We start from the raw sequence: 60,948 nt of genomic DNA, 5'->3' as shown, positions 1-60,948 counted from the left end.
ACAAAACTCACCACAAAAAAAAAAAAGGAGAGAGAAGGAGTCTTTATGTATAAGACTATAAGCCCCAAAAAAAAAAAGGAATAAATCTAATTTTAAGAAAAATAAAAAGGATCAATTATGCATGGAATTGCTCTTAAAAGGGAGAAAAAAAAAGCATAGAATTTATTAAATCTTACAGTACCTAATTAACCCGGGGCACCCAATATTTACAAACTAGAACACAGCAGACCCATCAATTTAATAAGGGTTAATTTCGGAAACCTCTTTTCCCTAATCACACCTGCCACCCCTTAACTTTGAGAAATTACACTTACCACCCTTGGCAGAAAGAAGTGACGTGCTGTCCCAATCAGTAGCGGGGAAATTACGATGCTATCCCCTATTATTAAGTAATTCTTGCACAGGAAAATGCTGCAAAAATTAAAAAAAAATTGAAGGTGTATTAATTGAAAATTGAAAGAACAAGATTGCTATATCATTTTTGGCACACAATTTGAGTGCCATTTTTGGAGTATATAAGCCTGATGGTGGGCTTTCTTAGCTAATTGAAAAAACATGACGTCTTTGGAGTAGTAGGATTAATCAACTAAAAATCTAACACTACCAATTAGCCAAAACACCACGAGATTTTAAACAAATTATATTAATTCTTTTTCCTTAACAACCTTGGAGTTTCAAGAAAATATGTGATGAGTGATTGAGCTTTGGTGAATAGATCCCTACTTATAGTTGTAGAATAGGATAGAGGTTACAAACATGTATGTCGCCTTATTTGTCTAGACATACAGTCATATAAGAACTACATCATTTTAAATATTATCTCTCTCTTTTTTATATTTATTAATAAAAAGATAATATTAATGAATATTTCTTTGATTGGCCAGGTTTATAGGGACATATAAAGTGGCACAATTTAAGTGGATAAACCATACATATGTATGGATCAAATAACTCTAAATATTATCTCTTTAATAAAGAAATAATTATTTAGATATTTATCCATAATTTTGTCACATCATAGATACATATGACATGGCATAATTTGATTGGTGGAGGCACCTCAACATTTTCAATTGATCAGGAAACCTCAACTTGACATGTGGAGAGATATAATTGGCCGTTTAATAACCAAATTTCCAAATATGCATGACATGTGCAATAACCCAATGAGTAACAATAAATCATATAAATAATTTATAGATTAATAGTAATTTTCAATTAATTAAAATTTTATTGTCTACATTATCTACTACATATTCACATACTACACTATGAATTGTTTATTTATTTATTTTGTTTTAAGTGAGAATTCAAGCTTTATATGGGGAAGGGATAAAATAGTAGGTTTGAGGGTTAAATGGAAATGGATAAATGTTTTCACATGATTAAAACAATGGGTCTATCTAACGAGTGTCTAATAGATGGATTACAGGTATTCATATTTTGGAAAAGTAATGTTAATTAGAAAAATATCTAAATATAAGATAAGATAATAATTGTTAATGTATAAATGTAAAATAAGGTAATAATTATTAGTGTGTGAATTTTAGAATGTTTAAAATATTCATAACTCTAAACATTCATAACCGGTCCAATATTTTTGTCCTGTAAAATGCATACCAAGACTTTCCAACTATATGTGAACTGCGTGTACATGTCAAATGGAATTGAATGCAATAAAAAATTCTTTCTTTAGCAAAGAATGTATTTTTGGGCAAGTTTTAGTAAAGAATTTGAGTTTCTTATTATAAACAGTTTTTTTATACCAAAGCATGGCATGCTTACGTAGCCAATTTTCAACCGCTAGTGTCCGCGCCGCCAGCGTGATGGTTGATAAGTACAAGATATCCATCCTAGTTCGTAAATACTTATATTGTACCCGCCTAATGTATCTTCCTACATATCATTCAATAAAACTTTTGTATTTCATACATTTTAAAAGTATGTTGAAAAATATTCATACTTTTTAATTTAATTAGCCATATAAAACATATAATAAACTTTCAACGTATTATACTTCACAAATTATAATTTAATTTTTTATTTTTAAAATTTGAAGAAAGAGAATGTTATACTTTTGGATTTTTACCAAAAATAATAATAATAATAATAATAAGAGTGACACATATCATGATAACTCCAAATGTATACAAATTTAAGTAATAGGGTGATAAAAATTTGATGGGTTTAAAATTGCTATAAATGTAGCATATTAGGGTAATACATATTAAAATTTAACGCATGAAATACATCTTAACGAGTTTCCACAAACAAATCCGAAGTTTAATTACCTGACAACAAGATGCACTTATCTAAGCACGAAAAGTAGACGACAAGCATACAACACGTATCCACTAGCATCTGTTTGGAGGGCGTCTATCTGGAATATAAATGTTAAGCCAAGTAGTATTGTAGTAATTGCCTTTCCGATAATCCATCACTCTCGTACCATCTGTGGTGTTGTTTTCCCTCCCGTCCTTGTTCGAACGTCAAATTTTCAGACGAAGGGAACCCCCCAAGCTACTTCAAGTAAATGTTTTTATCATAGTTATTATTAAACCCGGGGCCAGACGGGACCAAGTCTTCTAAGCTAAAGGAAAACAATTATGGGCTGTTAAATAAGGGGCACATCATGCATTCAGTTACTTGAACCACAGCAAATCGGAGTTCACTAAAAAGTTTTCCAGCCTCACGAAAGCAGAAGAAATAGTAAACGAACCATCTCCATTTCCTGCACGCCATGTATTCTCAACAGGGCAAGTTTCCAGAAATCACACTTCGTTCATTTACCAATATCTGGTATCTGCTTAATCAACAGAGCCCTCTTTCAAAAGCACTCTGGGATGGCATCACAGTTGGGAAAAGCATCTAATATTTATCATGCTGTGAGGCTACGATAAGCAGAGGGCATTTTACTACAAGGCTGTGATTAGAGAAAAGCATCAAACCTTCAATTCTTCCTGCCATAAAATAATAACTCCCAAGTGCAAAATATATAAGAGATTGTGGGCGGGAATAAAATGTCACAAAAATGCTAAAGATTTAAATTCAAATAATTTTATAAAGTAGCTAAAGCATACAAAGTAACATTACTGACTACTTAAACATAATCTAACAGCCCCAGAAACCAACCTTATTATGCTGATCCAACAAATAAAACTAATAAACTTAAACCATGCTAAAAACTAATCCTACGTATAAACAGAAAGCCAACAGGCTCTGAGATATTCTATGCAGAAGAGAGTACTTCTCTAGACTGCATGAATAGCACTATGGCTTGAGTTCATGCCTGAAGTGCCAGAAGAAGGATTTGCATGGAAAGCTGACTGCCTCGAACCATCGGCCAATTTTAAAGATAGAGGAGGTCTTCCATCTCCAAGTGAATCCCCTAAGCTAAGTTTCGACATGCCAACCAGCTCATCCACATTAATTGGGCTCTTTGAATGAACTGCTGTTGGTTTGACCACTTCATGGCTCTCTTGTCTTGTTGGCTCTGTGCCATAGCCCGACCACATTGGAAATGCCACTGGGAAAAAAGGAGCAACATAAGTAGGATAGACAACTGGATAAGAGTACTGTGAGCTATCTGGCTTAGGAGGCACAGCTTCAACGTCATTGGAATTTGCAGAATCTACTGATTCAACCTCTTCCTCCATAGCAGCAGTAGGCAATTCATTGTTGCTTTGTGTCTCAGCTTCAGGAGGATTTCCAGAGAAGAAATCTCTAGAAACCATGGGAGCATCGGCCGACTACATGTGCAAGGAAAAAAAAATGAAAATTCAACATTCTTATACTCTCCTAGAAACATATAATACAAGTAAAACTACTAGGCTATCATTTCAGTTAAATACATAGGATGCTTTTGTAAGAAAAATTTACAATAGCAGAGTCTCAAAACACTTTCCATGCATTTCTCAGTGAAAGCATGATGTACATATGCTATACACCAAAAAGTGCATCTCTCCAGACCATTTGACCAACCTAACAAGCATCACAACCTAAATATTGTCTAGTGCCTATATGAGACTTGCAATACTTTCTAAATATTAATTATTGAAAAGGTAGCAGAAACTCCTCCAGAAGTAATGCTCTCTGACAGAAGATTTTAATAATCCAGGACCACAAGAATTACTGCAATTTTTTAGACAATTTACTTGTGTAATATTCTACTACTAGAGATAAATAATATGCTTACTTCATCAGGCACAATATCAAAGAGGCTGGAGCGTCTTTTTCTCCTGGATACATTACTTTGCCGGATAAAATATTTCTGGGCATGGCTGGCTACCTGGGTAGGTGTTCTAGAAATCACATAATTACGTGCAATCCCACGCCAATCACCTTTACCAAGCTTTTGTAAACCAAGCAGAAACATCCGATGTTCCTCCTCAGTCCATGGAACACCTGCAAATCAAATTGTACAACTAATATGTTAAGTCATCTTCAACCAGTCACACTAGTGATTGTAACAAAGACAAACATGAACAATAACAATTAGATCCCTAGCAAGAAAGCAAACAACTCCTTCAGTCATGCAAAAAATGCAAGTATCCTTGATAAGAGTCATTTCCCCATCTTCCAAGTAGGGGCTATATCCACAATAAAAACATTCACCATTTTCTCCAATGATCTCTGAGCAGGCATTCTCTGTTCTTCAGGATAGCAGAGTTCATTTAACAGTATGCTTTTCATCTTCTGTACCCCTTCACCTCTTTGCACGATCATACGTAATACATGCAGTGCACCATACAACTCAATACTTAATGGGATCATCATTAAATGATTATAAAAGAAATTGAAGTTGAAAATTGCTGCAATATTGATACTAGAATCACATCGAGTGGCCGGTGTCCCCAAGCAACTTACATGCAACAAAAAGTATTCAATCTTGAAGTTCAAGTAGCAAGCAAAGTAGCAAAGAATTTGATTCATCCTAGATTAAAAAAGTTGACCAACTCGAAAACATGAAGTTCACAGATTATAGGTTGACTAACAACAAGACTGACTCCTGAAACGCAATTTGATATCTCCGCAGATAAATTGCTTAGACCAAAGTTAGAATCCAAAACTGCATCAAACTCAAAACAAACGTCAGTTCAGGGATCTCTTTTTCGTTGAAAAATAACAATCTTGCCTGATTTGTGAAAATACATAGAACTCAATGGATATTCTAGGCATGTTGTTTCATTTTTTTTTTGTCATTTCAACAATCTTAGACCTATAAAACATTACAATTTATTCAACTTGTCCCTGTAATCAACAATTTGAATATCTCAAGAGCTCCTGAAAATGATCCAACCCACTGTCCTGATTTTTCAGTCTCAGCATAATGTCCCCCATTCTCAACCAAAAGAAATTTTTATTTCTTTTGCATTCTTAGTCCTTTCCAGGTAGTCAGACAAAAATAACCATTTAAATATGCAAATAGTAGGCCATAAATTTGAAAAGATAAGAACAAAAGAGTTTCTCCAACTTCCTTCTTTGCCATTATCATTCAAGCTCACCAGCAACTTCAAGCTGACTCTTGGGAAAAGATGATAACAACAGGCAGGACATTCCATACACAAATAAATGCTATTGCATTTGAGCCTAAAATTATCAGCAGTCAGAAGCAAAAAGTTGCCTAGCATTAGTTCCCCGGCTTTCCAATAAGCTTCAAAACCCTCACGCGTATCAAAACCCATAACGCATCAATACAATTGCACAATCTTACAGTTCCAGACAAAATCCGGAAAATCTTTAAATCTCAATAACACAAAATGAAAAGTTACCTAGCATGATAGTCTTTTTTACAAACCAATTGTAATAGAGAAACTAATTACACCGCCGGCACCACCATAGATCCAAATTGGTACGAATATCAAAAGACAAATAAAACAAAAAATCAATAGAAAATAATTGCCAAAAAAAAAAAAACCTTTCTTTCTTTCGCGGCTGGATGAAGACCCGGCAACAAAATCTTCAGAAGCATAACCATCGGCGGCGGCGGCGGCAGAGGGATGATCAGGGGTGTCGCCCGGAGAATCATGAGCAGCCAATCCATTTTGAGGAGTAGCACTACCACTACCACTACCGCTACTACTATAGTGGGACAAGTTACCCATACTAGCACTCTTTCGGATCAACCCATCAGTTAATCGGACCCCAAATAGCTTCACGCCCCTGTTCGGACACGTCCTAGAATTATGCCCGTTTTGGCTGCAATGTGAACACCTCCTCGTCATCCTCGAAAGACAGTATCTCACTAATTCTTATCCTTATTCACCTGAAATTCGATCAGACCCGGGTCGTATCAGGATTCGAAATTTTCCCGGACTACCCAATTCGAAACGCCTATCCTGAGCAGCGAAGTTCGGATTTTTACATGATCTGGGAGATGGGTTTTTGATGAAGATAAGCGGGTTCCTTTTGGTTTCTTTTTCTCGGTAAAGATTGATTGAAAGAATGTTTTCTCTGCGTGTTTTAGTGTGTGTTTTTGGTGTAAAGGGAGAAATGGAGAGGGGTGGATACAGATAATGAAATAGATATAGAGAGAGAGAGAGAGGACAACAAGGCAAGGAGTACAATATAGGAGGGGGGAGAAGATGATGAGGTTATTAAATTTAGGTCAAGAGATACATAAAAAAGGTTGGAAAATGATTTGGCGTGGGAAGGCTTATGTGGTGGCCTCACAGGAGCCGTTGGTTTAATTTCTACATTTTACATGAATATATTTTTTAATTATTTTTTCATGTATATCAAATTATTACAGTGTTTTTTTTACAAAAATTTTAGAAAATTGAAATCCATTTTTCTTTTTTTTCTTAAGTTATGATAAAGTTTTCTTTTTGGATTTTCTTTCCTCGTCTTTATTTTGATTATCTTTTGAAAAATCTTTCTATTTATTTTGAGCAATAAAGCTACCCTTAGTTATTGTTGAAAGTGAGGATAGTGAAAGAAGAGAAGAAATGAATGCTGCCTCGATGGACATATTATTTAAATTTTGATAAGATTATTTGTATTTCATCATTTTTATTGATAATTGACATTTGGAAATAACTCAAATTAGTTGCCCATCTTTTCATTAATATTACGAACAGAAGAAGTGGATATTTTCACACTTCTTTGAATTATTTAGCTTTCTTCTTTCATACCGTAAGAAAATTATTTATTTTGAGTTAGAGAAATTTTTTTTTTTCCTCTTAAGGGGCAATGGGATTTAAAAAATAAAGAGAGAAATGAGGGATTGAAATCTAGAATCTCTAAAATTTAGGACTTCAACCTAAGCTTTCGAGCTGGACAACTTATGTACTGATGTACATAGATTCTTTGATTGGATAGTGTAGCCTCAGTTTGATAATTTTCGATCTTAATGAATTGTCTGGTCTAGTACCATACCCTTTGCGATAGATACTTCAAATCTAGAGCTAAATCCTTCAAAAAAAGAAAAAAACCTAGAGCTAAATCAAACCAGTTGACAATTTGTCATTAAAAACACTGGAAAGGATAATATAATAATACATTAATGCCATCCAAGAAAAGGAAAAAAGTCGTTTCATCCTTCCCTTGAACAAACAAGCTTTCTTCTACTCTATGCAACAAGTTATTTAAGGCGGTTCGGTTAGGGATCTCCTCTTAATTGTTTATCACTGTACCAATTTCAGATTTTGTTTTGCTTACATCATACACACAATTTCCAATCAACTTTTTATTTTACATACATTACATCACAAAAAGTACTACGGTAATTATTTCAAATAACCTCCTTTCCAAAAAAAAAAAATCTGTTTGAAAATAATGATCTTCCTAAAAACTTGTTTATGCTTGGATGACTATTTCAAACCTCCCCGTTTGGCAAGTGAGTTTTTTGGATATTTGTCTAAAACTTTACTGTAGTTCACTGTAAAAAATTTTTTAAAAATTTTTGAAGTGTATTTTTTTAAAATATTTTGAAGTGTATAGTTTAAAAATTTTAAAATTTTTTTTGAAGTTACTGTAGTTAAAGTTTTTAAAAAACTTGTAGTAGATAAACTTGACAAAAAACTTGTCTACCAAACAAATTTATTTGGTTTTAGACTCATAAAGTTGTTTTAGACTCATAAAGTTATTAGAGTCTATTTGATTGAAACAAAATAATTTCGTTGACAATTTGACTAGTAATTATGGTGTCTATGTCTATAACTACAAGAGAAATGTGTGTGGAGTAAAAAGAGAAATGCATACTCTCTTCTTCTTGGAATTCAATTAGCTGTCCAAACCCTCACGGGAGATGTCATCTTTAACCCCAGTCAAAGGCCACAATTATATGTCACCATGCGTTTTGGAAGTTACGTTTGAGAACTGGGTCTGCTTTTTTAGCCCACCATCTCACCAAGAATGAGGGAAAGTGATGATACACTTTTGACAATGATATATATACTTTTCCATTTTCCTAAACACACTTGAGATATGAACAAATCCATCCCAATCAACTGTAGATTACTTGAACATGAACTCAAAACATTAATGAGCAGACGCTATCAAAATCTCACACGGGTTCAACCCCTGCGAGTTGAGCGTTCCAAAATTGAAAGCCCGCTTGCTTCGGATTTTGGATCTGTCTGCAACAACTTTCTTCATATGATTATTTATAAATATATAGAGTAAATTTTACATACACTGACAGTGTATACACTATCATCGTTTGATTCATGACATGTATGTAAAAATTAAATTTTATATTCAAATTTTATATAGTTGTCATTTGTCCAACGTTGATAGTGTATACACTGTCAGTATAAAAAAAATTAATCTAAATATATATATATATTTGCAAAATTGACAATAAAAACTTGTGTTACTCCTAAATCGTTTCAAGACAAACATGGGGAGGTAATGAGGTATGATTAAAGTTTTCGTGCAACATGTGAATGTTGTATTACACGGTTTGATTTCCATTTGAATACTTTTGTTGTGCATATAAATTTTGTTAGCAAACACAGACAAAATGTATGCATAGAATTGTGTCTATAAATTTATACTACTCCCTCCGTCCCACTTTGATAGCCTTGTTTTCCTTTTTGGTCTGTCCCAAATTGTAGTCCACTTTCCCATTAAAAAATGTAATGATCTTTCAAATTGTCTACAATACCCTTATTAAATATCTTGTTATTAATACATTGTTATTAAATACTAACTCATTACATTGAATACATTGAGCTTTTCCAATGCACTCTTCGTTATTAGCATAAGGGTATTTTAGGAAATTATTAATCTAAATTTATGTTTCCAACCAAATTAATTACACTTTCTTAATCTGTGTGAAAAAAAAATCAAGACTAAGTAAACGGGACGGAGGGAGTACTAAATTTTGGAAGAATGTTGAACATGAAGTTGCCTGCCTGCCCCAATACCTATTGATAAGTGATAACGTAGCGCGACTTCCCCATGGTAGTTGCCTAGGATCACATCTGTTCACGTGCCCACTGCATTGATTCCAATTTGGTCGGATTAAACTTTCGGTTGTTTGTCCGACGGACGTCCACGACATTAAGATATATTTTAGGTGTTATATTTTTTAAAATATAAAATTAACTAAAAAAAATAAAATATATAAAAAAGGTAGATAATATTAAATATATAAATATATAAATACAATAAAGGATAATACTTATTAATATATATATAATAGAATAAATTAATATTATATGTGTTAATGAGCGTTCTAGGAGCATCGATAGAAGAATCCTTAAATATTCCCTTAGGATCGTCTATCCTTCTAGAGTCTAACAATGCATTGGATTTCTTGCTAAAAAGAAAATGACAAGTTATGCAGGAAGAGGTAAATGCATTGATTTAGGAGTAAAGATTTTGACCCTAACAAACAATCAATTATTGGAGAAGTCAGCCTTGGGGTTAATGACTATACTGTGTTTTTTAAAAGCTTTTACATGATAGTAAAAAGGAATCTTCTTGTCCTTCATGGGGATGGATTGGATAGGCATGCAACCGAGGATTACTAATTAATGGGGTTGGATTGGATAAGATAGTGACGCAACATGGTAAAAAACAGTAGAGTAACCATCGTTACTATTGTAAATATTGGACGAGTAATTACTAATTGATGGCCATTCCATCCCAATGTCTCTGCTTTCTCTTTCTCCTTTCTGTTCTTAGCTATGAGGGGAGTAAAATGTCTACTTTCGATGCATACTTCTTGTTAGGGGAAAAAGAAGAACAGAAAATGATACTTAAACTAGGCAATATATACAAGTATTTTCATATGGAAAACATTGAAAAGTAGAAGCAACTTAGCATGGTACAAGTCATTTATAGACTTACAGGTCAATAAAAATTACTGAGCTTACTTTAGCTTATTGCAAAAGATTTTGGACAAAATGACAAATCCGCTCAAAATTATTTTTCTAGCAGACGTCTAATGGGCATTTATTAATATATCTAAATCACACCTAATTTTATTACGTAAATACACACACTAATAATTATTATCGTCTCTTATATTCATGCACTTCTCCTAATTAACTTTATTTTTTTAAAAAAAAATTAATGCCTAAATCACGTCTCAACAAACGTAATAATCAAGTAAATACCTGAATTAGACAAATCATTCATTAATAACCAAGTAAAACAACCTCTCTCGCCACCTTCTCATGTTTTACTATGAATGTTTGCTACGACGTCGTGAGCAGTAGAGAACACCAACAGATTTATGGTGCAATATTTTGGTTTACATGGTCGGTGAGATTTTTGTAATTTTGCGTGGGGCGGACCACATGGGTGACGTAACTTACTGAACAAGGTCACCGTATATTCTACAGTGGAACCGAATAAATGATATATCTTATCATTTACTTACTTAAAAGGGGATCTTAAAAGCAAAAAAAAAAAAAAAAAAACCTTATCACCAACTTTATCCAAGTTCGGACTTCGGAGGCGCAGCCTTTTATCTCCATCCGATTATTATTTATGTGTCGGACCCCACTGGCTATGGTCAAAAGTTGGTGATAATCAACGGATTATATTAATTCGCAAAAGGTTATCCTCAAACTCGAGCATCTATCCGTTTCTTTTTGTGTTTTCTTTCTTTCTTGTACAATATTTATATATATATATATAGACAATATATCAAGCGAGACTACTATATATTGTGATCACTTTTTTGAATTTTCTTCTATACCCGTATTTGTGAGGGTAAAATGGACTCAATAAAGCTAAAAAGAAATCCTAAAGTTTAACAACTTACTCATTCCTATCTAACAAAAAAAAATTAATTCATTTATCTAAATGACTACAAGAAAGTTTTATATTTTACTTCAATAATACTTCTCCACTTGTCCAAAAAAAAAAACTTCATTCTCTTTTCTCTAGACACACTATAAATTTAGTATTATGCTTTCATGATTTCTAACTTAAAGTATTTTCTATTATTTTTCAACAAAATGACTTTTGTTAGCATATTTTTATTAGTTGTATACATATGAGCTATGGCTTAGTCACAGTAAACTTTTAAAAAGGAGGAAAAGGTAACATTCCAAGGCCCAATGCTGAGTTTAAAGTAATTCATACAAATCCTCCTCCAAGACTTTTAGTAGCTACAGTTTTTATTTCTTTTTTCGAGCGATAAGACTTTAATCTAAACCCTCTTATTTATAATTACTATCACCTTGTCATTCAATCCAATTCTCCCCCCGTTAGAGTTAACTTCAAGCTTTCCTTAAATAAGGTAAACGAGTTATAACATTTTTTTTAACTTTTTTTTTTAGGGTAAGTGAGAGGTCTCAAACTTGAGATCTTTTACTTACATTCCCTCCCCTATTAATAATGAAACTCAAATCCAACCTCTTATAGATTGTTAATAGCAAAATTCGAATCTAACCTTTTTTATGCTAGCAATGAACCTTCCCCAGACAAGATAAGATGAACAAAGTCTTGCCAGGAACCAAATAATCAAATAGCAAATAGAAAAATATTTTTTATATTTTGTAATAAAAAGTTTGGTGAGTTTAGTTTGATCATAATCACATATTAGAACATATCCAGGAGAGGTTTTTGACTATTTTACTAGCTTCCTTCCAAGTTTCATAATTTTCACTAACTTCTCCAATTAGAAATTTTGAGATCCAATGCTCATATCAATCATGAGAAAATGACTTTATTAGCCTCACAACTTTTCAGATGGTACACAATTATTGCTGGCGTAATTAGTGAAATCATACTTAACCATTATTAATTGAATTTAACCACGATTATAAAATATTAAATTATTTAGTTGTTCCACTTTGGGCAATTGTATTTGTTCTTCCCTTTAACAGGGATTGGTTTCCTCTTTGTTGGGTATTCACCTTTTTATCAGCAGGACCTCCGTAGAATTCAATGAATCTACACTTTGAACAATAAAAATAAAAAAATGCAACTCGTGTGGATTTCTTTCACTCTCACGAATTTTGATTGTTGCGTTATGAATGCATCTGCAAAACCTGTTCTTGATACTAAATGTTATTGGCGAATTCCATGATTCACCTCCAAAAATTGAAGAGACCATAATTGAGATGTTACTAGCTTTTGAGTGCTGCCTTGCAATTTCAATGAATTGCACTTACACTTCTTCCAATTTTAGTTTTAAAAAAATAAAATAATTATTCACTCTTCATACTAGATTAACTAATTAATGTAAGCAGATGGATGAAGGATATTTGTCTAATCATATTATTATCTTTTCTCCGTCTCTCGTGATATCATTCTTTTATTGTTAGTCGAGCTGACATGTTACAAGATATTAATTAATCTCAAGGGAGAGGCTAGTGAAATTTACAAAACCTGAATGGAGTGGAGGGTAGTAAAATAGTAGAAACCCCATGGAAGGTTTCTAAAATTATTCCCGGATAAAAAAAAGAAAAAAAAAATGAAACTCGATACCTACGACCTAGGGAAGAATGAGAAGATTATATACTACTACTAGTTACATTCGATTTGAGACTGGGACAGGGGCCACGTGTTCTTTCAAAGCCGACTTCGACGGCTGGTGAAGACCGTGGCCCCACAGAATCATTTTGAGATGATGATTTCCACGTGTCGTCCTCGACCATCTACCTTAGCCCCCTAATTTGGTCATGATTTCACCGGTGTTCAGATTCCAAAGAAGAGTCCAACACGTGTCTCTGCTTGATTGTTGCATTAATAATTCTGTTTTTGAATCCCCCATTTTCACAGAGACCCGTGATGGGAATGGGAATGGGATTGGGATCCCCATCCATTTGCTTATCCTTAAAGATAGATAAAGGTTGTTAAAATGGATATCACGCTTTAACCTTTTCCTTTTGCCATCAATCGTGGGATTATCTCATCATTTATTAACTACCAAAATGTAATGAAGTAGCATTGCGGTACTAACTTGTTTTGTGAAAGATGAATTGACATTTTACCCTCTACTTCTTTTACTCTGTACATGATAAAAAAAAAAAAAAAAAGCAAGAGAAGTATAGGATTTATTATTTAAGTGACGAAAAGGGAAAAGGGAAGAATTGAATTTAGGACTTTTTTCTTTTTTGGATTCTATAATAAACATCATCCTTTTTTTTTTTTTTTGGCCCAATGTTTTTAAAATTAGATACTATGATGGACTTCTTTTCTCCCTCAATTACATTGGTGAACATCATCTGAATTGCAATCCAGACGTATTGTGTGAAAGAAGAAACACTTTTAAGTTACACCAACAAAAATTGGAACCAATAATAATAATAATAATAATAAAAGAGAACAATATAAACAAAGTAAAACAAAAAAAGAGAGAGAGAGAGAGAGAGCAATTTGGTTCATGGGAACGAACCCATTTGAGCCAAGCAAATTGTTAGGCCATCATCAGGGTAACTTACTTACATTTTGTCTTTTGGAATGTTTCCATCTCTAAAATTTTAAGCAAGATTCTGGTAGCAATTGAATTGACAGTACAAAGCATTTCCCAGCTGGAGTATCAGATTAATATGGAAGTTGAAGCGGTAGGCCTCCTCTGGACTTTGGCATTTTCTACAAAAGGTTTCTTCCGCATACTTTGCCATTCGCTGTCTTCGACCTCACCACATCAACCATAAGTAACCCTAAAGCGTTGCTGTAGATAGTCTCCGATGCGGATTGGAGGATACCTGTCGAATCAGCAAGCCAGTATCATCATCATAATCTTTGCATCTGATAGCAACTGTTGAGAATAAAAAAAAAAAAATGGGAAAGGGAAAAGCAAACTCCTAACTGGGCTTAATAAACTAAGAACTTTTTAAATTTTACTGATGATGAGGTCAAGAAACAAAAAGCTATTTTATTTTCTTGCATAGTTAAATAAGGATAGATACCCCACATCAACACCAAAAGAACAAAATAAATGTATCAATAAAAGCTAAGGTCAACACTCTACCGTGTTACATTTCACCTGGCTTTTTCACATTTCTATCAAATTTGACTCGTCTTTACTTTGGCCAGCTCGTACTATGACCTAGAGAAAAGTATTGTTTTGTTCGGTCAAGCTAGCTTTACCTTATCCAGGTTTAATATTATTATTGCTCTGAAGTCTGAAGACAGGCTTGACCTAGAACAGCATTCACCAAAGGATGCATGATACAAGCCAGTATCTCCAGCAAAGCTTTGAGATAATACTAAAAGTTTAATGCCTGGCATGCTTTTCACCTATGTGAACTAAGCCCAATAAATAAGGTACCAAAATTTTGAAACTGTTTGTAAAGTAGTATCAAGTAAAGCTATCTATTTGAGACCACGCTTGAAACTTATTAATGGACGAGTTCCACAAGTATGTATTACTGCAACTAGTGGACTGCTAACAGTTCAAGGAACAAGGCAAATGGAGATAGCAGGGACCATAATGCAGAAAGCTTTACAATCACATTCAGTACAACATGTATTTCAGTGCAACATGTATTTCCGTACCTAGGAGGACGGGACTCACTGCAGCAACTCTTTAAGCATTCTACCATGCAATCTGGGTTTCCGTCTAAAAAGAAAGCCGCCTGGATTTGGCAAAGGAAAATTGTTAGCTTCTGCAGTGTGACGATTTAGTTTTCCCATAATAGCATGGACAACAAATTCAGAGCATATATTATATAGGGTGTCCATCCACAATTACGTCCATTTGCTCAGAATACCACATGACAAAGACCCATTTCATGGCAGCAAGTATAAAAAAAATTGGACAACACATTCACCTCAAGATCATATACATGTTTCGGTCTGAGTGTTAATATGGACCCAACTGACAAGTAATCCTGGGGGGAAAAGAATATTTTGCAGCCTGATTGATGACAGCCTATTCAAGCAACATATAACCATAGGCGGTGGTAAAAGTAATGAAATTTATTAGAGAATGAATGGGCATAGACTAGTCTGGGACAGAAAAGAGGTACATTATGAGCAACATATCATTACCGAGTAGCGTTCCCGTCCTGTAGGCAGCACTCTGTGCAATGTTGATCTACAAAGAACGAGAAGATAGAATACCACATACACAAACCAGTAAATTGCAATCCTTCTAAGCGACATGAAATTTGTTTTGAATGCAACCAAATATGATACTACCTGAACAAACAATTTGTCCACCTCTCCATCATGTCTGCAATGTTAACTATGAAAGCCCTGAAAAGCAAAAATTTGCCAGAAGAAGCTAAGTTTTGAAACAGATGTACTTTCAAGGATGCAAGTCTGTGGAAAGCAGATATCATAAGCAATCAGAAACCAACCCATTGACATGATGAACATCTTCCCAGACCCGATTTTGCTCAAACTTTTCCCTGGAAATCTGTCAACATAGATAAGATGGCTACCATTGAGATATACAAGCCTGCCTCAACAGTCAAGTGTCCTTCATAACTAAAGCTACTCTATGAAAACATGCCTGAAGACCACCAACATCCTCTGCCGCTAGAAGAGTAATCATTCCATAATCTGAATGAGCAGAAGCACCGTATATTTGTTGATCAGCAACTCCTAATTCAGCTGCAATTGGTAAAGCCAAAGAATTCTGTCAATGAATAATTTTCCTGCCACTATCTGAATCATGTAATTGAATCCCTAGTTACTCAAAATTATTGTGAAACCAATTTATTCGCAGGGAATTATTTGTTCCATCTTGCTGGACAAACAATTGGCTGGAAAAGGGATTGTTAGTTTATGATGAATTCCGATTTATAATCAGTTCAGTGCAACATTTGAATTATTTCTCAGCGACATGAGAAATTTTCTTTTTAGCCACTGAGCCAAGATAAAAGGCACCAGTTTGCGAGAGCTGTTATAGTCAAACTCCAAAGGTAAAAGTGTGTCAATAGACAAAAATGACAAAAGTTTATACTAGACCTGGATAGTGTAAAAGACGGAGGAAACCATTCGGTGGATCAAGAGCCCCAACCTTCGTAAAGAAATCTTCATCCAAGTTTAGTGCCAGAGCAACTAAAGAAATCAGTCTTTTTCCAGCATTTCTGGTAAGTGCAACAAAAATCAACCTCAAGTTTTCCAGCATAGACATTTCTTAAATAATGTCTGATTAATAAGGAAAGGAATAGGAAATCACCAGCATTAATACAATTATGCTAAAACAATCTGTTGTGTGACTCAAACCAAAAATTTTGTATTGTTGAAGCCTCCTGAGCCCTACCAATACTTAATAAAAGTATTGATAAAAGTGGTTCATTACGTCAAAAGATTCAGCAAACAATTTACCAAACAACTTACAGTGAATATACTGATGCTCAAACTCTAGCCGAATGAGTTAATAAACATTAACCTAAATGCATCTATATTAAATCCCAGAAACAATGACGCAAATAAACATCAAATCTTGACCATTAACCCCTGAATGCACACCTCAGATGATACTTACAAGACACTTTTATGGTATTCCTCCATCGTAGATCTCCAAAGTGGTAGCAGTTCTGGAAGTCACCAACACAATAGGAATAAAATTACGAGTATGACATTTCCCAAAAACATAGAATTTACGCACAAAGAAAGTTAAAATTATTTAAAAAAGGAACCCTAATATACAAGTTGAGTGTTGCAAAAGAATGAAACCTGCCACTTTATGATTCATACCAAAAAGTGATCACATTTTGGAGAAATGCAGAATATTTCTAGATAAGGTCAAATATGTTATCTGATATACAGAAGTACCTGCTGGAGGCCATTGATTTTTCATATCTTCGAAAGGACCAATATAGAAGCTTTCTTTTGAGTCACCTACTCCAACAAATGAAAATGGTCAAAGAGAGCTCTCCTATGCACTCCCTGTGGTTAAACAAGTCAATAGAAGAGAAGAAAGCATTGTAGTTGCCCGACTCACAAGATTGTCAACTCCCTAGACATGTGAAAAAAGAGAGTGCGCTATCAGGTTCAGCATAATTAACACTGATGTCCAATATACTGATCCCAAGTGTCTAACTGTGACGGCCCCACCTTCCCCTGGGCGTACCCTAGGGTTTAGGGGACCGCCTGCCCAACTCTCGCCAGGACTCACTCACTCACATCAAATAAAATAAGATGCAATCTCAATAATAAACGAAATATAGTTCCCAAGTTTGGAACATACGAATACGTTCATTTCTATCTCAACCATCCATATAGTCCCAAATACATCAAAAGATTTAAATTCTCAGTACATTCAACCCTAATTGAGCGACTAGTGCGAGTACAATTACAAAAGTCAAAACAACTAGACTACGCTAGTCTGTACACATCTCACGCCTCGTTCGTACCCCTGCAAGGAAAACAAATGGCGTGGAATGTGTACAGACTAACACTCCGAATTTCGAGGAAAATACCCTACGTTATTTCGAAGTGCATGTATGAATTTCGATAACGAAATTTTTTTAAGGGGGAGAGAGTGTGAGGACCCGTAAAATTCTTTATATTTTTCTTAAAATTCCCTTTAATTTGAAATTTATTCAAATTTATTACTTTACAATGACTTTAATATACATTCACTACCCCAATAGTTACAAATAATCATAAAAACAAGGGTTCCCTTTTTACCTTCATCGTTACAATAAATTAGGATTTTTATGTCTTTCCGTAATGTGAGTAATCGGTGCAGAGTGTGTACTAAATTTAGTGAATAAGAGTGACTTTTAGATGAGAAAATAATGTGTGATTAGAAATAATAATAATAAGTTAGTGAATTATAAGTTAAAACCCTAATATACGCGATTTAAGAAAAATCGGCTCGAACCGACGGGTATCGTTCACTACCGATTGGACACATCACTTGACCAACACCTTCCTCACCATAAAATATCATTGATATTGGTGCAAAATATCTCCCTCATCCTTAGCCCTCTTAGCCGAAATATTTGACCAACAAATGTAAGGAAAAAAAAAATTTTGAAATGGATTTTGGTTGCGACAAGTGGCAACCATCCCTTAAGTATTGACCAACCAATTTTCCTCCATATTTATCATCAAAAAACACACAAATTGCCCTCATTTTCCTCCTCCTAGCCGTGAACAAGAGAGAGAGTGTGAACAAGAGAAAAACAACTTCATTTCATCTTAATTTGCACCATTTGAGTGAAAAAAAATAAGATTCTAAACCGATTAACTTGTAAATTGGAAGTTTGGGAAGCTTAGGAAAGTAAAAATTTCAAGGGGAAGTGAATGAGAACACTAGCAAGCTCTAGTTTTGAGGTAAAATGGTCTGACCACTCTTTTCTTTTTCCCTTAATCATGTTGGAGTTGTTTAGTAACTTGTATTTGTGATTATGATGCTTAAATCAAAAGAATTTGGATGATTGGGGTGATGCACTTGAGTTAGGGTTTGAATGATTTCCTTCTCATACTTGTTGTATGGATGGTTTATAATGTATGTAAACTTGTATAAGAGGTTGTGGTAGTGATTTAAGCAAGAAATGAAGAGATTTTCCTTTTAAACCCCAAAGTCCAGATTTCAGGAAATCTTGTTTTCAGTTCTGCCCGTTTCTGTTTGCTTATGATAGAGGCCGAATTAGGCTTAGCATAAAACATGAAAGTTGTAGATAATGATGTTTTATAGTTTCCTACAAAATTTCAACTCAATCCGAGTACAGTAGCATGTGAAAAGATAAAAATACCCCTGACTGCCATAGGTAGAACTTTAGGGACAGTTTTGACATTTCACCAATTTGACCGCGCCTGTTCACCCTGATGCGTACTGAATTAGCATTTAGCCAAAACACAAAAATTGTAGTGCTATGTCTTAGCTTTCCAACGCCCCTAGAATCACCTCGATTGGACTTCGGTAACCTGAGTTATTGTTATTTAAACATAGCGCGTTTAACTGACCTGTTTGTGCGATTCTGGTTCAGTAATTTCAAATTTTGACCTAGATATACTACGAACTGGACTAGGTGGTCTTCATCAAAGTTGTAGCTCTCTGGCTTAGCTTCGAAACGGTATAAATTGTACCTCAATCCGATAAGCGTAGCTGTGATTGTGTCCGTTACGTAAAACAACGTCAAATCTGTCTTGTGTTAAACTTCATTTCCGCACATGTCCTTAGCTTGATTTTGTACTTGTATGACTTTGACCCTATTGAACGGCTATTGAAATGAGATTATTTTGTGTGTAACTGTGGGGTTGATTGAGGAAAGAATGATGCCATAAATGGCTGAAAAATAGGTAATACAAAGGGCATGCTGTCCAAATTTACGCTCGAGAGCTATGTAGATATACTTGCGACACAAGTAAGGCTTAAGAGCGAATACCACTTGAACCATCTAGGATATTTGCGTTTTCTTTTATCGAAATATATAAGTTAGAATTTGGCCAACCTTGTACCCTTGGGAAAATGAAATTTACGACTCATAGAAATACGTTTTCTCCATTTCTTCGACTCAAATGGTATTTCAAGTGTAATTGTTTCAAATGTGTAAGAGTGAGCATGAATTTTTCGAAATTTGATAAGTATCGTGAATACTACTTAAGCGAATTGTATTTATTTGATTTTCTTAAACCGAAACTTCTATGTTTCGAACTCTAGAGCGTTTTACATTCGCAAATGATATTTTATCGCAGATTTGGACTCCAACCAAGGAGTTGGACCTGAACGTGACTTTTGAGAGGCACTAGACATTTGGTGAGTGCTTCCAAATACCTGATTGAACTGGACACTTGTTTTCAATATTTGACCAATGTGATCGAATGATATGTGATTGGTATAATCGGGTAAGGGTGTATTTTATCGCACTTGCCCTAATGTGATGTGTACTCGTTATTATTACAATTGATTTGATATACTTGTGCGTGACTTGTAAGTATTGAGCGGCAGTATGTACCACACTCAATCCGAGTGGGAGGTACCTCTCATTCCCGTCTCCGTACTTTTATCTTGATTCAGTTGATTGGAGATGTTATCTCATCGAATTTTTGGGAACCCAAACCCCACTGGCTAGTTAATCGAGTCGAGCCGGCAAGGGTTTGGTCGATTAGATAACGAACCATGGGTAGTTAGTGATGTCGAGTGGAGTGTTATCTTCTCGACTAATCGGTATACTAGAGTATTACCACCAGTGTTTAGTTGGTGTTCGGACCCGGTAAGGGGGTTGAATGGTAGACGGATTGGAGTTAAGCGAAGTACTACTGGATTGGTTACTTTACTTGAAAATTGACGGAGTATCAACTAATATTTGATCAAGCTCTGGTGAAGCAATGTGAACTTGGCTCCTGAGAGCCATCCGTATCGTTATACTTGGAAATGATTATTGCTTATTGGCTTATTGTTTCTTTTGAACAACAAAAGCACTCTACACTCGTTCATTTTGAGATTTGTTACTTGAAGTGTTATTGTTCACTTTTATGAACTTGTTATGCTCGCTATCTTTTGCTATGTTGATACTTGTACTTTTAAATATTAGTCAACTTGCTATTTGGAATCTCACTGGATTTTTAGCTCATTCCACTCCATTTGTTTTTCTTACAGGGGGTACGAGCGAGGCGTGAGACGTGTACAAACTAACGTAGTCTAGCTGTTTTGAATTTTGACTTGTACTCGCGCTATCACTCGCTTAAGATGATTTGTACTTGGATTATATACATTTTGAAGTATTTCGGGTGTATAGAAGTTTTGTATCTTGATTTGTGCATCGATGTATATTATAAGGTTGAATTGCGATGTTACTTATTGTCTATGGATGTATGCGTGAAATACAAGTGAGTGAATTCTAGCGAGAGTTGGGCAGGCGGTCCGCCGAACCCTTTGATACGCCCTAGGGGGAGGTGGGGCCATCACATTAACCATCTAATTATTAGTCCACAAACGAAAGTTGGATATGAACAAAGTTCAATAAAACCTCCTACGGTTTCATTAAGAAATATACATTCGCTCTGCAGAATTTGTTTGAGAAATTCTTGCACCAAATTCAACTCAGAGAAGTGTCTTTAACAAACCAAGCATTTTTTCTTCACACCAATGACAAAACTATAGCTGTTGTAAACAAAGATAAACATGGGAATTCCCATCCATGTCCACAACAAAATCGATGCTCAAAATGTTACAATTTATCAGCCAACCAGGAGACAGAGAGAGAGAGGCCAAGTAATCCCAAACCCAGCCGCAGCATTAAAATCAGCCCAATCTAAACAAATGCTGGCATCAACAAGAATCTGAGAGCAGATTCTGACTATTAACAATTAGGAGGAAACATTGCACATTGGACAAAACTGACTAAATATGCTTCCACTATCAAGGCCGATAAATATCCCAGTTAGACAAGCAAAATAACATAACTAGCTAGCAAAGTTGAGTAATATCTTTTAGCCCAGTTCAGAGCATCAAAAAACTCTAGCAGAAAAGAAACACAATGATATTAAGAAGTTATATTTAGCGAACAAACCTTTGGATATGGAAGATGGGTCAAGTTTCTCAGCATAGAGCGGTGTATAACCTCGATGGTCCTTTCGAACCACTTTCATTCTCTCTTCAGAGGGGAGCACGAAAAATTTTCTGCTTTCTTCGAACACCCTCTTTAACAGCTCTTCTTCAACTCCATGATTGATTAAGTAAAAGAAACCATATTCCATGCATGCCTAAGTTATAAATGAACCACTTATTGTTTGATTAATTCAAACGAAAATATTATTGATATTACTATAATTCTACCACATAGAATTCACTTCTTTTGCGTAGAGACGACGAAGTAAACATGAGAATCAAGATGGGTGGAATTTAATTCCCGTATATTCCAATTTATTCATGCAAAATTAGTCTTTAACAGCAAATTTAGTGTCTTGGGAGACTTTCTTAAGGTTTCTGCATTAGTAACCAATTTTTGCTCTAAATCCTAACTTTTTTCATTGCGAACAAACTCAAGGAAAAAGACCCTTCCAAATTCATCAGTTAAACAGGAAATTTTGATTTTTATAGCATAGCTCATCCTATAAGGTTTGTGCCTCATCGCTTCTTAAATTTCGCAGAAAACTCTTTTAAGTTTCTCAACTGTTTTCACATGCTTACTCTTTAACTTTCTCAACTGTTTTCACATGCTTCTGGGGCAAATGTACCGATTAAAGGCCTGATTACAATGTGATTTTCATTATGACCCAGAAAATCAAGAATTCATTGGAATTTCAAGAACTATGCCGGGATAGGGTGAGTAGTAAAGAGGATTTTAGAAGGTGTTTGAAGAAGAATCAATGACCTGACGAATGGACTGAGCGGTGGAGATGCGGTCGGAGCAGCTGAGGTCGATGATCGGTAGTTGAAGAGCAGAATTCGCCATCATTATTAATAGGATAATTATATCCTCTGTTTCTGCCCTGTTCTTTCTGGTTAGAATGCTTCACCTTGTGCAAGTCTGTGACTCCAATATCAGCTGACTCATCTAACAAGATAAAACTCGAATGCTTCACCTCGTACACGTCTGTGACTCTAATATCAGCTGACTCATCTAACAAGACAAAACTCACACTTTCCCTCCCTTGCTCTTTGGTTTTAAACAGGACTGTACATGGGTCGGCTTATTCCAAATTCAACTCACTCGGCCCAAGAAAAAGATCGATGAGTCTAATTTTTTAAAACCTGATATAAGTCCAACCCTTTAATCTGTATCTATATATATAATTGTATATAATATATTCATATTTTGGTATATATAATTATATATCTAAATATACAATACTAACACTTATACTTATGAGTTATACGTCAAAATATATTAATATATATAAGAAATATTAAATATACAAAACTATGTCAAAAAATTTAGAACGCAAGTAACGATCCAAAACCCTAAATATACTTATGAGTTAGAATTAACAATTCTATTGCTTTCTTGAGGTCTAATAGTGGTAATTCCTAGTTTGCCTTTAGGTTTAGTAATTTTTTGTGTGGGTACGATATTGGCTACTTCTTATGCCAAGTAGTTAGATTATGGTTTAACGGTTTCAATATCTCTAATATGTTACCTAGATGCTTGTAATGGTTGCTTGTATTTTAATTAAGCATATATGGGTAGTTTTAATGACAAAACATGCTTTTTGTATACTCCACCAATTTAAACTCTACATGAACTGGTCACCATCATTTCTTGGTCTATTTTCTTTCTTTTTTTTTTTTTTTTAAGTTCTCATGTAACTCATGAAACAAATCAATTTGTTTACTTCTATTTGGATTTAAAAGCTGTATTTCTGTTCAAATCAAGGAAATGGAAAAATCTTAATATGAGCAAATTGAGGATCTTTGAAAAGGTATTGACTGTTGATCATATTTTATTACAATTTTATCATGTATTTTAAACTAACTGGATATATTATTGTTAAAAAATTCTTGGTTTATATACTTTTTAATTAATTGTTACTGGTTTGTGTATAGCTTTAATGTTATGGTCCTATAGATGTTAAATTAACTTCAGAACCTAATAGTTATAGTTATTATATTAAGAAAATTAAGGAAAAATAAGTAAGTTTGGGCCAAAATTGAACCGTCTGAATATTTTATGAGTCAAATATATTTATTAATCCAAAACTCATAGTTCGAAACTCGAAAGTGGTACTAACTATATCAGTTGAGTCTGAGCTTATTGAAGTTGGCTTTGATGACCCGATTAACAGGCCTGGTACTAAATGTTACTCTCCTTTATCATCCACTTTCCTTTTCCGGATAAGGTCATTGTGACTTGATTATATGGTTAAAAATTTGGCCAGAGGGGGAAAATGAGTAAGCCATGCTAATATGGTAAAGGGTGATTAAGTTTGATGTTGGGATTAAATACAAACTGCGAAAAAGATGAGGTTCTTCTTTTAACTCAAATTAGTTGGAAAAAAATTCAGCGTATTTAAGCATAGTAGTTTGAGATTTATCAGCCCTTTGAAGTACTTGTTCCCAAACAATATTGACGCCAGCACATTCTTAAATAGATTCTGAATCATTAGAACCAGCCAAAGAAAATCATCCCAAAATGCTAAAAACGCTGATAGCAAACTAGATATAAAATGCAGAAGCTCCTGCTTCTTTGATAGAACATACGTAAAATAACAACGATAGCTAATGAATTAAGAAGATGATCTTGGAACTGCATCTAGATTATCAAGCATGTCATCCGAGAGATCACCAAATAGAGTATCAGGTATCGTCAACATCTTATCCTTATAGTCATTAATCTCACTAAAATTCTGGCCAGTGGCCTCCAATTCATCCAGTGACAATCCCAGGTTATGCTGTGCCATATTTCCAACTTCCAGAGATTCTTGTTGCGTCAACGCACCCATAAAATTTGGCTCACCAAGTTCCGCCCCAAAATCCTGATTTTCTTGCCAAAGGGGAAGGTTATTCAGTGCTGGTTTAGGCTGCTCAGTGCTGAAAGAGATTCCAAAAGGAGGTGAAACAGATGGTTGATGATTGTTGCTCTGGATGCAGAGTTGGGGAGGACTTGTATGCTCATCAACTGCTGGAGGAACACCCGAGATCACACCAGCTGTACCCATGTTTAGGCAATCTGGTGGTGGCAAAATATTGATAGCATTGGCATTTTCAGACCAAAAACAGGAGCAGATATGACATTGTAATGAAGTCTCTTTAACCTGATTGAAGCTGGAAACAGAGGCCTGAAAGAGTAAAAAATTCATCAGAGCAGATAATGCAAAACTCCAGAAATACAACGGCAAGGGGACGCAAGTGAGAAATCAGCCAATCACAGGCAAGATATTGGAATTGGCACAATTCCTTTCCCTCAAACTAAAACACTTGGCGTGGATTCTTAAAAATATTATGGCCCTTTCCAAGATTTCCGCAAAAAGAATGGTACCCCAACACCTAAACTCATAAGCAGACATTATGCACGTGGATTTACTTTATGCTGACGAGCACATATTTCTTACTTCTTTAACTTATCATCCGAAGATGTTTTTGCTCCAAAATCTGCAATATGGAAACTAATCAAAACAGACAAAATACAGAAACCGTGTGAGTTCAAATAGTTTGGTAAAAATATGTATGACAAAGAATGTCAACTATTACAGCATGTAAGATGCAACATAAAACTCTCAAATAGAAAATCCATGCAAATGGAAATTTCAACATTATGGCTTGTTAGGTGGAAATAGTGAAATAACCACTAGTGTCGATCTAGTTGACAGAGAAGGGCTCTTAGAATTTTTCTCGCTGTCATGTTCAAGGTTCGAATCTTGTGCCAGTTAAGGCTTGAGGGTAAAAAGGATGCAGAAAGAGACGGGATGGTAAAAAAAAAAGCAAAAAAAAAGGTGGAAATTGTGAAATGAAATTGTATAGTGTGGACTAGGAGTTCTCACTTGCAAAGTAGAAGCTTCATTTACAACCGGTGCTTTAGCTGTATGCTTGTGCGCCCTGTTTGGTTGTGATGATGCTCGCAGTATCCTGGCCAGCCTCTTTTGCCTCGTGCTCCAAAAATTCTTCACATCATTATCAGTTCTTCCGGGCAAATATGTAGCTATTGCTGCCCATTTGTTTCCAAGTGTAGCCTGCAACTCCAAGACCACTCTCTCTTCCTCTGCTGAAAATTTGCATCCTCTTCTTTTCACAATGTGTAGAATGCAAGTTCGACAGATAAAAGAACAAGAAGCGGGAACAATTAGCTTAACATGCCTTCTTTAAATTCCACAAAAATCAAAGGTAACAAGATACTCTTAAGTAGAATTATGCAAAATCAATTAACCCCCAAAAATTGAAAATTTTCCAACGACTCAAAAGATATCTACATACTTTTTTAAGTTGGGTTGAAGTTTATTGACCCATCTGAGACGACAAGATTTTCCAGTTCTTGGTAAGAGCCCTTTGGATCGAATGGAGCTCCAGTCTCTGGGGCCATTTTCCTTTACAAAGTTCATCAGTATCTCATCTTCCTCACCAGACCATGGCCCTTTCTTGATATCTTCTTGGGCTCTCAGTCTTTCCATGTTCAAAATTCTTTGCCTGTTTTCAGGGTTTCTGCCCGTCACAACCAAAATCAGGAGGGGGATGTGATTTTGCTTCTTTTAATATTTTGAATTAGACATTGAAACAATTTTTTGTTTTCAAACTTGTTAGCCCATGCTCCTTAAACCACGTAGGTTTCTCATTGTCCAAATTTGAAAGTGGCGGTTTAAACGGTTAGTGGGCATGTCCATTCCAATGCATATCCACATTTCCCCATTTTTCTCCCAAATGCACATTCACGTTTGACTTGCACATATGCCCATTGAGTAACAAGACCGCCATTATTTCTGGACTCCCTGCATGTAATGGAATAACAGAGTTTTTCCAATGAAGCAATATAATGAGGCTCACGGGCAATGTTTCATGAAGCCTTCAACCAGTTGACACGAAGGATTTCACTAACATTATTGTTAACGAGGGCCATTAAAATTAGAGATAGAGGTTAATGTTGATCAGTGCAGAATACCTGGAATGAGTCGAGAGACTTGACAGCCACACTCTTCTGTTGGAGTTCACGGATAAGAGAATGAGAAACAAAAACAAGCCTTCTAACTCAGAAGCACAACCACAATGTACGGAACCAAAACTAAGGAGAAAAATAAAATCAATCTGAATAACAGATCAGGTTTGTATGTACATGTTAGGGTAAAATATTAACATCAATTGTGGTAAATGAACAAGCCAGTCGGGCCCTGAAATTGTTTATCATAAGCTACAAAACTTTGGCCAAACCAGTATGTATAATATAGATCTCATCTCAAGTAGTAAAATATCATTCCGCTATAACTCTAGGATATGAAGTACAACAATGAAACAGCTAGGATCCATCACCAAATTTCAAGCCCTAACTGCAGTGAGGGGCATCCAAATGTTTCCTCCCAGGGCAGTATAGAAATTACCGGTTGAACTTCCTCAGACGGCCTCCTAGTCTGTTGCTTATCTGCTGGTCTCCAATTTTAACTAATCTTTAGCATGAAGAAAGGAACTTCCTTTCATGCGAACCAGATGCATCATCTTCCCAAAACCCTGCCTCTTCTCGCTCCCCTAATGTTCCTTGTATTAGCTGCTGTAACTGCAGTTCTATCCTGGTTTTGATGCTCTTCATCTTCACTAGACTCGTCAGATCGCCATCTGGGCCCACCATTTGCATCTACTCTCTCAACAGACAAACCCCTCTCATCATGACTGGAAAAATAAACAGCAAAATGAGTAAACTTATTTGCCTAAGTCGATCTAAAGCAGGAAATGCAGGCTATGTCAAAGAAATGGTGCTTATTCCTAAAAGAATATGGCATAAGAATTTCACCTCCAAGAGATGTCCATGGAATCATTTGAATGAAGCATCTGAGGTACATCAGTTTTGTCTGAGAATGCAAGTTTGCCAAGCACACTAGAGTCTTGAGCAGAATCCATCAACATCCCAAGGTTGCTCCTAAGGGAAGTGACAGGATTTGCAATAGATCCTTTCAAGTAGGAGCTTCGGCTGTGGACTTTGTTCAAAGACCCATTTTGCTTGGGTATACTCCCAGGCTTTTGTGATGAACTGCTTTTCAACTCTCGGATTGGAGATGTAGCTATATTAGTATTGGGAATTGCAGGACTGACGTCATCAAAGCTAAAATTTTTCCTGAGGCCACTATCAGGCGTCCATCCCTTTTCTGCTTCATTAAAGAATCCCTTGGGGAGCATAGATGCACCAAAATTCCCATAATTATTGGTTCGAAAACTAACAGATCCGCCCAGTTTTGACGAACTATTAAGAGTTGAATGTATTGGTGAAGTCATTACATTATTCGTCCCTTGAACAGAGGAAGAAATGACAGGAGGAACTAATAAACCGGTCAATATAGGTCCCTGTTCTCTTGCATCATTGGAGTTAGCTGGAAAACCACCTGCATTACTAGGAAGCAACCCATTTTCATGAAGCTTTCCATTTTTCAGTTGCTGCTGTATGACATCAGGCAATAATTCTATGCTCTTCTCCTGTAGAACCACAACTATGTATTTAGAAAAGCTAAATCCCTCACCAGAAGTTCCAAAGACATTATTTCTACAACTTAAATTAACATGGCAGTAATAGGAAATAAGACATGCTCCATAGGACCAAAGAAGAGTAGGAAAATATGGTTGGAGTATCCAAGTGTAACTTTTCTTCTTCTTCACCTGTTTGGAAGACCCCAGTTTCATTTTATTGCACAAAAATTAACTCTGGATAGAAACTTTATTGAGCCCATGGCATCATATCTCCAGCAAAAATTTGAACTACAACTAAACTAAATTTACTTAGAATCTCACAGATATAAGCACCCAACTTTGCAATGTCATTTGAACTATCAAAACACCTGCATAATTTTCAGAAGAAAAGAAGCAAAGAAACCATCTAAATTTTGGAAATACTTACAACTAATGCAGATCTCCAGTGACTTGTGGATCTCATCCTGACTAAAATTTCTTCTCGGGCAGAACTTTTCACAATGTACTCTTGCTCTATATTCACGAGCTTCCGATCAACTTCATATGCTTCAATGTATCGATATCGCTGAAACATAAAAAGGAGACAATAACCATTAACAGAGCTAGCAACTCAGAAAATGCGAGGGCTTATTTGCTAAGATTGAATGTCAAAAGCAGAATTACACTTCAATCCCAACAGAAAAAAGCTAGCAATAGGTACAATCAAACAAGCTTTCCTTTACTCAGACAAAAAAGGAGCATAGTTCCTGAAAAAATGTGGTCATTATCCCAAGACATGTTGGCTGAGCATTTACACATGGTATTAACTTATCTAACCATACAACTATATTATATCTGCAATTAAAAGTACTCAATGCCCACATTTCTCCAAACATATCCAAGACTATTTTCCTAAAGTCCAAAATGCAACAGTTATTACATAAATTACTCTTACAAATTCCATTTTGATGAAATAACTTCTATGACTTCAAGAGACATCAAATAATTAACAAATTGAAATACATATAGAACACCATTAGAACCACACGGGGTAATTAACGCAATAGCTGAGCTTTTTAAGGCCCAACAAACCAAGCATCAAAATACATTTATTTGGTTGATTGCAAAATCATTTTCACCAACATTTGCACAAGAGATAGAAAGAAAGAAAATAACATGCAATAGATGTACAAGCAAAATACCTGCAAATAGAACACTACAAGAAGACTTCCCATTGTTGATAAAGGATCATCTGTTGCAAAATCCAACAAACATTTGTGTAGATGTTTCTCCTCATCAAAGTTCCATGGTAATTCTATCATTCGATCTACCAAATTCCTTCGAATACAAAGACAACATATTTCTGTCACCATAACCTCCACCCATTGCGTCCAGGTCCAATGTTCATCTCTTGTTTCACCTGAAGCATTCAGAAAAGATTCATCCCCCAACTTTTTTTCTTTGACCTTCATGCAGACAGCCCTCTGATACATAAATGCTTCAGTAAGAAGCCCACATTCCACTCGCACCCGAACAGTGGTGACAGCCTCCTCAAGTGAAACCAATTGCGCTTCATCTCGACCTGACCACCTCAAAACCATAAGAGCTGCATCAGGATTCTGCCTTTCTAGCAATACTTTGGCCATCTTGGGATGAACTGTGGGGCCCGAAATTTCAGGGAGAAGACGACAGGCTTCCTACCAGGTCAGGATTTCAAGGGTCAGTGCAAGACAGGTACTTTAATAATTATCAATAAGATACAGAAGAAGGTAAACCAATCAATCAATGAAAAGTTCAGGTGTGAGGCAATAATCTCACAGTAAAAAGTAATCGAATCATACTTCCAAGTTGATATCTAGAAAAACAAAACAAAAAAGTTGGTCATATTGGTTTGAAGACATATTGTGCTGATCAATTACTCGCATAACCAACCAGATTTTAGGTTTATAAATCTGCCTGTTCATGTAAAAGTATATATCTGAATCGTGGCTAGAAAAAATTGCCAAACTCATAATTTTCAAGATGATAGCTTCTAAATGAACTACTGCAGACTGATGTGCTAAAATTGGCAAGTACCAGGAAAACTGAAGAACCAAAACCACATGTTCAAATATTATAAGGCTGTGCTGAAGATTAAAATGGAATTTTGGCTAAAAGCAGTACACTTGAACAACAAGATATCATAGATTTATTTATAAAAACAGAAAATTTACTTGTCAAGAGATATAAAGGTAGAATCCTAACTCCCAAGAAAATAGAGACAAAAATAATGCAGTCACCAGATGGAAATTACCTGAAGAGCTTTGTCAGTATGGTCATCAAGAAGATAAAAGACAAAAGATTCCAGTAAGGAATGCCTTGTTATACAAAAACTCGCTGCAAAGTCATCAACAACATATCTCCATAGGTCCTCAGGTATTGTCCAGTGCCGGTCAAATAGGTAATACAGAAGCTGTTGAAAAGTCAGGGAAAAACAAGAGAAACTAAAAGCGAAGCATAATAAATTTTAACTACATTCACAAGGATACAATTGCTTGCTTTGATACCACCAAATCAGAGCTTCCTCGTAGGAAAAGCACATCAATAGCAGCTCTCATACTCTCAAATGGGTATAATGCAGCCAAACCCTCCAATTTGGAACGCAAAAATGAAGATCCCCCATCCTTCTGCAGAAGTGCAATTTGCAATTCTTCTCCTGGATCATCTATATGTCCCCACTCAGTATCAAGATTTGAAAGTGCTTCTTCAATAAAAAGAGTGGAATTATCTGTCCTTGAGGAGACTGCAGCAGAATTTGGTACTGAATCAGGCCATGCACGCCTAATAGCAGCAGATTTCCTCTCACGAACTTCAGAGCGCCATGATGCAATCGGACCATGACGGGACCTCACATTCACCAAAAAATCATGTCTCGTACACCAAGTTATAACTTCCAAGTGCTGAAAATCCAAAAAAGAGTAAAAACAGGGAAATGTATGTGTCAAATGCTCATCATAAAAACAACTACTCTTCCAATCCCCTACATCAAATTCATAGGATCAAGTTTCACTTCCCTATCCACCTTGGATAGAATCAAAGTCAGGATACAGGGTATAACAGTGTATTTGAAGTATTCATTTATGTACAATATCCAAAACCATCTGAAGTAAATATACAAGAAACCCAGTTTTTTAATTGCTTCTACAGTACTTGCATTCTAAGACACTTTCAGAAGTATCAAAAGTGAGTGAAATTGTTCAACCACTTGAATATCATAACAAACATGACTGCAAAATTTCTCCTCCTGTAAATACTTGATTCTTGAATTTATGGAAAAAAGTTTCAGCAAGTTCACCTGCTTTGTCTTTAGAATGTTTTCTTGAAGATCGTGAAGATCGTGAAGTTTTGCTGATAGCGAACCTTTAAATGATGATTCCAGAACATCTAGAACAATGACCAAGCCAGCTAGCTTCACAGAAAACTTCAATAGCAAACTCAAACATGCTTTCAGCTCGCATACTGCAAGATTATCTATTAAGCATGTCAAGGAATATAAAATTTATTGTTGTACAACCTAAAAATAAACAATTCTAGAACTTTTTTTTTGGTCAGGATACACATAGCTTGGAGATCAGCCACAATATTCTTGAATGTCCGCTTGCACCAATCTTTGACAACCACTTCATCCAGCAAGAACGCAATTACAGGATCACTGGACACAGCACTCTCATCCATACAGACGTCTGTAACATCTGTGAGTGAACTATTAAGGAAAAGAAGAAACAAGTAGCTAGAATATGGACTACAGCAAATAATAATTTCTCACTCTTTTTGAGCCTGAATGTCAATAACAAATGACCAGAATATTTCCAATGGTCTTTTGAAGTTGTAAAATTCTTTTTAACATTTAAGTATAATACCTAGGAAAGAATATATACTCATAGCACATCAAAAGGAGAGGAAAGAACAGGAAGCCATAATTATCTGACCGAATTTCACTCAAGAAAGCAATTCCTTGCCAGAAAGCTAGAAGCTGCACCAAAAAGTGTCATTTGCCCAAATAAACACCAGGAAAGGATACAGTGACATATTAGAGAACTCAAGTTATTCTCCAAGGCAACATCAAATAAAGAATATAAACGCTGAACATCAGCTATAAGTTCTTTGTCACCATCTTCTTTATCTTGCAATCTGTCATCACACCTTTTAGAGATAAGACACGCTTCTATGCACTCATAATAAAGGCGAAGACGAAGTCTACTCCCACCCTTAGGTAAAGGAACTCTACATATTGGGCAAACATCACACCGCTGACTACATTCCTCACATAAGGAGGCATGGCCACATGAGTTTAAGACACTCTGAATGTATCGCCCACAGCTTCTCAAATCTCTAGTTGCCCTACAATGCTCAACTTTAGCTTCATTACACAACTCAATAGGATCAATTGATGCCAGGTGAGCCAAAGCTTCCTGCCATTAAACAAAAATGGCATCAATTAGCAAGAGAAATGTACACAATCCCCACATTCAATGACCACAAATATATTAAAAGATGAAGCGGAAGAACCATCTAGCTAATTAGTGACTCTTCATTCCAGCACAACCACATCCGTAAAAATGCAGCCCATGATATTTCCGCAACCTCACAAGTCACCAAGTAGCTCCGAGGGCTCATGAGTGACAATCAACCGACCAGTGACCAAAGCTTGGATGCTCAAATTTCAAATTGCAATATTTAATTCAATTAGTTTAAATTTGGGTAACCAACTCCATTTTCTGTTACAGTGAAGAATTTAATAGTTACATAATTTGTTTAGTTATCTACTTTGCAAGAAACAAAATCCACCGTGAACAAGGTTCTCCCCCAACTGAAGTGAAGGTTACATAACCCCAAAACTACAGAGGAAAAAATTAAGACTTCAAAATAGCGAACTTTTAGAACTTTTTTGATGTGTGTGGGTGTGTGTGTGTTGTGGGGTGTTGGTGGGGGGGAGGTGGGACTCCAATTTTCTCAACAGTCTGCTTCAGTTGGGGAAAATGCAATTTTGCAACTTGGACCAGTTCACCATTGAACTTCAAGTGTTCCGTGAAGAAAGTGTCTATGGCAAATTCCAATTCCAAACCCTAAGCCTGTAAAGCATCCAACCGCAATTGCAACCACACTTGAGTATACATTAAAAAAAAATCAGCAGCTTACTATGAATCCCATTATCATTTGAGAGAAGCAACTAGGGTTCCTCTCAAGAATTCCGGATACGCATAACATACAGCTGGATATAGACACAAAATACTGGCACTGCATCTATTTGCTTAAAAACGTGAAAAATTGAAACCTGGACTTTTGCGCAGGTATAATTAGGTTGACGAGGCGGAACGGAGGGTGTGGTGGAAGCTGCGGTGGCGCCGCCGTTGGAGAAGGCGTCAGTAAATCTATTCTGCTCCATTTTCTGTCAGAGCTCAATCCGAAGAAGAAGAACAATTGGATTGGATTTCAATAAGGGTTAAAAAGTAGAATAAGAATCAGAGATTTAATTCAGAAAAAGGATTAAGAAGCCAATTAGTATCAGAGTAATTTGGATTAGGGAGAGAAAGGAGACCGGTTAGAGTGAGTGAATTGGAGAAGGGTTTTTGAAACATGCTCGGGAGAGCGGTCTTTCGATTCGGGGTTTTGGAGGCCGACTGGAGTAAGTTTTCTTTCTCATTATTTTTATTATTTTTTTATTTTTTTATTTTTTTTCCCATTCATAAGGACAAAAACAAACAAAATTCAAGAACGATTGAGAGGAAACAGAAGAGAGGAAATAAGCCTAAAAATCTACTAGTACTAAATTTTCAAAGTTTCACAGAAGAAAACCAAAGAGCAATTTCTTAGTACTATATATGTTTTTTGATAATGAGGGATAGCAAAAAAAAATAGAATATTGTATATTGTGGAGGCCAAAATGATTAGTGACCTTGGAAACTATCTATCAAGATGGTAAAGCAAGTACCAATCATGATTGTATTGCCTAAAGAGTTTGCCACAATTTGTTTGGATTCTACTTTGTGTCATGAAATAGAAGAAAGCAAAATCGACTTTTAGAATTTTTTTTTTTTTTTTTTTTTTGGGTTTCCTCTAATCATTTAAGTGCACCAAATTTGGAGGCAAATTGCGCGTGCAAAACGCCCTTTGCAAATCTATCCATTCTGCAGTGCAACTAAACACCTTTTTCGTATCTTAAATAAAATAAGTTCGTTTGGAAAAAAATTTAGAATAATACTCTATAGCACTTTTTTGTAATATGATAAATGTGAGATAAAAACGTGACTAAAGAACATATTTGCAAACCTGGCGTATGCAGCTATCCTTGTTGGGAGACTCACCCACCACAGCCAGGTGTGCGACCCGGGTCGACCAACGGATTAGTCAGGGCAAAGCCCTGGATACCGTGGCAGGCAACCAAAAAAGAACATATTTATAATATAATTAAAGAATAATTTTATTTTTTGATAAATGTACTATCCAATTTTTTTCACCACTTTGGCACACTTCAAATTAATCTACCGTTTCTAACTCATAAATTTACTCTAACAATATTTAGCAGTAGACCAAACACCATAAGTATGTGTGTCTATGTATATATGCATGTGTGCATGCGTGCATATATATATATATATGTATGTATGTATAAAGTAGAGATGAATGAGAATTGTAATGGTACTGCATATGAAAATTGTAAAGTATGACACACTGACAGTGCAAATAATACATCCATGAAAAAGACCGGATGGATGGATAGTTTCAAGGACGAAATTAGGGAGGAGGGGCTCCCACAAACCCCTCCTTCCCCCCCCCCCCCAAAAGTTCCATATATTTCTAGTTTCTACTTCTAAAATTTTGAGAATTTTGAAAAATTCTTGTAGTATATGTTAAGTTAATTTGCAAAAACATAAACAAATATTATTCACTTTGTATCATAAACACAATTTCTAACTATTTTTTTTTATCTCACATACACATCATTACAAAAAAAATGCTACAACATTATCCCAAATAATTTTTTTCTAAATAATCTCCTATCCAAACACACTTAAACTCAAATGTTGAGAACCTAAAAAAAAAAATTGGGTGCAGGGATGGGGGGTTGTTTCCTGATCTAGTATACACCATATAGACTATTTAATTGATGATATTTTGTTAATTCAAGACTTCATTCTTGAGACATAGGAGGGTCGACAATGTTTATGTGTATATTGATTAAAATGTTATACCGTTAATATAAGTAACTTTTTCCGGGAAGAATAGCCTTGAAAATCATCGGAATATTTATATAAATAACAGAAGAAAATTGTCAATTTTTTAAGGCGGGGATGCAGTTGTCCAAATCATCTATTTATATAAATAGATGAAGAAAATTGATTTGAATAGACTGGTTCGTAATTTCGCACCCAATATTCATCTACCCCAAATGGATTAAACTATTCTATTGCTCCCAAAAATCCTAAATCCCAAAACACAATTTGGGTCCTCACAAACACGCTATAGCCCTACTGGAAAATAGAGAATTTAGTGGTCATCTGAAGTTATCAAATAATTTAATCGATTTGGATTGATGAATTTTGAGTGTGAAATGATAAAATTTCATTCAAAATGGGTTACATAACAAGCTTTCGTCTGTTTCAACGGCAGAATCTAACATAAGGGCCAAAATGAATCTATTAAAAGAGTCTATTGAATTATTTGATATTAAAAAAAAAATAGTTGCACAGGTAAAATAGACTCTTAAAAAGTTTAGTCAGTTAATTTGATACAAAAGATGGTTGAGAGCGGTAAAAAATGGCACTTTTGAAAAGTTGAGTAGGCTATTTAGTATTAAAAAAAATAATTGAGTGGATGGAATAAGACTTCGAAAATTTTTGGTGACTTGTGTGTAATTTACCCAAAAAATTGAGAAGATTCAAAGCGTTGAGTCAAGACCACACCGTCAAGATATGCCGACAGCTGAAAATTATACTTTACCCAGGTCCCAACAGAGAAAACTAAAATCGTGTTTAGATTGCAATTTTTTTGAGTTTTTTTTTTATAAAAAATAGCGATTTGATATGTGTAAGGTAAAAAATAATTAAAAAATTTATTCACGAAAAACATATTTTTTTTTTTTGGGTAAAAAATCCCTTTCCAAACAAAGCTAGGTGCCAAGGCCATGCAGCCTCTTCTTGGCCATGTTTGTCAAACAGCAGACAATATCATTTCTAAACAACAAGAAGAAGACTCCCTCCATCCAACAAATACCCACCTTATATTAATTAAATTCTCAGCAATTTCTTTTAGAGCTTTAGGAGCAACAGAATACAATACATGTTTGATGATGATTCTTCCACCAAGTTACACAGACATATTTCCTGCATTGAATTGACATATTTATCAGTGGGGAATACGGAGCTTAAATGATGCCACTTTCATGTTTTATAGCATCACAGACAAAAGTCATATGCAATTATTTTTCATTAATAGAGCTAGTGAGGAATGAAACATGTTTTTTTTTTCTTGAAAAAAAAAAAACAACAGCAGCCACCTTAGCCTATGAAGAAATTGAGTTTCATATTTTTTTCCTCATATGACTATTTCGTAGGAAGGAACGCCCCCCCCCCCCCCCCAACACACACACACACACACCCCATAATTAAAGATTTTGTGAGCCTCACAACACAACGAAGAAACACATTCTTGGAGGCTTTGCAAAGCCCATTTTCGTGACCTTGACTTTGACCTGGTAATTTCGGAAAAGAAGATTCTCTGATGCCACAGCTAATTTCAACGGTTTCCACACGATTGCCAAAACACCAATGGAACAAAAGCCCATCCAACCATCTTCCCCCCCCCCCCCCCTCCCGGCCTAAAAAAAAAATCAGTATGGAATCAACATAATTTAGCTGAACTCGAGAGATAGATGAGCGCAGCCAAAAGAAGCAGATTCTGATGGTGTGATAAGAAACTTAAAATGAGGGAGGATAATCAGTAAGTTCTGATGCAATTAGTAAAGCAAATGAAAAGGAGCAAAGTCAAATTCTTTTCAATGTGATGCAACATCTACTACAAGGTTGGAACACCTATAGTCAACATTTCCACACAAAAAAAAAAAAAGAGGAAACATTTCCATAAAGACAAGAACATTACCCTTCAGAGAACTTAAGCTACCCAGGTAATCAACTCTAAAACATGAAGCCAAGGAACTCCCAAGCAAAATGGTAAACAACACAAAAATGTGCCATTCATAATCTTTAACGACTTGAAATCGAGAATATAGTTCAAAATCCAGGGAAAATCCTCTGGCGTTAGTTGTCACCAGCACTGAAGTAGTTTTACTAAAATCTACAAACAGAAAATCAACTATGACTGCAAGAAACAAATTTTTCAATTTGATTCTAAAGTTGATGGGAAGTGTTACAAAACAAAGTTCATGCATAGATGCAGAGGATTCACTGACGAGTCTGGAAATCTATTAGCAAAGCATACGCATAAACAGGCAGAAAGTAATGTTATCAAGATGCAATAGAATGACACTCTTCCAACAGCTGAAGCAGCATGATTGGAGCATTCAAAAATCCAACATATTCAAAAATTCAAAAACATGTTTCCTTAACCTTGAAAAGTTGCACAAAGGCATAGAGACAATAACATCTATGAAGTTGCATAAAGAATTACTTCTGACAGAAGCTCGCAAGACAGTCCCACAGCTTGCAATGTTCACCTTCATACAAACTTTAATGCAGATAAAATCTCTCTGAAGTCTTCTAATAAGCAGAACAGTAACACAAATATTGAAATTTAAAAATGAGCTGGTTTTTGTCAAAACTCTTTTGTGACATGTACTATGCTCATCAGATAGCCTAGAACTTGCAACTATACTGTATATTTGGCACCAAAAAAAAAAATCTTTTCTATGTTTGTCAACTTATATCACTCTCTCACAGAAATGAAACTTGTCTGCACATAAATGAATCGCTAAAACGAAATGGCCCACCAAAATGCCAATATACTCATATTTGGTGCAATAACACAACAAAGGGAAAGCATGCAGCTAAAATGCGAACTTTTGACCTCATCAGGTTTTGCTCTTGCCAAAAGAAACAACTGACACAAATGTCCTTCAAGAAGGGGAAGCAAGCAGCACCTCCGTTAGTAAATCTTGAAAAGGATTCACTTTGGTAACTAAATACGATTATGAGCTCTGCCCCCAACAGGGTCGGGAAGCCTGTTAAACGACATCATGAACAATGTCAAGAATACATTTTTCATGAAGAACACCAACACTTATTCCAGAAAAACAATTTTGTGAAATGGCATGAATTTCATTATAATCCAAGCTCAATCGCTCCATAAAAAGGATCCATGTTTTTACATCATAGGCTGTCTTTAATATTATAAGTAAGCAAACTATGCCCTAAAATTTGCACTACTAGTATCTGAGTACCTGGAGACTGGAAAAAGAGAAAATATAAATTGAAAACAAATATTGTAGATACAGCTACAAAGCATTCTTTTTCGTTTCTTGTACTACATTAGCATAATATACCTCCTGCTGAGGCATCAACTAGCAAACTCCAAGCTTTCCAACCTTCACATTCTCTCTAAATCACCGCAATACCTGCGCAACATTTTCTCTTCGCTTAACCGAACCTATCACACCCCAACAAAGAGCAAAAGAACAAAAAGCCAGAAACAACATCACAAAATTGAGAAGGCTTAGACAAAATATGATATGGCCACACAAACCTTTCCGAGAATAGCAAGAATGTGACATCATCAAATGCATCATATCTACCTCTGCAGCACCCATAGAAAAACCCAAAATCAATTTGTTTTATTTCACCGTCTTCACAATTTTATTACAAACTATATAGTGTACCAAAGGAAACTGAAAGCTTAGAATTGAAAAACATGCAGATACACAACCCAAACCAGAGAAGTTAGAAGCAAAACATACCAAAGAATCATGAACACGATAGGAATCAATACTCAACCCCACCAAATACAACCCTGGAAATACATTCTGCAAAAACAACGAAAACCCATTAGCCCAAACACCCAAAATATACGCACTCATATAAACAATACCGGGCAGAGAAGGAGAAAAGTTGGTTTTTTTAATTTTATTTTTTTAACAGAATGATGCTAGGTAATGAATTACGTACGTCAAGCTGCTTCTGGACAGTCCTGGGCCGTTTCTTGGGCCGGCGAGAGGGCCGAGACCCAGTCAAAGAGTACACGTCCTCCTCAATCTCCTCCTTGGAGAGCGAGATCCATAACTTCCTCTTCTCCTCCACCACCTTCCTCTGCTGCCGCTCCGTCCCGGCGAAGCCCGGGCACGCTACTCCACCGCCAACATACCCCGCCACAGTTGCTCCTCCTCTAACCACCCTACACGAACTCGATGACTTCAATAGAACACTGTCATTACTCATATTACTATTCCTCAAAGACGACCCGGTTTCCTCCTGCAATTTTTCCTTTTCTTTATCATTCTTCCTGAACGACGACGGAGTAGTAAAAGTAGCAGTGCTTGTTGGGTAAGTCACCACTTTCCTCGGCCTCAAATTCCACGGCTTATGGCCTTCTTCCACCACGTCGTCGCCTTGCTCAGCTTTCTGATTTTGATGAGTGGAAGAAGCAGACGGGAAAGAAGCGAGACAAGGAGAAGAAAACGGCTGCGGCTTACGAGGGGTACGAGAGGCAGGCTTGGAGGAGGCGGCGGCGGTGGTGTTGTTGTCGTTTCCAGGAGGGTCGAAGTCGGGTGAATCACGGCGGTGCTGAAGGGTGGAATGAGGAGGTGATTGTTGGTGGGGGGAGTTTTTGTGGACCCATCTCAGGTGGGGCAAGGAGAAGTTATGCAGCGGCTGTGATTTTATCGGAGCGGTTGCCATCAGACCAATACCAGTATCGCTGCTTTGGTCATACAAAAGGCGGGATGGCCGGTGGCTTTGACTTGAAGACAAAGAAAGCTAGTGCTAGTGTGTGAGTGTGTGGAATACGGTCGAAAGCGGAGGAGGAAGAGGTGGAATTCCGGACTTGAGAGGTAAAGTTTGCAGGGAGAACGAGGGACAGAGAGAGAGAGAGAGAGAAGCGAAGAAAGAAGTGTTGTTTGGGTTTGTTGCGTTGTGGGTTTGGGATGATGGTGGTATTACTAATAGTAGCAGTAGTATTTATATGGGGGATTGAGGGGGTGACTTCTGGTGCGTCTGCTGAAAGCGGGATGCCGTGTTTGGAGGTGTCAATTCATGCCAATACTTGCTGCAAAAAATGCAGTCTTGTAGGTTAAAGGTTCAAGTGCATCTCTCTGATTTCTCTACTACCTCTGGTCCTTCCCTTTTTTTTTTTTTTTAGGTATAACCCACGAGGTGTCTGTATCTGTTTTACGATCTGCAACTAATTTTGTTCGAGCCGGATCAGATCCCTTACCGAAAAAAATTCTCTCAAAATTATTTTTTCTATTCCCATGAGTTTCGAACCAGACCTCGGATGCAAGTCCATTCCACTTGCATCAACATGCGTTAGTCGTTAGTCCTTCCCTAGCTCACTTGGTTGGGCCTCTCCTCCTAGTCTATGTTAGAATAGGATTGCTGTGTAGACTAAAAGCAAAAAAATGTTAGCTCATAGTTATTTGTTTGTTTATGAAAATTAGGTAGAAGATGGGAACAAGTAACAATGAGAATTGATATGTATCTAATCATATAGTCTTAGACTGAGGAGTTAAATAGGTGTGTGATGTAGTGCTAGAATGAGAAATCAATAATATTGGTCATTGGCTTGTTGATTTAAGATTGTTTGGGAAGTGACTTTGCACACTAGGGTTGTGATCTCTTTTTCTTTTTTTTTTTTAAATGAATTTGTTCAATTTGATTATATATTTTACTTCCAACTAATGTTGGATCACTTCCAATCATATTATTTTTTAATTTTTTTTATGAGGGTAAAGGTGAAATTTAAGAAGTAAGAGGAGACAAGAAGAATTTCATTCATTTCCTTATGTCATATTCATGAAAATTTTCAATTTACGTGGGCGGCTAAAAATATTTTGTTAATGATAGACATTATTGTTTATCCTTTTATACTGTGGATGCCAAATTCTATTCCAATTAATATCAAATTCTAAATTTTTTTTAGTAATTTAATTATGACTGATTACATTTGATTCAAAAAAAAATTCATATGGTGCAACCATGTAATATTTTTGTATATTAATTGATAATAATAATTTTTAAAAAAAGATGATAGTAAGAATCATAATTATTGAATTTGATTACTAATGCTGATAAGAAAACGAGGATGTACTTTTTTTTCCCTTTGGTTTTTCAATCTCTAGATGATTTGGTCTTTTTGTTATCCTTTTCTAGAAAGAAAACAAAAAAATGAATATAAGAGTAGCTTTAAACAACCTTTTTTTAAAAAAAAAAAAAAAAAAAAGAAAGCAAAAGAGAAGGAAAGTATTGTTTCTATTAGAGCCATTGCAAACAAGGCCTTAGAATGGGGGGGAAAAAAAGAGAGAGTAAAGAATGGCATGCAAACAAGGCGGTAAAGCCTGGTCATATGAGACTAATGTTCTGTTGGATGTCTACAAGCTTTCAAATTGGGGTACATATAGACCTTCCACCACTTAGGCGGCTGTAATGTGAGGCACTACTGTCTTCAACCTGATATAGATTTTCACAATTTTCAGACCTCAATCTTGTTTATTTTGAAGAAGATTGAGGTAAAGCATAGTATAAAAACGTACCACATCCTAAATTCCTCGACTCTTCTTTTCACTCCACGATTATAACTTATGGGCAGCATATTTAGTTATAAGACATTATCAATGTTGATCACATCATATGTTCATTGGCCATGTGAAGTTGAGTTCAAACCTCAATGATTCCCTAATTCTTCACTAAGATATTATACGTCTTATTTACCTTTTGTCTCGAAGGAAAAATGAAACATACGTCTTATTACAACTCTGTAGTATGTAACATAATATAAACATCAAGTAAAGTCAACAGAAGTTGGCTCAAATTGATAAGGACGGATCACTTTCTTGTAAAAGATATTGATAAGCGATCCTTAAGAATCAGTATAAGTTTCAGAAACACATGTCCTAACTTTCGATGATGATTGAAACCGAACATACACTTACGTAGCAATTCTAGACAAAAATGTAGCCCTCGAAACACAGGCTTTAAACTTGCATCAGGTAACTATATCATAATTATGGTCAAGAACCATACATGATTACGATCAAGAATTAGGTAATTTTACAGAATAATAGACTAATATTTGCGTCGCCGTTGATTTGTAGACAATAGAGAGCGAAATGACCGAAATGTTATTTAACTTGGACCAAGGGGTTATTGGGCCCATAAGCTGGACCAAGCAATCATTTTTCCTGATCGGGGCAAATTTGGTCCCCCTGGCACCAGGTGAAGGATTTTCTATTTAGTGTTATTTATTGCGTCAATTTGTTACTCTTATTCATAGTTATTAAACTCGGTCCGGAGAGGAGACCGGCGAAGGAGGTGGGTCAACGGGTCACTGGTTCAACCGGTGGGTGAGTGGTTGAACCAGTGGGTCACTACATATATTTAAATATTATATTTTATAAATTTTGATATAGGATATATGAGATAAATTGTAATAAATAATGTCATAACAAATATTCATTTAATTTAATTTGCTATAGAATATTTAATTCATATAAGAATCAGCAAAACATAAATTTAATTAGTAATCCACCAAACTTCAAGTGTAGATGTTTATTGTAATTATCTAGGTTATTTACAAATTTTAAATGCAAAAAAATATTTAAAAAATAATATTTGTCTTTAAAATAAATTATGTAATATGTTATTTTTGAAATCTATTTTATAATTTATAGAATATAAGGGTCATAAGTTTTATTAAAAGATTCCAAATACATTTGTTTTGGAGAGTTTAAAAAAATAAAGATGAAATTAACAAAACATTCATATAGCATAAGAATGGCCTTTAATGAACAAGTGACAAAGTGGCCTGGTGGTGAGCTATGCACAAACAATACCCAAGGTCTGAAGTTTTTCCTCAAACTCGGTCTGCCCACAAAATCGGCCGGGTTTCCGGTTTAATCCAGTTGAACCGCCGGTCCGTTGAAAAGTCACCGGTTCATATGCAGAAACGATCTAATTGAAGAACCGGCCCGGTTTAGTGGCCGGTTCGCCGGGTTGACCGGTCGAACTGCGGGGCCGGGCCGGGTTTAATAACAATGCTCTTATTAAAACACGGCCATTTGATAATAACCTTTTAATTAGGTAGCAAAACCCCCCTATTTGTCGAACTTTAAAGCAACCTAATTATTAGATATGGTTAGCTATCGAAAGGGATTTGTTCGGTTTGGCAGTTAATCTCTTATTTGGCCTTTGGTCGGATTCTTAAGGAAAGGTTCTCTTCTATTTTCTCCGGTTATATTTTCCAAATTTAAGGTGTACTGTTTATTTTGTTAATGGTGTCAGGGATATGTATTAGCACACTTATATTACACCTAATTTATTACTTAAATTTATACAATCCGTCTGTCTAATAGGTGCTCATAGAACACTCGTTAAGATATATTTTAGGTGTTATATTTTTTAAAATATAAGATTAAAATATATTTTAAGTATTGTATTTTTGAAAACATAATATTAATTAGGGAATGTAAATAAATATAAGAGATGATATGTAAGATTAAATATAGAAAGTATATAAATACAAAAGAGGATAATAATTGTTAGTATATATACATAAATTGTAGGTTAAGTAATTACTAAGTGTGTTGACGACTGCTCTAAAGGCATCCGTTAGAAAAACCCTCGTAATTATTGTGCCTCTATATTTAGATTCTTTTTTTTAAATAAAAAAAAAAACTAATTCTTGAGGTCATTACGGAGGAAGCCCGTTAGCCAAACCGATTTAAATCACCAATTTTAAAGTTTGGGTTGAACAGTCCTATATATATGTTCCAGTATTCAACATGGCCACTGCTAAGATTTACCATTGCACGCTTTTGTACGCGCTTCAGAATTGGATTCTGTAAATGTCAATCCTGAGAAATTGTACAATCGCCACAAATTTTCTACAAGTGTTCTAAGAAATCATTATGGATCCTTCAAAAAAAAAAAAAAAAAATCATTTTACAACGCTTTCGGACTCTGACGTATTTTACAAATGAATTATGTATAAATCATGCCGAATTGCTGTGGATAACCAAGCCCAATAAATTACCGTCATATTCAAGAAAATCCTCTTAAGTTTCGTAAAACTTTTTACTTAGTACTAAAATTGGTTTTTTTTTACTAAGCAACTTAGTACACTTGTTACTCCACGTAAGTCATTACATGTAGTTTACGTGTGTTCCTGGGTAAGATTTTCCAGAATTCCATTCAAATATTAGTTAAGGAATAATTTGGTCAAAACACTTTTTTTCTTTTTTATACTAGGTCAACGTCTTTGAACTAACGATTTACATGGCCAAGTTTTGACTCAAGTGAATTCTTCAACTTAGTTAACATATAGACTTTTCTAATGGGTAACCTCAGATACTTATTATATGAATGCAAATAGTCATGTTTAATTTAAACACTTTTTTTTTTTAATTAATTTTCTTGTTGCCAAAGAATTAACACTTGAAATTTGAAACCCTCTTGTCGAGCTCTTCCTAGGCACAACCTGATGGGTAATCTTGATCTAACTTGCTTAATGCCTAAGCCCACTTTCAGTATGTTGTCCAATTAGCACCCATCAGCTAAAATGCAGCTACATTTCGTCATCTTTTCATTTCTTTTTTTTCATTTTTCTTTTCTCTGAGGATTTTATTATTATTATTATTATTATTATTATTGGATGGGCCTGGAGGATTCGGCTTTGTTTGGATAGAATATTATTTGAAATAATTACTGTAACACTTTTTATAATGTAATGTATGTGAAATAAAAAGATGATAGAAAATATAAAAAGGTGGGTTGAAAAATATGTTTATTATATAAGCAAAATATTATTTAAAAAAACTTGCTAGGAGTGTGTTTTTTCGAACCTGTATACTAGTACTTTTTGTGATGTGATGTATGTGAGATAAAAAAGTAATTAAAAATTATACTTATGATGTAAACAAAATAATATTTGTAAACTTTTTTTTCCCCAAATTATACTATCCAAACGTATACATTAATATTTGCAAGCAGGATAAAAGTTGTATGGAATATGGATGGTTTGCTGGGGTGGATTGGATGATTAAGGGGAGAACATCTTCGAAAGAAGGTGGCAGATTTGAAGTATCGGTGGTTTTGAAGGGGGAGAGAATCAAAAAGTCAAAAACCCTCGACGCTAGTTTCCAGTTTTAACAAGAAAGTTGTAGAAATTAAGAACAAGTACCTCAAGTCAAGGATACAGAGAGCAGACACAACAATAAAACTTTGCATCTGCTTTGAATTGTTTCATCCATCCGACCTAATATATATATATATATGAATGCAATTTGAATCCATTTTTTCCACCAAATTAAAACGAAAAGAACCAAGAAGAATTTTGGATGGGATTACAAAAAGATTAAGGCCCTATTTGAGTTGTCGTGACTTATAAAAAAAACACTTCTGACATAAGTACTTAGAAATTATCAAAAGTTGAACTGTTTAAATTATGAAAAATTAATTACCAAATACTCTAAAAATACTTTTAATACTTAAAAAGATTTTTTTTTTTTGGTAAAGGCACTGCAACTCCAAACAAGACCTAAAACTCTTTTGAAAAGAAGCACATTTAATTTATTTATAGAAAAAAAACCCTTCCGCGTAATCACACTCCTCCCATCATATTCTACTTCAAAACTCCTCTCAAAAGTAAAAGATCCTCCATCAACCCATTATCTTTTCTCCTGTAATTCACCACGTAAACGTTATTGATTGGACATGTTAGATGTTCAGTTCTCACTCAAATGTTTTTGTTTCCAATTCCAGTGGCAACTGCTCCAAAAAAAAATATTAATAATTTCCACTGACAACAAAAATCATACTCAGACAGCTTATTTGTTTTTCCTGTTCTCCATCCTTTACAGATTAAAATCAGTTCCATGATATCTATTGACGCACATTCTATGGATTTTAAAAACGTTGCGACTTCAAATAAATTAGGAAAGCATTTCCTAGAAATACATATTAGAAGCACTTAATAAGGTCGGAATTTCCTCGCTGCTCTTAATTGCTGTATTTTCCTTTTATCCTGTTCAAATTTGTCTTGCAGCAACAAAATCTCTGCAGGGAAAATAAAATTTTAAAAAAACTGATATCAATTTTATGAGAAAAGAAAAAGCCAGAAACATTCACTTGTAGAACATACAATGAAACATGCTAATCATGATTAAGCAGAAAAAGTTTCTAGCTGATGTGATTATCTTTTATGGTTCATGGAGGAATCTAAATAGAAGGGGACATTGGTTCCACCTGCCGTGAAACAAGAAGTGCGACTTCATTCGTCCTTTGTGAAATAATTACTAATCAAGATAACCCATAGAAAACCTAGATCAAGAATAAGGCACCCTCCTCCTGAGTCATCAAACCACTTTCAACCATACTAAGAAAGTGAAATGGATATATTGCTACATTTTTAACTTCGTCAACTTCAATTTGACAAAAAATTTGGTTTGTTAACAGAGCTGACCAACATCCTCAATAGAGATAGCCTCTGGGACCAGTAATACTCGAAAAGAACATGCAAACTCAAATTCAAGCCATTTAACCGACAAGAAAAGCAGGATGTACCTTGTCAGATATTATAACACAGAGATAAAAAGGAAGGTGTAGAGAGAGGGGAGAGTAGGCAGCTATCTTATTAAGTCTACCAAGTCTTCAACATAAAACCTACTAAGAGTTCCTACATTGTCTACTTCACCAAGATCTTATTAAGTCTACCAAGTTTTGCATCATTCCAAGAGCTAAGAATTAAAAAAAATTTCCTGCTTTTTCTGAAGAATATCCCAAAAAAAATAAAAAAGAAGGTTCAGTGACCAGGTAGGTCAACCATACTAGTTTCTGCCAATGTACTTAAAGATGAAGTTTTTCAACTAGCAAAAAAACCTAAGAAACTATGCAGTATTTGAAGTTTTTTTTTTTTGTTTTGGGGGGGGGGGGGGGGGGGGGGTTGGGTTGTGGAAGAGGGGGAGAAAAACCTTGCATCAGAAATTGCAGAATATTTAGCCAAAATACAACCATCACAGCCATATATTTGGTTCTAAAATCAACTTAATACGGATATAAACCATACCATTTTTCCGTGCTTCCCTTTTCTGAAAGCGATAAAAATCTAGCCCCACTCCTTTACTTTTCCTTTTGGCCATTTTGTCGAGAACAGCAGCCTGGGCAACAGAGCCAACAGTTACTCCAGTTTCAGTATCTGTTGTCTTTTTCCTGCCTCTGTGATGAGTAACAACAGTCCATCCATCTTCAGCAGCAAGGGCTTCTCTTTCTTTTCTTTCCTGTGAGTTCCGTAACATAATAAAAATGATAAAGGAATAAGGACTAGATGCAAGGAATAAACAGAATATGAAAAACCTCAGATAACCAAAAAAATAACTGAAACAGTATGCATCAATAGCAATGATACCCAGCAAGTTTAAGCAATTATCTGCTAATTACTGTACCAAGATGAGTAAAAATAGTGAGATCAAATGAAGAATCTTCAGAAACAGAATTTGTATATCTTTTCTTCAGAAACAGAATTTGTATATCTAAGCTCCATTACATTTGGCCACTGAAACTCCCCAGGTCCTCCATTTCCAAGCTAATGCACCTTGTGCTCGATCGCTTATCAGCAATGAAAATGGTGAATACAAAATAGAAGAAAATACCTGCTCCTCCCGTGCCTCATGAGCAGTTATAAAGTCATCAATTCTTTCCTGTAGTACTTTTAATCCTGGTCTTCGCTGATGGTATTCCATAATCCATTCTATTTCACCAAAAAGAAAAATTAGTGGGTTAGATAAGACAGATTGCCTAGAAAAAGACATGCTTCAAAGAGAGCAATCTAATGAGGCCAAAGAAAGACATTTCCAATAGAAACAATTCATACTTTTCATTCCTTTTGAGTAGTCTTCATCCCCAGAAGAAATCTCATAGATCTCATCTGCATCAGCATCTCTCTTCTGTATTAAATTCTCCTCCAAATTTGATGATCTAGAGTCCTTATTCTGATTTTCTCTCGACTTACCTATGGGAAACCAAAATTCCTGGTTATATCTGTTACAAAATGAAGCAATACAACCAATTCATTATAAGACAAGACAACAAGGAAATATCAAATCTCTCTATTACCAATCTGTTGCTCAGAATTATCTTCAACCATAGAATTCACGTTGCTGAACTGGGCTTTCTTTTCCTTTTTATTCTTCTTTTTCTTTAATTTTCTTTTCTCATTTTCTTGCACTTCATTGGATCTGCCATTTTGTTCCCCTAATCCATCTGTTACAAAATGAAGCAATTCAACCAATTCATCATAAGACAAGACAATAAGGAAATATCAAATCTCCTCTTTATTACCAATCTGTCGCTCAGAATTATCTTCAACCATAGACTTCATGTTGCTGAACCGGGCTTTCTTTTCCTTTTTATTCTTCTTTTTCTTTAGTTTTCTTTTCTCGTTTTCTTGCACTTCATCGGATCTGCCATTTTGTTCACCTAATCCATCTTCTGTTTCATGAAAAGTCTTGTCCCTGTCAATACTTTCTCTTTCAGCTATCTGGTTATTCTTTCGTTTCTTATTCCTCAACTTTCTCTTAGCATGATTGTCTTCATGCTCTCCCAGTTCATCTGTCAAAGGCCACAGAAATTTTCCTTAACCTGAATTTGTGCATTCAGTAAATAACAACTACTCTAAATTACATAAAATCAACCTTTGCTATTGGGCTGATCAACTTTGTAAGCCTCATCAGTATTGCCTGTGTGCTGTGCCACAGATCTCAACCTTTTCTTTTTATCCTTCACTTTGGACATATTATCCGCTGGGAAAACAACAGAAGACATGTATTGTCAACCTCTTTGAGCCTCAAAAAGGACAAATGAATAAAAAGCAAAAGGGTAAGAGATTACTACAAAACAATATAGCACAGTGAGCATGCCCTTACATTCTACAAATTAACATCAATCTCGAGCGAGTGTAACGTAATACTGAAGGTTGGGAAAGCTAGCAATAGCACTGCTCCTAGGAGTGAATCCTAAACTTAACAAACCTCAGATTACATTACACTTCACAAGCAGCCAAGATAATATTCAATCTGGTACCCAGATGTCTGAACACAACTTATCCCTTTATTCTTTCTTTTGGTACACACTTCCTAGTCATCATCATAATTCTACGGTATACTGATAGTTAAGACCGCCAATCTTTTTACACCAGGTATCCAATTTATATCCATGATAAGATAAACTAAAGAAACTTCAGTAGTTAAAAAAACCTAAGCTTCTATGAGCAATTCTTTTTCCCGAATTAACTCTCATTCGCAACAACAATCTTTTACATGGTATACTTGATAATGGTATGTATGCAAATTTATTTAGGTACCCTTCATCCCACAGTTTTTTTTTTTGTCAAAATCATCCCACGATTAGTTATAAACATTCCCCCCTGAATACATACTTTATTCTGAACGTATATTACACATACTTTATTCTGCACGTATATTACGGAGCAGAAGCTACCAAAAAATAATGCTCTGCGACTGGTTCATCAGGAAACTCCACAACAATACTCTTTAAGACTGAATTAACCATTAGCAGCAAACTGGTATAAGGGGGATCAAAGTTATAACTTCAAGCGGATATACTATTTAACTACACCGAAATATTAATACCCAATACAGTCACTAATATTTATCCCCCAAAAAAGTTGTGATTTATTTTCTTGCTCAAATTAAGGTTAAGAAATTCGAAAACAAAAAGAGCGCAAAGAGATTCTATCACTGCCTGAAGAAACACGGTGAGAGATTTAGCAAGAGAACATCAAAATAACCAGTTAATTACAACATCATTATCACCGGAGAAAGAAATATTACACCTTAAGAAGAAAAACAATGGAAATGTACCTCTTACTCTCAGTCACAAGTTGAGCTGGATGTTGATTCTCTCCAACGAGTACCAGGAGACAACAACTGAGTTCTAGTCAGTCAATGGTTACTGCTGCAAGGTGGAAAATTGCCTCCTTTGGAAACTCTGCGGAGATTAGCAAAATTTTTTGCTTTAGTTCTTGGCTCTCTGCCTAGGACTTTTTGCTGGGTGGGGGAAATTGGGGCAGCGGGTCGAGGACTCGAGGTCAATGGAGGTTCAGCACCTTAGGCGGCAAGTCACCCCGGTGGAAGGGCCGAAAGCGGCGGTAAAGGATGGGTAAAGTCAGCCAGGGAAGAATGCTGCAGCGGAGGAGTAATTAGGATTTAGGGCTCTTTACCAGGAGAACCAACAAGTTTTCTCTGAACAGATTTTTCCGTCTCTTCTTTTTCTTTTTTTTTTTTCCCGTTTTCCTTTTCCCAAGAAGAAAGAATAGGGTGTAAACAGTAAAGTAGCCTAATCCAATAAAAAACAAAAACAAAAAAAATTAACTTTTTATATAATGGAGTGATTTTTTTATCACTACATATGCATGATTCATTGATTTGAATTTAATCTAAATCAGTTACTATAAAAAGAAATTATAGACTGACACTGTACAATAGTGTAATTTGCTTGATAGAATTGGGGTAAAATTATGAAAACAGTTGTAATATACTTAAACAAAACTTCTCTTCGACCTGAATTAATGGGCTGAGTAAATAGCTGAATTAATGGGTTGCACCAATGGCTGAGGACTCGATTCGTTCTTTAAATCACACCTTTTTTCTAATAGAAAACATTAAAAAGAAGTCGTCATGCTCTTTTTAAATTTCACTCTTCCCTGTTTTCTCTGCTAGACAAAATTGAAAAAAAAACCTTACAAAGTAACACTACATCCCACCCTTCCCTTGTTAAAAAAAATTAAAAACAAATTCCCTCGACACAATTTTTTGAAAAAATGACTTTACCCAATAACACTGCAGTCTTTATGTGGAGAAGCCTCAGTAAAATAATTCCATTTTTGTTATTCCTTTTATCAGGTCGTGTCAACATATTTTTCTATATGAGCAAACATTATCAATAATAACCAATGCAGTTTCTTTTTTCCTTTTTCTTTTGAATAGAAAATAACTTTATTTCATTGGCATTAACGAAAACATTTACATCATCAGCAGCAACACTTCAAGGAAAGCTTGCAAAATTATCCCACCGAACAAGTCTAGAATTCAATCTAAACCCAAAATGAGTAAGAAGATATGTAGCAGCATTCCCTCTCCTACATACATGATACACGTACAATCCTGCATGTTCATGTTGAATTGAGTAGCAGTCAAGCTTCTTCCACTGAAGTAGTAATGCATGGATAATCAGAATCATCAACTGAACAACTTCTCCATTAATCCACAAGAATCACCTTCGAAGCCAAACGCATCAATATTGCCAAAATCTTGCATGCTCTGCAATCTGCATCAACAACATTGCTAGACCCCTCTGATAAGGCAGCTAGTACATATCTTTTATCATCATGATCATGTACTAAATTCCAACTCCCATCTTTCCTTCTTTTCAAGAACCATCAACATTTAGTTTCAACCTTTCCTTAGGTGGCTTCGCATGTTCTCTAATCAATCTATAGGGTGTCTAATTTTAGTAGCCTTTTGTACTTGGGTGAATTCCAAGAAACAAGAATAAGCAAAATTTGCCACCTTCTTTTTTTTTTCGCCTTTATCACTTTATTTTTAAATATCAACTGATTAAGGAATACTAGAATATATCATCCAAAGACCACAAGCAAAAACATGCTAACCATTGAGAATCATTATCCTTTAGAATCCACCCCTAGAAATCCTTTGGCAGATAACCAATGCAGTTATATGGAACAAAATGTTGTTTTGCTAGGGCTAAAAGTCTGCATGAAACTCATGTATGTAGTCCACGAAAGTTAGGCCCAATATTCTGGCAGAAATGATGAGAAGCTCAATACTGTTGTTGGTTCGTTCTTTCATGGCTCGACTTGGAATCATGGCCGAAGGATTCCTAATCCAGCAAACGACGTGGAATAACAACTGAAGTCTTGATGACGGAGTTTATTATTCTCTATCAACGTGAAGTTGGACATATATTTCGCTAGTCTAAACTTTAAAGAAATTTTTTATATACGGATAGTATAAAGATTTCTTTACACTATCATATTCAGATGTATGACACTTATTAATTTCTATTCAAATATTAAATCTTCTTATTAAACCCTATCATGCATTTAGATCCGCTCATATAAAATAATTTTTACACTATCAGTATATAAAAAATTAACTGTTTGTTTTTTATTCTTTGAAAGTTGTAGTTGAAGAATGAATATTGACTAGGATGGGGCCTTTATTGTGTGGATGCACTTTGCTTTTGCTTTGGGCTTACACGGAGTGCAGAATCTGTTGAAACTATCAAAACTAATTATATTCTTACATTTACATTTTTGGGTCCAATTGGATGTTGAGAGGATTTGGCCCACCATGCACATCGATATTAGTAAAAGATAATATTGTCTTGGACCATTGACAAACAATCAATAACTAATCAGCAACAATTTAGAATATAGATGGATCCTCATCATTTGCAGTCTTGCAGCACTGAAATGATTAGCTACGTAGGTCATCTTTACGTACATCCAAATTATTTTAGCCCGTCAATTAACAGTGCACGAAGTGAACTAATTAGTAAATTAGCAAGGCCGACAAATATTTGTCTGGTGCATTATTCTTGCTTAACTTAGTCAAGGGTATACTTGTCCATTCACTAATAAGCCCGACACGCCTAACCGGAGGTGGCCATAGTTCAGGTTTGAACCGGATCAGGACCGACGGTTTTGTTGAACTAAAACTGGAACCGAATTTTGGAAATTGGAATCAGAACCATAACTGTGATTAAAAGTTCAAGTTTAAGTTCACAAAAAATTCGACGGTTTAAAAACCGTTTGCAAATGCACTTGCTACCTAAACTTATTTGGTCAATTTAGAATTCAATATTAATAGTTAGTAACCAACACAAGCAACCCCAATCTTAATCTAAAAACCCATTGTTCCATCTCATTAGTAAGTCTAAACCCTATACTAATCTAAGTTTAAGATCGATTCAATTTAATCAAAAATGAGATTTTTTTTATTCTTGCACACGATAATGCGACATAGTTCTTTTATCTTTTCTACATTCATTGTCATATTTTTTAAAATCAATTTAATAATAATAAGTGTTTAAGTATAACTAAAAGAACTAGAATCGTAATCGAAAGAAATTAGAATAAAATTGAAATCAAAATCGAATCAAAACTAGAGGTTCAAGAACCGGGACTGTAATCATAACTGTTTGTACAAGAATTGGTTCATATTCCACTTTTCAAAAGAACTGAAATCGTTATTTTCTAAATCGGAACCGGCACACTATGAAACCACGGCCATGTCTACATCTAAGGGCCTGTTTGGCACCCTAGTTTTTTATAAAATTTTTTAGTTACTAGTTTTTTAACAACTTTTACTACAAGAATTCCAAAAAACTTTCCAAAATTTTTTACCTACACACTTCAAAAATCTATACACAAAAAATTTCTCAAAAACTTTTCTTCCACCCTCACCCAACCCACCACACCAGCCACCACCTTCCATCTCATTAGTAAGTCTAAACCCTATACTAATCTAAGTTTAAGATCGATTCAATTTAATCAAAAATGAGATTTTTTTTATTCTTGCACACGATAATGCGACATAGTTCTTTTATATTTTCTACATTCATTGTCATATTTTTTAAAATCAATTTAATAATAATAAGTGTTTAAGTATAACTAAAAGAACTAGAATCGTAATCGAAAGAAATTAGAATAAAATTGAAATCAAAATCGAATCAAAACTAGAGGTTCAAGAACCGGGACTGTAATCATAACCGTTTGTACAAGAATTGGTTCATATTCCACTTTTCAAAAGAACTGAAATCGTTATTTTCTAAATCGGAACCGGCACACTATGAAACCACAGCCATGTCTACATCTAAGGGCCTGTTTGGCACCCTAGTTTTTTATAAAGTTTTTTAGTTACTAGTTTTTTAACAACTTTTACTACAAGAATTCCAAAAAACTTTCCAAAATTTTTTACCTACACACTTCAAAAATCTATACACAAAAAATTTCCCAAAAACTTTTCTTCCTCCCTCACCCAACCCACCACACCAACCACCACCTCCACCACCTCTCCCGACGCCGGTCACCTATTCCGGTGCCGGTAACCTCAAAAAAAAATTTTGAGTCCCTCACCCTCACCCTCTCTCCTCCCCCGCCACCCTCCCCCTCCTGCTAGGTGCGATCTGGTCGCGTGACCAGATGGCAAAGGGGGATGGGGATGGTGGCGGAGAAGGGAGAGGGGAAGAGGGGAGGGGAGGGAGGGAGAGAAAAAGCAAAAAATAAAAAATAATGCATAGCTGCCGGCCTTCTTCGGGCGTCAGAGTGCGAGGGGGAGAGGAGAGGAGAGGGAGAGGGGAGGAAAGGGGGAGAGTGGGCAGATGGGGTGGCGGGCAGAGGGGAGAGAAAAGGAATGGTGGAAAAGTTTGAGGGTGGCGAGGGAGAGGGGAGGAAAGAGGTGGCGGGGGAGGGAGAGGGAGGGGGGAGAGGAGAAAAGCAAAAAAAAAAAAAAAAAGGAACTGAGGTGGTGCTGGCGGAGGTGCTGGAGGTGGGAGACAGAGGAGAGGTAACGGGGAAGGGGGAGGGGGAAGGAAGAAGAAGAAGAGGAGAGGAAAGAAAAGAAAGAGAAAAGAAAAGATAAAGAAAAAGAAAGAGAAAGAGAAAAAGAAAGAAAAAGATAAAAAGAAAGAAAAAAAAGAAAAGGAAAAAGAAGGTTTTCACCTTACAAAAATTTCTACAAAATTTTTTCAAAAAATTCTACAGTGCACTATAATAAAGTTTTAGACAAACTCCCAAAAAATTAAAAGGTTTCAAACAGGCCCTAAGTTGGGGTACAAAATATTCACTCCGTACAGTATACATCACACGTGCGATCCCAAGCTCATTATTATTTGGTTTGGTTAGCTAAAATAGTGTCGCGTGTACTCTTCATTTATTTCGTTTGATTTGCTGATTAACTGAAAATTACAACTTAAGATTTGCAGCGGAGATTCTCTTTTAACTGTTAATCACATGATTAACAGCTAATCGGGTCACATGTGCCTGATACGTGGGGCTCATGTTATCACCACGAATCTCAAAGCAAAGCAGCTGGCCTATAGTACACCAGCAGGCACCAACCTTCTATTTCTTGGTAATAGTTGCACATGCACAATTGCACGTGTGGGTATTCCTTAATCAACGGTTAATTACCTGACTCAAGTATTGATAAACGGACCTGATTAGTCCCGTGGCACGCTCACCGGAAAAAGAAGAAGGTAGGAGGAAGATGAGTAAATTTTTGGTGATGATCGTTTTGATTAAAATAATGACAGCCAAATGATGAAATGATTATCTCCACTTGATAGGGATTTGACCAGATCCAGCAAAGACAAAGGTTACTTTGACCGTTGGTGCACGTGTGGGTACACGTACACTAACATGTGTGCTTTGCTGTTCCTTGTCATGGAATGCTGGCGTACCACATAGGATGCACATGAGTTGAAATAATACTTCGCTCAACTTGCAGAGAAACATTCCATGCACTCGAGGAGCTGACGGGTAACCCTGAATAAAGTCATTCCATGCACTCCTATAAAAGATTGGTTCATTTAATACTCACGAAGAGATTTAGTCTATAATTGTGCATTATTGACATTATGGGCTGTGAGGGTGGTCCTTCTTGTGCACTTTTTTTTCCAGTCTTATCGAATTTTTTGATAAGGAAACTTACAATCGATATTCGAGAGTGCGCAATAAACTCTACCCAGTATAATAGTCTGCCAATCATATTGAGGAGTAAGACGCATTAGACAAGTTCTGCTTGATGGATGGATGTCCTAAGAGAGGTTCGAACTGAATTGGCAAAAAAGACATGACACCAACTTCACTGTTTCGCCCAACTCAAGAGAAGGGTCTCTTTTTCTTGCAGGATAAGAGTTTTTTTTTTTCAGTAAAAGAGAGTTAGAACTTTAAAGTCGAAGACAGAAAGGAAAGTTTGAATTCAGATACCTAATTTTTGAAATTTCAACATGAGAAACAATCACCATTATGCATGATTGATTAGCCGTTGAACTTGGTTTTAACATTACTGTGCGTACAATATTCATGAGTGTATTCTGTAAGCAAATTTTGTGGTTGATTTACCCGGAGATTTGGTGCTTCAGACATTCAATGATGAGGTTCACTATGAGGGCGGTCAATTTTGTTTTGTTACGAGTCCCTATTTGTGATATGAGGGTTGATTTCGCTGCTCAATGTTTGTCCTCACGTTCGGTTAATACTTTATATTCATATGTTTTTGCTTTAGGAAACCTAGATGGTTCCCACAATGATGTAGTGCTAGTAAAAGATAAGCCAAGTTGGGGAGTTGTGGTGACTTGTGTCTATATATAATTGAGAGTGGCCAACTCAACTCGAGAATGACGAGGGATGCGTCGAATAATGTACTTATAATTACTACAAGCTTTGGTGGATTGCACATGAAAATCCGCAATAAAGTGCCAAAAATCCAAAAATGGTCTGTCAAATCATGTGGTGAACACCTTTGAGTAGAGGGAGTATTCATTCAGTTCATCATTTCCTCGCTAGAAAAATTAGGTTAACTCCACCATCATAATAATTTGCTATCCCGTTTTCAAACACCTCTTTTATGTTATCGAGGGCTCATCATCTTTGCAGACTGCTGCAAACATACCTAACTGGATAACGCAATAAAAAGTAATTATATATATTTCCAAACGTGCTTGTAAGTGGAGTTGGAGGGTGCACAGATTCTCAGCTGCAAAAAGCAAAGAGAATGAATCATCATCATTATTAGGTTACGAAAGAGAGAGAGAGAACAGTTAAATTTTACCGACTGCTTGTGTTGCTTCTAGCTAGAAAGGAATGAATGTATCCAGTTACTTGGCTCAAAAGAAAAATCCAATTCCTTGGATTTGTTTCATGCTACTGGGGATATTAATCTCATGGATCTTGTTTCTTCTAATATAATCGATCCGTTGTAATTCGAGGAGAATCGCAGTAAAAAATTTGATACACAATGAACATATATCCATGCGTATGAAAACAAAAGAAAAACTACTACTATTATGGATGCGGATCAACTTACTATCAATCATATAGACAAAAACAAGATATGTTTTTGTTGTCTTGCATTTTGCTTTCAACGAAGTGGAAAAAAACAGAGCATCGGTCAAAGTAATATTATTGTTCATTTATCCTTTCAGTCTCCATCCCATTAAACTAATAATGCAGTAATTTGGACTATTTTCATAGTACTTCAGAAAAGCCAACAGATATTTGTATTTTTCCTTTATGAAGTGCCATCACATCTCGAAGTGAATGTAGAATGACTGAATGAGAACCTCCATGATCATCAAGAGGAAAGACATGGGCTCCTCTTCTTCCTCCTATTTTATTTTGACGGCATGGACGAAGTAAATATATTTTGTAATTAATTTTTATTTTATATATATTAAATCATTACAGTATATTTTTTTAATAAAAATTTAAAAAAATAGCAATCAAAACGGGATTTGATTGATGAATTACCGGGCATTTTATTATGAGAATGAGACTAAACTATGATATTAGCTTGGTACACTATTGAATTGAAAGAGATTATGTATGGGCGAAGAAGATTCGTAAAATCTTCAAATCTTTGGTCTTGTATTGCAGCAATCTATGCAAGAGTTTTTATCACTCCCTCCTTTTATGCGTTGCATAGAGTAGAATACTTCCCGATATGTCCAACACATATGGAGTCCACGCTTTTTTTGTCAGCACGATGGTAACTAACATGATGAATTTAGGAAAAAGAAGAGCTCGAACTTGTTGACATTCACCAAACACAAGATTTCAAACAACACCGAACGATTCGCTAACATGTTTTCAAGTTGTAAGAGGTTAAACCAAATTTGTTGTTTAGATTTGATCAACACGAATCTCTAATGAATCTTAGGAATAATACACAATACGATCATATTAGATCTACTACAATCTTATTATTTATCAACGATTGAATCATATCAGTTTGAGTTCCTATTACTTGAACAAAATTTAATTAAATTTTTTTATTTTATATACATACGTAAAAAGCGTCACAGTAAAAATTACTCTAAAAATCCGACTAGTCAGAATAATGTGAAAAAAGAAATAAACATCATATTTGTGAATTCATTATTCATGAATTATTGCACAAACTTGATACTAGAACACACGGTAGAAGGAGACAATTCTCTAATAATCATCACATCATCATATTACAAAAAAATCTCGTAAGAAGAATATCATGGTTTTCATTTTAAAAAGATGGAAGAGAAGAAAGAAATTGAAAGCGAAAGAAAATGGAGCGCATAATTGGGGGAGAGGGGGGGGGGTGTGGGAGAAGGAGGGACCGGTGTCCACGTGCGAATCACATGGGCAGGAGCCTCGTACGGACCCCGGATGTTGTCGGGACGCGAAAGCAGATCCATAATTGGGAGATGGGGGAACACGTGGGACAGCTATCACGCCCCGTGGGGACACACGATCATCGCCCGACATCATGTCGGGCCACAACACCCGCATCCCGCAACAATCATCATTGTTCAATTAATAATTAATAATTGTCCCATAATTACTATTTAATGGTAATAAATGTTGCATCCGCATTATGATTCTCGAATGACACGCGCCACCTAATAATAACAATAATAATAATATTTACATAAAAATGTATTATAGTGATTTAATATATGTAAGTTAAAAAAAATAAAAAGAGGCAAGGATGTGATTTAAAAATATATTTATGAAAAACGTAATTTTTTTTATAATAAACTATAATGCAATCAGGGCCTTAAGATTTTGGAGTGAGTTGGAGCACTTGTTTAAATGAGTTTGATTATTCTCGAGGGGATGGTAGTTTTATATTTTATGTTGACTACGTTCTAGTTAACAGAAATGATCTCCTTTATCCGGTCTTCTTCCAATCCAATAATAGTAGTGTGATTTGGCTTAGATGTTAATTGGCTGGTTACCAACTCTCGGACGTCACATTTTATAGAAAGAAAATATGATTGTGAATTTTTTTTGATTTCCAATGGAAAGAGACTAAATTCATACCTCCTAAATTAATGCACACATAATAACAAATTTAACAAACAATTAACTAGTTTGTCTATTGATGCTTGATGAATTTTCCATGCACACGTAATAACAATCTTAGCTATATGTTGTACTCCAATAATTAGGAAAAAAAAAACAATAATAAGAGATTATTGTGTGAGGCAATTCCAATCCATTTAAAGGAAAAGACACAAGCTTGTGAACTTTTATCTTCTATGCATAAAAGTGCTTAAAATGAAAAGTTACAACTTGGTACATGGAAGAAAAAGACAGAACATGGTTTTGCTTTTCGAGTGATAAGGCAAAGATGAAACTTTTTTTTTTTTTTTCTTCTTTATCACATTGCTTGTACATGTGTGGATCATATTACATGCCACTATATGCGTGTAGTTGAACGGCATGGGCGTGGGGGCAAAGTGATGAGCCCAATATTATTGATTAATTCCCTTAGCTAATACAGAGAGGGCACAAGGTTAGTGAGTGTAATTTTCGTTTCTCTGAAATAGTATAGCATACTGGAAGGTGAGGAATCATTAATTGGACGGTGAAAATATTAGGTATTTGTAGTTGTCAACCGGCCAAGACATGATTTGTCACGTAAACGTCAATACAAGTCATAAGCACAAGTCTTTTCGCTGCATTTGACATGATTAGACAAACCACATGGATAACATCACTTCTATTTGCCATTAAGTAATGAATGTCATGGGCCTCTTGGTTCCAATATTTGGTAACCGCTGGCAGAATGAGATTGGATTTGATAAAGATGGCGATCTCACGCCTCTTATCTTCTTTGATACAGGGCAAATGGCGTCAACATAAGTTGATTTAATTGATAAAAATGAATCATTTTTTTTAAAAAAAATTATGTGTTTAAATTTTAATTATTGATATGAGTACTGTATTAATAAGCGATCTGTAAGAATTTCTGTAAACGACTTACAGTTTTGAAGACATATCCTAATCCGTGGTGACCAAAACTGAAATGGCAAACTGGTGTAAGTGTAATTTCAGGATGGCTTTTGTCCTCTGCAAATATTCGTACATGCATTTCGCAATTGGTTGTTCTAGTGGCGTGTAAGTTTAAGAGAGTTACGCTGTTCAAGGGTAAGTCTTGGTGAATAAGTTTGTGGTTCTTCCATTAACATGTGACTTTAACTATGGTAATAGCAACAAATGATTGCAAGTGCATCATTTTATGGCGTATGCTATGATATGCTTACAGGTATAGAGAAAAGTGTTTAAGTACTAAAAGAGTTGTTCACTCCAATGTTGGTGTCTAGTCT

The 60,948-nt window shown here is 35.5% G+C and overlaps 6 protein-coding genes across 12 annotated transcripts; all 6 read right to left on the bottom strand.

Moving 5' to 3' along the window:
• Nucleotides 1–3,021: 3,021 nt before the first annotated feature.
• Nucleotides 3,022–6,604, bottom strand: LOC113703137 (transcription factor KUA1). Its single transcript, XM_027224403.2, has 3 exons — nt 5,918–6,604; nt 4,196–4,404; nt 3,022–3,749 (listed from the first exon to the last, which is right to left on the bottom strand). Exons 1-3 carry the CDS (start codon nt 6,222–6,224, stop codon nt 3,252–3,254), a joined length of 1,014 nt encoding a protein of 337 aa, XP_027080204.1. The 5' UTR covers nt 6,225–6,604; the 3' UTR covers nt 3,022–3,251.
• A 7,172-nt stretch (nt 6,605–13,776) lies between these two features.
• Nucleotides 13,777–22,933, bottom strand: LOC113703138 (azadirone synthase LFS-like). Of its 2 annotated transcripts, XM_027224404.2 has the most exons (11): nt 22,638–22,933; nt 21,834–22,026; nt 17,143–17,208; nt 16,853–16,904; nt 16,330–16,451; nt 15,872–15,972; nt 15,717–15,775; nt 15,556–15,612; nt 15,406–15,451; nt 14,911–14,990; nt 13,777–14,117 (listed from the first exon to the last, which is right to left on the bottom strand). In XM_027224404.2, exons 1-11 carry the CDS (start codon nt 22,719–22,721, stop codon nt 14,057–14,059), a joined length of 921 nt encoding a protein of 306 aa, XP_027080205.1. In that variant the 5' UTR covers nt 22,722–22,933; the 3' UTR covers nt 13,777–14,056. The 2 variants fall into 2 exon arrangements, 1 of the variants encoding a protein (XP_027080205.1); XR_011819883.1 differs by lacking the exon at nt 15,406–15,451 and having other exon boundaries at nt 22,638–22,910.
• A 1,486-nt stretch (nt 22,934–24,419) lies between these two features.
• Nucleotides 24,420–26,662, bottom strand: LOC113704970 (probable transcription factor MYB58). The gene is made up of 3 exons (XM_072061514.1): nt 26,174–26,662; nt 25,744–25,981; nt 24,420–25,041 (listed from the first exon to the last, which is right to left on the bottom strand). Exons 1-3 carry the CDS (start codon nt 26,365–26,367, stop codon nt 24,490–24,492), a joined length of 984 nt encoding a protein of 327 aa, XP_071917615.1. The 5' UTR covers nt 26,368–26,662; the 3' UTR covers nt 24,420–24,489.
• Nucleotides 26,663–26,973: 311 nt separating this feature from the next.
• LOC113703867 (E3 ubiquitin-protein ligase HOS1-like) lies at nt 26,974–33,961 on the bottom strand. The gene is made up of 10 exons (XM_027225351.2): nt 33,654–33,961; nt 32,400–32,790; nt 31,936–32,070; nt 31,674–31,849; nt 30,868–31,278; nt 30,633–30,791; nt 29,542–30,036; nt 28,788–28,925; nt 27,693–28,369; nt 26,974–27,571 (listed from the first exon to the last, which is right to left on the bottom strand). The coding sequence occupies exons 1-10, from the start codon at nt 33,762–33,764 to the stop codon at nt 27,397–27,399; spliced, it is 2,868 nt and encodes a 955-aa protein (XP_027081152.2). The 5' UTR covers nt 33,765–33,961; the 3' UTR covers nt 26,974–27,396.
• A 2,619-nt stretch (nt 33,962–36,580) lies between these two features.
• On the bottom strand, nt 36,581–40,886 carry LOC113703253 (uncharacterized). 6 transcript variants are annotated; one of them, XR_003451391.2, is made up of 5 exons: nt 39,496–40,886; nt 39,288–39,353; nt 39,077–39,127; nt 38,877–38,948; nt 36,581–36,702 (listed from the first exon to the last, which is right to left on the bottom strand). XR_003451391.2 is itself a non-coding variant. In XM_072061959.1 (4 exons), exons 1-3 carry the CDS (start codon nt 40,222–40,224, stop codon nt 39,122–39,124), a joined length of 801 nt encoding a protein of 266 aa, XP_071918060.1. In that variant the 5' UTR covers nt 40,225–40,886; the 3' UTR covers nt 38,632–38,980; nt 39,077–39,121. The 6 variants fall into 6 exon arrangements, 2 of the variants coding, with proteins under 2 accessions (XP_071918060.1, XP_027080356.1); XR_003451390.2 differs by lacking the exon at nt 36,581–36,702 and adding an exon at nt 37,354–38,555; XR_011820089.1 differs by having other exon boundaries at nt 38,877–39,127.
• Nucleotides 40,887–46,306: 5,420 nt separating this feature from the next.
• Nucleotides 46,307–50,742, bottom strand: LOC113702725 (uncharacterized). The gene is made up of 8 exons (XM_027223852.2): nt 50,415–50,742; nt 49,227–49,334; nt 48,874–49,143; nt 48,649–48,795; nt 48,407–48,544; nt 48,186–48,283; nt 47,603–47,813; nt 46,307–46,593 (listed from the first exon to the last, which is right to left on the bottom strand). Exons 2-8 carry the CDS (start codon nt 49,324–49,326, stop codon nt 46,508–46,510), a joined length of 1,050 nt encoding a protein of 349 aa, XP_027079653.1. The 5' UTR covers nt 49,327–49,334; nt 50,415–50,742; the 3' UTR covers nt 46,307–46,507.
• Nucleotides 50,743–60,948: the final 10,206 nt, after the last annotated feature.

The sequence above is a fragment of the Coffea arabica genome, chromosome 8e (genome assembly GCF_036785885.1).
Source record: "Coffea arabica cultivar ET-39 chromosome 8e, Coffea Arabica ET-39 HiFi, whole genome shotgun sequence".
Classification (NCBI taxonomy): Eukaryota; Viridiplantae; Streptophyta; class Magnoliopsida; order Gentianales; family Rubiaceae; genus Coffea; species Coffea arabica.
The sequence above is the reverse complement of the archived record's forward strand: the minus strand, read 5'-3'. Positions and strand labels throughout refer to the sequence as shown.

Bases quoted from the DNA above. Each gene is read 5' to 3' on its own strand.
- LOC113703138 (XM_027224404.2), bottom strand. From the start codon at position 22,721: ATGATGGCGAATTCTGCTCTTCAACTACCGATCATCGACCTCAGCTGC. The intron at 16,452-16,852 runs GTAAGTATCATC...TGCACTTACCAG, and splicing joins GAATACCATAAAAGTGTCTT to AAATGCTGGAAAAAGACTGA. The intron at 15,776-15,871 runs GCATGTTTTCAT...CTATGTTGACAG, and splicing joins AGGATGTTGGTGGTCTTCAG to ATTTCCAGGGAAAAGTTTGA.
- LOC113703137 (XM_027224403.2), bottom strand. From the start codon at position 6,224: ATGACGAGGAGGTGTTCACATTGCAGCCAAAACGGGCATAATTCTAGG. The intron at 4,405-5,917 runs GTTTTTTTTTTT...TTTGATTTGCAG, and splicing joins CAGCCGCGAAAGAAAGAAAG to GTGTTCCATGGACTGAGGAG. The intron at 3,750-4,195 runs GTAAGCATATTA...TTGCACATGTAG, and splicing joins TTGATATTGTGCCTGATGAA to TCGGCCGATGCTCCCATGGT.
- LOC113704970 (XM_072061514.1), bottom strand. From the start codon at position 26,367: ATGGAAAGACTGAGAGCCCAAGAAGATATCAAGAAAGGGCCATGGTCT. The intron at 25,982-26,173 runs GTATGTAGATAT...TGTGAAAAGAAG, and splicing joins CTTCAACCCAACTTAAAAAA to AGGATGCAAATTTTCAGCAG. The intron at 25,042-25,743 runs GTGAGAACTCCT...TTACTCTTTCAG, and splicing joins ATGAAGCTTCTACTTTGCAA to GCCTCTGTTTCCAGCTTCAA.
- LOC113703867 (XM_027225351.2), bottom strand. From the start codon at position 33,764: ATGGAGCAGAATAGATTTACTGACGCCTTCTCCAACGGCGGCGCCACC. The intron at 32,791-33,653 runs GTTTCAATTTTT...GTTTAATGGCAG, and splicing joins ATACCTGCGCAAAAGTCCAG to GAAGCTTTGGCTCACCTGGC. The intron at 31,850-31,935 runs GTATCCTGACCA...CATGCTTAATAG, and splicing joins GGCTGATCTCCAAGCTATGT to ATAATCTTGCAGTATGCGAG.
- LOC113702725 (XM_027223852.2), bottom strand. From the start codon at position 49,326: ATGTCCAAAGTGAAGGATAAAAAGAAAAGGTTGAGATCTGTGGCACAG. The intron at 48,796-48,873 runs GTAATAAAGAGG...ATTTTGTAACAG, and splicing joins TAATTCTGAGCGACAGATTG to ATGGATTAGGGGAACAAAAT. The intron at 47,814-48,185 runs GTATTTTCTTCT...CGGAACTCACAG, and splicing joins ATGAGGCACGGGAGGAGCAG to GAAAGAAAAGAAAGAGAAGC.
- LOC113703253 (XM_072061959.1), bottom strand. From the start codon at position 40,224: ATGGCAACCGCTCCGATAAAATCACAGCCGCTGCATAACTTCTCCTTG. The intron at 39,354-39,495 runs GTACGTAATTCA...TTGTTTTTGCAG, and splicing joins CTGTCCAGAAGCAGCTTGAC to AATGTATTTCCAGGGTTGTA.